Below are 72,089 nucleotides of genomic sequence, written 5' to 3'. Positions count from 1 at the left end.
TTCTACCCCTAACGTCACAGTACAGAGTAAACTCAAATTTAATCATTTTTTTTGGTCTTTGATCTTTGGTTATACGCGCACCACTGCAGTTGCTCTAAAGGTAGTAGAACATTACCAACTCCATTTCGTCAATTGATTTATGATGCTGCATTCTTTCAATGTTCAGTCTGTTTTTCATCTCAATTATATAGATTCTGTTATGTGATGCAGTGCCTCTTTCGGTCCACTTGCATTATGACATGCATTACTTGCATGGGAGCATTGCTAGCCACATTCCCAATTCCGAAAATGGGTCATTTGTCCAAATATTTTTAAATCACGGTTCAAATGGACGAGTAAAAAATAGTTTGGGTGAAATGGCCAAAAAAAAATAGTAAGGATGAAACTGGTTTCATCCTAGCTTAAATTTAAAAAATAGCAAGGATGAAACTGGATACATCCTGTGTAAATTAAAAATAAGAAAAAATATTTGAAAATGGGCACGATGAAACTGGTTACATCCTGCCTATTTTTACATTTTTATCCATTTAAACAGCATCAAAATCTAACTGTCATTTCATCCAGGAATCGTTGATTTTGGTCTTTTTAACCAATTTTGTGTTCTTAATTTTACAGCCGTGTCGGTCACGACATTTTTTTTTTTTTTAAATTGTGGAGAAGGTCCAGTTTCATTACCCAGATTATGACATATCAAGCCTTTGAATATGATTTGATGGGGAACATCGAGCTAAACTTTCGAAGGGAACGGTTGAGTTTATTACTCCTACAGAATACATATATGGTGCGACTTCGGATACCTCCAATACAGTTAGCAGCCATTTTCTGTTGCTATAATTTTCCAGATTCTAGACCGTTGAGTCACTTACAATGCAGGTAATGAAGGCTACAATTGAAGACTAACTTTGGTCCGATTCTATTTGATTATCAATTCAACCGGGAGGATGCCACCTGTATCTAGATTTAGTTAGCGTGTATATTTTTGGCCTTTCAAAAACGAAACCATGTAACACATGTACTTGGCCATGTGTAAATGGTTGTGCTTGGCCATGTAATATATTTTTGGTATATTTGCGATACCAAGGTGGTAAATTTTGTTTTTCTGACTCCTTAATTATTATTTTTTCAATTAGTGTCATTTTCTGGATGAACTAATGATTAAACATAAAGTTCACTGCATTTGGATGCAAAAACAATAATCTAATGGTGTAGTTTCATTACGTATGAATGAGGTTTGGCCTGTTGGAGGATCCAAGTGATGATGAAAATTCAGAATTTTTTATGAAAAGTTCTGTACAACTAATAATATGAGAAAGAAAAGGTAGATAGGCTAAAGTTGTCTGCCATTTTTTATCGCTTCCCCTCTCAGTACGTACCTTTCAGCAGAAAATTGTTAAAGAAGGTTATTATTGGGGCGTCACACTCTAATAGAGAGGTTTCATTTGGATTTTTAAGGTCCAAAAAAATAGTTATGGGATATCCTAACACATATACAAAATGTTTAGCTTACCTTTTAACTAAAATAAAACTTAAAAATCGTAGAAGTGATTTTACGTCCAGGTTAGGATTAATTCCAACCGTAAAATTTTATTTGCATGTAGTTTAACGTCCATGTTTGGATTAGTTTCCAACCATAGAAGCTCATTTTACGTCCAGGTTTCTTTTAATTTCAACCGTAAAATCCGATTTTACGTCCAGTTTTCTTTTAATTCCAACCATAGAAGTGATTTTACATCCAGGTTTAGTTGAATTCCAACCGTAATTTTCAATTTTACGTCTAGGTTTAGTTTACTAAATTTTCCTTTCGTCAACCTAGCCGTAAATTTCAATTTTACATCCAGGTTCCTTTTAATTCCAACCGTATAAATTGATTTTATGTCCAGGTTTTGATTGATTCAAACCGTAGAAATTGGTTTTACGTGCAGGTTTGGATCGATTCCAACCGTAGGAATTAATTATTATCTAATAAAATTAAAATTAACTAAAAGGTTATTCGGTCATTACAAAATTATTTGAGATAAGGGGTTTTTGATATTACTTCTGGGTGACCCGTTTTTATCCTATTAGGTAACGCCCCTCTAATAAAATGTGACGCTCCAATAATAACCTTCTTGTTAAAAGATTAATAAGTAAGGAAGTAGATTAAAAAAATAAATAAATTAGTAGATTAACATCAAACGTAACATGTCTGATGAACTTAATCCCCGTGCAACGCACGGGCAAGACACTAGTAATCTTTAATAAGAAGAGAAAGCAGTGCGGTAGGAATTAAGGGTGGATTATTTTCCTTTAAATTAAGTCACAATCTGTCTAAACTATCACGCATTAAATGCTAATTCAGGACTCTTTCCATCAGTCATTTCCGCGGTGTTTAATTACTGCCCGCTAGGGTAAACAGTAATTTTGTGTAGTTGCCTTCGGATGAACCTACAGATACTGTTTCAGACTAATCGTGTGGACGCATGTAAGGCTCCAATATTTCAAATCTTCTGAAAGATTTCCCTCTCTCCCCTTTTAGATGCTGACTAATGTCTGTGACTCTGTGACATGACTTCTGTGGCGTTCGACTTTGGGCGAAAATGCTAGGGAGACCCCGCATGTCTAGACCCTAGTTAGCAATTCGGGATTCGGCAAACGTACGGAACGGCAAACGTACGAGTATTATACGGTTTTATAAAATCCAAATTCGGTCCAAAATTCGGTCAACGGGACGTGATTCGTCATTAATTCGGAACGGCATACGTACGTGTATAATTCGATTTGTAAATGTGAGTTCGGCTCTGAAAATTCGGTATCTATATATAACAAATAATTTGTATTTATAAGGTCATAGACCAATTTTTATGCATGTGTGAGTTATTTAAGGAAAAAATAAACTCAATATGATGATATTAATAATATATACAACATTGGTTATCCAAGAGGACGTCGTATGGTGGTTTAGATGCTTGGTTAGTGAGTTTGAGATCTCTCTCACCTTCACCTTCAAATTTGTTCAGTCGTTTTTGTTTCTTAAAAATTACAACACGTCTAATATTCGGTCGTGTATGCTCGGGAGGCAGTAAAGCCCAAAAAATGGAGTCTTTGAAAAGTAAAAGCTAAAGAATTTATGGCGAATTAAGCGGACGTATCATTTGGGATACGTAAAATTCGTGAACGATTCGCGAATAATCCGGGAATGCCACATAATACGCGACTTGGGTTCGGAGTTGCAAACGTACGTGAATAAGACGGTAAAATTCATGATACGGAAAAATTCGCGAATGATTCACGAATCATTCGCGAACTTACTAACTAGGGTCTAGACCAGATGCATACACCACTATGTGGCAGCTAACGTGGCAAAGGGGTCCCAGCAAGCGGAGACTATGTGAGTGATAAAATTGGGAGAGATAAAGAATACGGAAATGCTCTTCAGCTTATTTATTTTCTGTCTTTATTCATTTGTTCTTCTTTCCCAAAATTTATTTGAAGAATCCACCCTTGTAACAATGTTGGATATTTTCAATATTGTTTGTCGCTGTCTTGGGGTCCGGGGGCGTAGCCTCTCCCGGCAGTAGAGTGCGAGACAGCGTCTCGTAGAAAAAAAATTTGGTTTTGAAATTCAAAACCTAATTCGGTTATCAGAATTTTCTACAGTCGCGTCTCTTCCCATTAATGGATGACGACCTTTGATAGCGTCTTTTGAAGATGAAACGACATCTCCAAAAGGCATGAAATCCTTTATAAATAGCGAAGGATTCTTCTCATTACAATCATCAAAAACTCTTTCTCTCTAAGCATCTTCAGAAACAAATACAGTGTGTTCTTGGTCGGGTCAAGGGAGTACAACCTTTGAATCCAACAACGTTGTTAGGACTTCATTGTATCCTGACAGCAATATTTTGCTGATCGATTGTACTCGCCAATTTATTGGGAAGGGTCGAAATAATTGCTGAAAAGAATCGCAAGGCGTTGAAGCTCCAATGATACAACATTCTTTTCATTCTTGTTTTCATCCTCTACCTGATTTTTCCAACAAATTCAAATTCTGATGTTTGCTAAAACTAGTTCTTCACCGATCTAATAAAACAATTGGATATCACTCAAAAGCAGTGATCAATGAAATCCCAGACAGAATCTTACCTCACCTTTAGATAATTAAGAGAAAAAAATGTAAAGCAAAAGCTAATCACGAATTTGGAATTAGCCTTTTTGTTTTTATTATTATCACTAGCAAAGACGCACGCGATGCGAGTGCCAATCCTTTCCTTTCCAAGTCCCCGACGCTGAGTGCCATTCCAAGTCTTCTTTGACTCCCGCAACAACCAAAAAAATTGAGATCATCAACACTTCTGGGCTTACCGCAAAGTCATCAATAAATATCCAAAATCATGGGTTGGGAATATATTTTTAAAACATAAATTTATTCCCAATCAATATGTTTTTATAGCCTTTATTGAAAAAAATTAATTTTTGTTTCAATTAATTTGATCGTTTCATATTTTTAGTTTTAATGGTGTTAACTACACCATTATAACTTTGAGAGTTTCATTTTGTGGTTTTTAATGGTGTTAACTCAACCATAATAACATTTTCATGAACATTTAATTGTTTTGAAACTCTTGACTATAAATCAGATTTTTGGTTGGAAAAATAATAAGAGAGAGATTTTTCTTTTATGTTTTGGTGTTAAAAAAAGAACTTGGAGAGTTACTGAAATCTTTTTTTTAGTGAGAGAGTTGTTCCTTTTTTTATGACTTGAGTTTACAAAAGAAATGAATTTTAGAGAAAGAAAAATAAGTGTGTGAACATCTCTTATTTTTCTAAATGAATTTCTGAGCAAGAATGAAGTGTAGAAATTTCACATCCTCTCACTGTGCAAGAGTGTTTGTGTAAGAGATTGATCTCGGCTGTTTTATCCTGGGGACGACGCGCCATTGAAGAACTGCTTGCACAATCTTGGGCAGAGCCGCGAAACGTCTTAAAGAAAGCGACCTAGTCCGCGACTCAGCCATAACAATGTTTTGTTTGTTTTTTGTGATTGTTTTGCAGGCATAATTCAGCAATTGTTCCAACAATTTTAAGACGATTTATTCTGCCATGGATACCAAAAGAAAACAATTGCTCAAACGCGATAAGTATCATTGTTTTATTTCGTTTTATAGAATTATAACTTGTATAATTTTTCTTTAACGATTGAATATGATGCTTGAGATTTTAGGTTACTTTATACCTAAAATTAATTGTATGTATAATATTGATGGACTAGGATTTTTACATGATTATGATTTTTCTTTATGAAATTTTTAACATAAGAAAATATTGTTGATGATACACGAATGTTTTTTAACATGTTGTTGAATTTTATGTACATATCTTTAACTATAACGAATTGGGTCTAGAAATTTTTACTAGATATAATAGACATCATGAGGATCATCCATGTCGAATTTCAGATTTTTTGGAGTCTGAAAAGTATTTTTAGAGTATTTAACAAAACTGCATAATGTTGCTGAAAATTTCTGACGGGTAGAAATTTAATCCTGATTAATTTCGTTTTTCTGATCTTTGTGTTGATATTTTGGGTTTATGTGTAAGATGAAACTTGTAGATCAGGAACTTATCTTAAAACTCATTTTCAGGTTTTCAATTTGGGTTATTTTGAGAGATGTGGTGATTTCAAATCGTTGTGTATGTTTGTCCAAAATAGTAGACGTGATACTTGAGATTAGAAATGTAAGAAACCATATTAAAAATCATGTTTTGATTTTATACTTCATACTCTTGTTTTGGTAATGAAAAATAATACCATTTATAGCAATCAAACTAATGCACCCCATACGTTTGATAATATGCTTAATAGAAAGTTATAAGTATATGTATGATGTTATAACTATATAACTTTGAATTTTTGTTTGACAATTAAGAGAAACTTGGAGTATTATATTAGTTTATTTTCATGTAATTATGTAAGTATATACTTTCTTATTTTTTGGGTTTCAAATGCTCACACGTACATGATTATGACAGGTGAAAATTCACTTACTTGAGCAAGTTTTTATTTTCCAATGAAATAAAAATTGCGGGAGATTAATCGATGTGAGGAGCAATGGGGTTTCTGATTTCTTTGTTGGTGCGCAAAGAATGGACAATGGTTTATAACCAATTGAGATTTAAAAGCAATTGAGGTATGTTTGATGAACTATTTGTAGTTATTGCGGTGATCAAATAATGACATTCTAAATTGAATAAGTTGATTGGTCAATCTTAGAATAAATTTTAGGGAAACAAGATATTGAGAATTATTGTGTATGACAATAAACATGTGACTCATATAAGTTTTGAACTTATGAGATGAAATTTTATACGAACCCAAAACCGAAATAATTAGAAACCTAGTCAAAAAAATGTGAATATCAATTCTCACCAGGAAATGAACATAATATTGATTATGAGATTATTTGCTATTCTTGCATGGCATTGCAAGGATGTCAAATGTTATTAACAACGCTTTTCAAGCTTAGTTAATGTGAACTATGGATAAGGTGAGAGGTTGATATATATTGGTTTTTATACCGTATTTGTTTTGATAGGTTATGGTTCAATAGTTGAACCGAATCGTTTGAAAGAAAGTGGTGTTGAGATACACTCACATCACTAGGATTTTAGGTATTGGTACGATCTCAAAGTTTACTTTGGGTAGAACAATCTTGTTAATGATGTTCATACTTTCGAAATGAGCGAGAATCTAGTTTCCGTGTATCTTGTTATAAACAAGATTGAGATTAGAAATTTGTTGAATTTGATCATTGCACTACTACAAATGATATGTTATGGATAAAATGTTTGAGCATAATATTGCAATTTTATCATAACATAAATTGAATTTTGAATATTTGAAATATGAGATTTCGTCATGCTTTTGAATAAATCAATGAGTTAGTGATGAAAATGAGCATGTTATATTTTATTATAAACTTGGTGAATTTTTGAGTAACATGTATGTAATCTTACCTAACTCATAAAAGCATGAACACTTTCAAATCTTACGCAACTTGCAATGATATTGGATGAAATAAAATATTTGAGAATTTTATAAATATGCTTCGAGTAACTAGTCTTGATATCAAATATGATTTTTGAGTAGTGAATATTAAGCAATTTTGCTTTCAAGAATTTTTTTTTGAATTTTTCTCTATATTGTGCAAAACGTTTTGGGTTTAGATCATTGGTTTATTAGTTTTTCACAATTTTTGGGATCTTTGGATATTGTATTGAAATTCTTGTTTGAGTCAAAAATAGTGGGGGTTCCATATCCTATGCTTTAACACATTTGATTTAAATTAGAGGAACTAGAAAAATGAAGGTGACAAGTAATTCACTAAGAATGAACCTAGAAAAGCATATATAGTGAGACTAAATTTTAGTCATGAATATTTTGTTGCTTATAATTTGAAATATAACTTCTTATAGAGAGTAACTTTGCTCTTCAAACTATTAAATTTTTGGCAAATTTTTTTTATGAGCCTATTGTTTTTAGACAAGCAAACAGAAAATTGTTGACTCTTACATTCATGTCGCTAAATAACTTACATGCTTGTTTTGTTGATGTTGTTTCTACAATGTATGATTTGTTATAGTCATAAGTAGAAATATATACTTTTGTGTACGTTAAAGATGAGAATCTACGTAGACCAAGCATGAAAAACTTTTTAGTTTCTACAAGAACATAATGCAAAGTTAGATAAGTCATCATATATATATATTCTGAAACAACTTTGAAGCAATTAAAAGAAAAAAAAATTGTTTACTTGATTAGTTTGAAGGATTTCAGAATTGATGAATGTGAAATGCACAATACTCTTTGTTTTGTGTGCATAAGTGATTTGTTGAATTTTATTCTAACTTATAGGATGAAAATGAAATTGAGAACATGCTTAGTTTACTATTTGACATGAAAGACTTGACTGAAGATGGTGTATGTTTTTGAAATGAATTTTCTCTTTCTTTGGATCTATTTCATTTCAATGAAAATAGAATCTTAAGTAGAGATAAATATATATAGCCTGACTGTAAATAAGTTTTCACTTATTTGGTTTAGTGCTAATGCTTTTGAGATTGTGTTTGATAGCACTAGACATGAGTATGGTAGCTCAGTATGTTTCTTTGCTACGTGATTGACTATACATAAGTATTTTTTTGTGTAGTGGGGGTTTAATATATTACTTCTATAGTGGGGGTTTTTATATTCGGATTTACCAATCCTAGTATGGAAAATTGGTAAAATTTTGAGAAGGTTATGAGGTGTTTCAAACACACCTTATCAATGGTTACCGCAATCCTTTAAAGATATTGTGAAGCTGATTGGACATCCTTTCAGTTGAATCCTTAAGGGATGGTGCGATTCGATCCTCTAAAATACAGGGGAATAGACATATTAATCCAATGTGATAGTACGCGGCTATTGCAAGAATTGAGAATGCATGCAACGACAACTATAAGAGTTGATATTATGAGAATGGATTATATAATGTCTGAAAATAGTTTCCATTAGTCCTTTGACGAAAGGATTGATAAGAAGATGTGAATACATCTTAGTGATGAGGTTAATGCCCATTGAGATTGAGTCATTTATGATGGATACCCAACCTAGAAATAGGTTCAAAGGGACTAGACGAAGTCATGGATGATATGGAGATGCGAGAATCATGCTTTTGAAGAACTCATCCCAAGGCATGACATCCTGAAACGAGTAAAGGTTGAGTTTAATTTTTAATTTTAAAATTTTAAACTCTTAATGATGTTTATATCTCTATTTAGAGTGGGGTACATTCAGGAGTACTCTTGATAGACTCACCTATATGAATGTGAAAGTGTGGTCGCTTTCTATGAGAATATGGGCAGTTCTCTAGATCATTCATTAAACTGGGATACAAGCGCAGGCCGCAATGTGCTGGCTTTAGACTTTACACTAGTGTAGTCGTGTGTGTTGAGTAATCTTTTTATCTCCTAGAGTTCAAGACTTATGTTCACTCTATGGTCAGATTTTAAGAGAGCCTATTAACACTACGTAAAGGTTCAAGTCGCGAGACACCTTTGCTTATGCACAACTCTGTACGTTCTTGCTCAATGTTTTAAAAATATAAGTGAGGGATTGTTGGGAATATATTTTCAAAACATAAATTTATTCCCAATCAATATGTTTTTTATAGCCTTTATTGAAAGAAATTGATTTTTGTTTCAATTAATTTGACCGTTTCATATTTTTAGTTTTAATGGTGTTAACTACGCCATTATAACTTTGAGAGTTTCATTTTGTGGTTTTTAATGGTGTTAACTCTACCATAATAACATTTTCATGAACATTTAATTGTTTTGAAACTCTTGACTATAAATCAGATTTTTGGTTGGGAAAATAATAAGAGAGATTTTTCTTTTATGTTTTGGTGTTAAAAAAAGAACTTGGAGAGTTGTTGAAATCTTTTTTTTAGTGACAGAGTTGTTCCTTTTTTTTTGACTTGAGTTTACAAAAGAAATGAATTTTAGAGAAATAAAAATAAGTGTGTGAACATCTCTTATTTTTTTAAATGAATTTCTGAGCAAGAGTGAAGTGTAGAAGTTTCACATCCTCTCACCGTGCAAGAGTGATTGTGTAAGAGATTGATCTCGGCTGTTTTATCCTGGGGACGATGCGCCATTGAAGAACTGCTTGCACAATCTTGGGCAGAGCCGCGAAACGTCTTAAATAAAGCGACCCAGTCCTCGACTCAGCCATAACAATGTTTTGTTTGTTTTTTGTGATTGTTTTGCAGACATAATTCAGCAATTGTTCCAACACCATGTCAGGAGTTCAATTTGGTTTTATGACATCACATCTCCTTAACAAATACAATACAGATACATAGATTGCTTACGTAGTACCTTTCAAGCTTTTAGATATTTTTTCCTTATTAAGGAAATATATGTGTCTGACTACTTCATGAATCATCATGTCTTGCGCGGTAGTCCATCTAACCACGGCAAACATCCAACCATTAATGTTAATGCTTCCTCCAAACATGTTTTGCATGAGCTAGCATTCAATATCTTCCAACAGTCTGTCAGAACATAAACCGACTCTTCCAAAAGATGACTGTTTCAGTTCAGCCTTTACATAGCCACCATCACGTATTGCATCAGCAGCAATATCAAGCACAGCCGTCACTGCCAAATCCTTGAATTTTTTATACCTTTTATGTAGAATACCCTCAAACAGCTATGTTTAGGACTCATAAATTCGTCAAAGAAACTTTACTTTTTATTCCTAACTTCCAAGTCCAGGATGACAATTGGAATACTGTATAATACAGAAATTTAAACTTGCTAACTGAGATTCGCTGACCTTTCCGTTTCTAGCAAATCCGAATACTATTTGAGGGAGCTCAAACCAAAAAAATTTGAAGAATTACAGAAAAAGACAATCCCAATTGCTACTTGCGCTACCTGCATCGGCTTTTCGAGCTCAACAGTGGGGGAAAGTTTTAGAACTTGTTTGTTTGCAGCTGACTCGGCGTCTGAATCTGAGTCAACCCCTGACTCGGACCGAGTCAGCAGTCAGACCGTTTGTTTTCCATTTTGAGTCAGATCTGACTCGACCTCTGACTCAGACATAACCCCTGACTCGGACTCATTTGAGTCAGGTAACAAAATACCCCTGACTCATGGGACCAAACCACTGACTCACTTATTTCTGAGTCAGATGAGTCAGATCTGACTCAAAACAAACATATCGACTCAGATCCAGATGAATCAGATCCAGACGACTCAGATGAGTCAGGAGTAAACAAACATGGTGTTAGACTTTATAAAAGAAAAAAATCCAAGGATTTGCAAAGCTTTAGATCCTATCCTTGAGCGACGACAATTCAGGATTCTCAAGTATTTCTTTCGCGGATACTCGGTCAAAATAACCTCTAATTAATGTTAGAAAAGAAACACAATGCTAGAAAGCTAATAAATATGAGGATATTTGATTGCATCATCAGTGTCGAACACTGATCAACTTGGTTACATCGATAAACAACTGAAAAGGCTAAAGCAGCAATCTCAAGTCATCGGTCATACTTACAGTGTGATACTCCTCTTCCTTTTCTCACTACTGTGTTGGAGGATAATACTTATGTATAATCAAATTTGGCTTGGATAAACTCGAGTTTATGATTTTTTTTCTTTAAAAAAAAAGCAAGATGGGTGTTACAATGTAACTGGACATAATGTCCGCAGCTTTCCTTGTGACATATCTTGTTTAGCGAAAATAAAAAGAACAATATATCCTAAGATACTTTCAAAAACTTCCCTAGAATCCGATATTAGCTCTCCTCATACTTGGATGGACACTCTGTGATCTAGTATTCCATTTTTGCTTAAAGATGAAAAATGTAAGGGCAGTGTAACTCACCAAGCATCAACCAATTTTCTAAAACAAACCGGTAGCTAAATCCGTACAAAAGCAAACATGACAACATGACGTGATCATCTCATATGGTCAATTTCTTGGGGACCTAAAACATCACACAATCACCCTCCGAAATATCGAACATACATGTATAATAGAGCAAAAAAGAGAAAAAAAAATATTAACCTCATATGGTATTCCATTGTGTTCAGTTGATGTTTATATCAACTCATCGAACTCCAGCTTGCTCTGCTACTCTACAACAAAGACTGGGAATGAATACTTCATTGTTGTCCACTGCTACAAAGAGGCAAAATGTAAGTATTCTAGAAGTACTACAAAAGCACAACTATATACCTTTATATGAGAAATTGAAATTGAACTTCAAAGATGTTTCTTCTCTTAGGAAAATAAACAAACACCTTAAAATTCACAAATTATGAAAACTCTCTTAGTCGACAGTCTAACTAATGCTTTAATCTAGCTTACTAATTGTCCTTACTAATGGACAGATGAATGAAAACCAAACCATTCACAAACTCTTTTCGTAAAGTAAATTTAAACTAACCTGTACCTTTTCTCATCTAGTCATTGATTTGTTGAGAGGTGTCATCGAAGTGTCGCCGAGTTGTCTTCTTCATCCATCTGATTCCACCGTTTCGGCGGATGAACCAAGATTCCCCAATTCGAGAGAGAGGGAGGAAAATGGGAAAATTGAAAATTAAAAACCCCCCGATTATTTGTTTTGCTTTGCTGTTGTTTCGGGGAGTGATTAGTGAAGAAAAACGAAGAATGGGAATTGGTTTTGGAGGAGGGTGGTGGTGGTGATGGTGGTGGTAACAGAAAGAAGTGGAGGAGGGTGGTGGTGACGAAGGAGGTGGAGGGGGTCAAAAGGGTGGTTTGAATGAGAATTGGCTCTAAACTGTCGGTAGGGCTGTTCATGGTCGATTTTGGTTCGATTTTTAGCCAAACCAAAACCGAAACCAATACTATTGGTTTCTAAAAATTTAAACCAAACCAATCCATTAATTATTGGTTCGGTTTCCAAATGGTTTCGGTTTGTCCCAATGGTTTTGGTTAACCAATAATTATGTTAAACCAAAAATAAAAAAACACAAATTTACAGATAAAAAAATCGTAGTTGCCGATAGTATTGGTTTACACAAATTTACAGACAAAAAAAAACAAAAAATATCAAGAATAGTTAAAGATTACTCTAATTCTAGAGATCAAAAGAAGATATATAATATATCTTAATTTAGTTATTGACAAATAAAAAGAAGGAAGACGGGAAGAAAAAAGTCGAGTAGCAGCGGCTGTAGTTGGGGGTGGAGAAGGGAGGCGACTGAGAGAAGGAGAAAGAAAAAGAGAAAGAGAAAGAGGGAGAGTATCATAATGAAATATTAGATTTAGGGTTTCTAATTATCCTCTAATCTAATAAGTTTAAAAATTAATCGGTTTTCCAATGATTTTTGGTTCGATTTTAGAGTTCAAACCAAACCAAAACCAACACTATCGGTTTTCCACTTTCTACATCGTAACCAATCCATTAGTAAATGGTTCGGTTTGGTTTCTTCCTAATTGGTATGGTTTGGTCCGGTTCCAGCGGAAAACTGAAACCATGTTCAGCCCTAACTGTCGGGCAAACAGAGAAAAGAAATGAACGAAAACACAGAGGATAAGCGTGGTATTTTGAAGATTGATGGGGTATTTTTTTGTAATGTTACGAAAGGCTTCACCAAAATTTTATGACGGTTGAATACTCACCCTTTTCTTTATTATAGTATTAGGTATCACCTCGGTCTACGGCCGAGGCTCAACCTTTTTCGTTTTCGTTTTATTGTTTGATCGGCTGGTCCGTATTCTACCAAAATCTTTTTTAGTCATTCGCAAAACTAATTAGATTATAACGGTCAAACATCGAGCTTATAAGTCAGTTCGGACTTGCGTCCCTTGTATTTGTGGTTGTGTCAAATTAGCCGGGGCTTACAGCCCCGGCCGTGGTCCCTTGAGGATACCATAGTATTTTGTTGATCGGGTCAAATTAGCCGGGGCCGTGATCCCTTGAGAATACTATAGTATTTTGTTGGTCAGGTCAAATTAGCCGGGGCTTACAGCACCGACCGTGTCCCTTAAACATTCCCTAATGTTTTGTTGGTCGGGGTTGTGACACTTAAATCTCGCACATAAATCTTTACCATGTTTTTTGTTTCATTTGTTTTTTAAAAACAGTTTTTAGATTATTTGAGGCTAACTTAAATTTTCTTGAGAAAGTTATGGTACAAATCATTATGCTTATTGGATGATTGAACGTTCGATGGACCAGAGTATATCTGGTGTATACGAATAATCTTCATGGAGGGTCATCCACCAAACATAAGCCAAACAGACCCTTAGCCATATGTTTTCCGTGAAGATGTATTAGTAAGGAGATATTTGGTTGCATTAAACATAAAACCTCTTACCCAATTCACTCCTCTTCCTCTATTAGGTTTTGTTTCTTCTCCTTTCCTCTTTAGACCAATTTTTTTTTTTAAAATCATCAGCTCTGTTTTCTTTTATTTCACCGTATCCATCCTTTAAATCATCCATAATAATAACTTAGTATTAATAACTCAGTATTATTATGATATAGAGAGACGAAGTTAACATTTAGAAGTCGTTAATGGAGGGGAAGAACTACAGATAGAAGACCATCTGTTGGTGAAACCGTTAAAGAATGACGCTCTTTTGTTCTATAAATACATCTACTTAGTGTTAGCCTATATTAACGGAAACTTAGTCAAATTAGGAAATCCGACGCTACAGTCAAATTAAGAAATCCAAGGATCCGACGCCGTTAAATAATCTTTAGAATCATATTTTTATTAGGAAGCCAAGGGATCGGACAGACGTCTATATAAGACATATAACCGATCAATCTCCATCGTGGGATGAAGAAATCGACAGTCGGATTTGTAAGGCTACACACACCACTTCTTTTTATAATATAGATATACAAGGTATCACTCCCGCCTACGGCCGGGGCTCAACCTCTTATGCTTATTTTTTAGGATGGGGTGGCTATGTTAAGGTAAAGTCAAACTAAACAATTTAGTCTATATTTTTATTTTTAGGATTAAGGACACAACGTTGCCATTTAACTTTGAACAATCAAATTCTAATTAGGAAAGTATTTCCTATCAGACTCCAATTAGGAAATTCCCAGGGTTACTTAGTATAACTTATATGTTAGTGTTTGTTTCCTTCTTGGCTTCTTCTACGTTAGGATCTGTTTACATCTCGCGTTGTCAAAGGTAATCATCAGGAAATACCCATGATTAGCAAATGTTTCTTTCTTTTGACTTATGAATGAATTCCTTTAAGCTAGGAAACTAAGTGCGAAATCAATGTTAGGGACCCAAGGCATATTCTTAACTGTCCAAATTACAGAGAATGGCATTCACAAACTTTCCAATGCAAGCAGCCATCGATAGTTACATACTTGGATCGTCATGTTTCTACAAACTTAAGTGGTGTTTGAATAAACTGATCCTAGGTCCCTATCCTGCACTTCATATCAAAATAAGCTCAAATAGTGGTATTCCTTCTGATCTCCCTAGTGCCCACCAACAGCAAGAGAATGTGAATTTACAGCATGATATGCACATCAAGCCAAACGTTATCTAATCATTAAAAATGCAGTCTCAAATTGACAAACTGGCCAGACGTATCCAATTAAGCAAGGAAAATAGTGGGATTTCTTTCAACTTTTCTTATTTGTTGTGTTGTACCGGTGTTCTCTAAATTTCTAAACCTAGCCTTATTCTGTTATGTGCTCAACTTCAGTTACTTCCACTTGCAACGGAGGCCAGGCTAAGTGAAAACTCGCCTCAAGAGTGTAAGAAAACGTGTTCCATTTTTATTTGTTTTCGCAAGAGTATATGGGATCCATTGAGGTTCCCTCGCAATCTGGATATAAAAAATGTACGTACCCTAATCTAAAGCCAAAAATTATGTTCTTTTGTGCTCCCTCAAATTCAAACACAGTTGTCACTTTCTTCATCCCCAGATGACGAATATTCCCTGACATAATACCTCTTAAATGCTCTTTTCCACCTCTTATGCTTCTAACACCACCACCATCCACGACCATTACGGTCCTCAACTCAACGGGTACACTAAGTTTGCATCTCTTAAAATTTTGGGATTGTGATACCTTGATGCAAAACAGAAAAAATATAATTCAACTAAACCTTTCGAGTAACCAAAATCTGACATAGCTTTAAGATGAATGACCAAAGCTTTAGGATGATACTTATGAAGCCACAATCCAGCAACATAGAACTCTCATTTATCTGATTTACCTACTCGGAATATATGTTGCGAATTCATTCTCAGTAAAGCCTCTGAGTTGTGTGGTGTCACCCGACCAGAATAAAATATTAAGATTTTCATAGGAAAGATAGTAAACCGTGTAAATATCCAAATCAAAGTTTAGCCAAAGTATAATTTTCCTTTACACATTACATGGAGAAGTTACAAAGATGAAATAGACATTATCTAAAATTTACAATGAACATCGAAAACAAAGCATACATACAATACCTAAAAAGAATAGATAATCAAGTTGAAAATTCATTAATGGGATGTTTTTAGTTCTTACCATCACACTCCACTTATGCCTTGGGAGAATGGTCCCTCGCATTCGCAGAACCATCGTTGCCAACATTCAATTGATACCAATACAAACAAATTGGGAATCCATGTAATAGAATGCCATCGCGGGAATGTTAATTACCAAGATCAGCCTCCTTGATTGGCTACAAAATATCAATAAAGATGGGAATGAGAAAGTAGGATAAATATATTGAACATACATATCACTTCTACATAAAAGCAAGGCACATCAATGACTAATCTCAGCTGCCAAGCAGACGTATATGTCTACAAAGAGAAGAGATCCACGTGTGGTATCTGAGGTGCGTATTCCTTCTAGAGTTCTAGTGGCTGACCAAAAACAAAAATCAGTAATCAAGCTTCAACAAAGTCATCTATCTACTACTAAACAACTACTACTAAACAATGATGTCAAGTGGGTTCTAAACGGAAACAGTAACCATATCTACGGATCATCAATCTCCTGCAAACCTTAAGTTTGATATTATTACTACCTGTAATTTTGACGTATTGAAGTTCATATAAATATCGTTTAGGAAAGACTCTAACTTATATGATTATTCAATCAAATTTTCTAACTTAATATTCTTGCATATACTCTTTAATTTTAGTATGAATCGCACAGATTAGGAGATCTGGTCCAGTTAGGAAAGACAACCGATCTTTTCTTATTTAGCAAGGTAGGAAGAGTCAGGCTAAGGGTTGAGCGGAGGCGGCTCTATGAGCGTTATAGGGGACCAAGGCAAAGAAACGATAGGGGCCAGGCATAATCTGAACCGTACAAAGGCACCCAGCTAATCTCAGCCGTCCTTTGGCTTATCATAAGCTACGGCCAATCTCATCCGTCCTTCCACTAAACCGATCAATCGCATCCGTCCTTTGGCTTATCATACGACAAAGGGAACGTTTTTTTATACTATTGATATATAATATAAGATAAGATGATTTCTTATATATATCTTAAGAGTTTATACTTTAATTTAGTTGATGCAATATCTTAATTTCTTATAGTTAGGACTCTTACTTCTCTTTTGCAGCAACAATAATAATTTAATTTTCTGATTACCTATTATAATTTCAATTAAAAATAACCCCAAAACCTAAATTTTTACCTATTTATTATTGGTTTGATTTGATTTTTTGATTTGGGTATATTATTCTTACTCCAAAACCCTAACGTTGAAGTCTCTGGATTTTATAGCTATTTTGATTGAAAAAACATGTTTAGGAATATTATAATTATCCTGGACGGATGATGAAATTGAAATAGTAAAGAAGATGATGAAGATTTAAAAGGTGGAGGAACTGTTTGGTGCAAAAGAATCAATTTGATTTTAGAATCAGGATAATCTTTAACACAAACCCATTTTCTTCTTCATCATCGTTTTTTACTGAAGGTTAATCAATCGATAATTTCGATTTAATTAGATAATGATGAACAATTGATTTAATTAGAAAATGAAGAACAACGAAAAATGGCTGAGAAAGAGAGACAATTAAGAGGAAGGAAAACTTAAGAACATAAAGTTAAAGTTTACGGGAGAAACTACGCCGATTTGATCGCCAACCATCAATTACTCTTGCTAGGACCACTGCCATGTGAGCTGCCACATGATGGTGTATTTGTTCGGTGTAGAAATGTGGGGTCTCCCTAGCATTTTCAGACTTTGGGAGTATCTTATAGAATACAGTAGTTCTAAACATACCGCGTGGGTAAATGTCACACGTCCATTTAATTTCCTAAACTTTTCATGGGACATGACCGCAATACTTGCAGTTCAGTGAATCAACTTCACCCACAAGTACTCAGCTTTGCATAATTGCATCAAAGTATGCATCTTCCTTCACTCATAAGGCAATACGCAACGGAAGTCTTCATCTGTTCTTTCTCTCTAACTCTTTATGCCCACATAAGCATAAGAGGTTTTACATGCATAAAGGTACTTAAACAACTTCACAAGAACAAAAACTTAATGAACACAAAGAATACTGCAACAAACCCATTTTATTGCACTAAAGGAAGATTACAAAACTTGGTCATCACATGAACCAAAACAGGCCATTCACCCTCCTGGTGAATGCCTAACACTCTCTACAATCAGTGATTCTTCTCTTAAAAACGAACAACACCAACATTAATGATTCATAAGCTATTTATACTAACTAGGATCAGGCCAAAACTTCTGTGCAACCGCTTGCACAAGCCTTGGACAGCCAAGTGTCCAAGTAGTTTCCATAACCGACAACTTCAACTGCCACCTTTTGTGTTGTCACGCCAACTGGTGCCACACCTGTTCTTGGTGGTAATCAACACTCAAAAATGTCTATAAACTCCTTTTATAACCGTTCCCCCTTGTATTACACATTTGGCATGCTTGTAAAGCCAATAACCAACTCATAACCGTCACTTGAGCCATATTGCACCATTGTTGTGCTTTACTGGACTTGGCCTCTGTATTGCGCCACTGCTGCGCTTTACTGAACTATTGCACAATTGTTGCGCTATATTCATCTCGCCACTTCCTTTGATCATTCTGGTTATCTGGCGCCATATGTTTCACTTCGCCAATTTGTTTGACAATAACAATGCCACTCTTGCATTACTAGCTTGTTTGCATTATTCAAGTTTTGGCCAGCCTTGAACTAATACCATAGACCAACTCTTGGCCTATTCTACCTTCTTGCATCATCCTTGAGTTTGGGCCATCTCAATTCCATGGATATGCCTTAATGCCAACATCGCATGTTGCATCTTGCCACTTTAGCCATGTCTTGTCTTTCCCTTAATGAAGCTTCATTGTGTCGGATAATAGGCTTCATTACTTAGCCTATTGTTTTTACAGTGTAGCGCCACCTTTGCGCTTCACTGGCCCTGCAGGGTTTTTCCATTCTCAGCACTTGACAGTCTATGCAGTATCGCGCAATCATTGTCGGACACTGACTTGTCCTGCAACACTGTAACACGCAATCATTATGCGTCACTTTCCTGGGACATTATAGACCTCCCCACCTAATCCGTTCAACGCCCTCATTGAACGCAACCAAGCATAAACTATATACTGGTCTCAATCTTCGCTGCATGCACTTTCAGTATTCTTTCTGAGATTCAGCAATCTTTTTCAACTTTTGCAAAACACACTTAGCCAACTCCTATGCTTTAGCATCAGCACCATTTAGCTTTACTTCCTTGCCATTGATCCTACTGATCTTGAACTTTGTTGTTGCGTCGCGACCGCTTTCAACTCCATTGCAAATCATATATCAACACCCAAATTCAAACTTGAAATTCTTTTTTCCAATTCCCTGAATTAGGTTTGAACTTCGCATGAATCATTTGTTCCTAAGTATACACAAATAATGATTCTCCCCAACTGATCACCAATGATCATTTCCATAACCTTATGCCTTCATTTCTGACTTTAGTTGCACCACGCAACATCACATGACTTATATAAGACTTGGCCTCATTCTTCAATCATATGCGCCTACGCCAAATTATGTCATTCCTTAAGGTATGCACTCTATGATTTCATACCACTCTTGGTATGCGCCACAACCTATAGACTTTGCTGCACTTTGCCAATATCATCACTTTCATTAGATTTGGCCTCCAAATCATATTACAAACTTCACCTTCTTAGATTTGCATCATTTGTACGCCAAAGAACCAGCACCTCGCTGTTTGTTTGCTTGCATTGTCGCAACAACTTGATTGAAATGCATGACTTTGGTTTAGTCATGACTTAGGACTACCCGGGACATCCCACCGTCACTTTGGACCAGGCATCCTCTTCATGCGCCTTTGAAACCAACAATTTAAGCATCACTTGCCATTTCAAACTGCTACGCTTTAATGTGGCAGAAAAACAACATCATGTTCTTCCAAACTATGAGTTACTCTTAACTCATATACTTGATTGACTTACATTTTCATTCTTATTGTGTTACTCCATGCTATCGCTGCCAAAATGCTGACGCACTTTCATATAACTCTCAACAACAAACTCGACTATGCCACGAACTCTATTTGCTCATTTCACTTCCAGCGTCATCTATTGCATATTTTGGCTTAATATGCTATGTAGCATATTTGATGAGTGCTAAAAAGTGCATATTATATATATTTTTCTTGGTAATTAACTCATCTTTTGTGCTCTAATTCTCCATTTTAACCCATATTCTGTATTTTCATTGTTTTCAAGAATAAATATTTTTATTAATTAATTTTGCATTTTTAGGTACCAAATAAAGTTTGGATGAATTGCGGAGCGGAAAAGAGCAGAAAGTGGTGGAAGCCAAGAGGAATCACACAAGGAAGCCGCGAAGAATGTTGTGCGCAAGACCAAAAGGCTAGAACTGGGCTTGAAGAGGAAGAATTTTCCTTAAAGAAGATATGGGCTTGGCATACCCAAGGCCCAAAACCCTCACCCAAATCCATTTCCTATATCCATACCCGTTTCCCTTTCTAGCCGTCAGATTGGATCATCTCAACATCCTATAGTCGCAGCATTGCCAATACATCAAAGTTTAAAGCTCATGTCTAACACTACAGCACCTAACTCCATCTTGAGCCGTCAGTTTCGTCGTATCAGGCATCCGACGGTCGATACCAGCCTCTTCACTTGTAGCCGTTAGATCGATCTATCATTTCCGCATCCCACGGCTCAGCTTTGCGAATCATCGAGACTTGATGCATCCGCTCAACACCCAAACACCTAATACCTATGCCCATCAACCAAACACTACCCTAACCCCTAATCCCATCGACCTTCTCTTTCTTCTTCCCCCTTCTTCTCTTCTGCAACTCCATGTCCAGCGCCACCAACTCCACTGCCCCGTCGCTGCCACCACCACCAACCCTTCACGATCTCTCAAATCACTAACCCATCACTACCCCCATCATTATTACCACTTTCACCAACTCTATGTCCTTCTAATTTCTCAATTTCACGCCTCACCCATGTCAGGAACCCTAGAGGTGAAATTGATAAATTAGGTCGGAATAGAGTTGCAATTAGGGCATGGGAAGAGCAGGAGAAGACGAATAAGAAGCATGGGTCGACGAATTTGATTGCTATCAGTGTTTAGGTAAAGTTTAATTTCAACTTTTTTGAAACCCTAAATTCTGTGAAATTAGGTATTTGGGGGAAACTCATGTAAACTATAAATAGGGGATGTGTGGGAGGATTAGAACTCATGCCTGGACTAGCCAGAGCACCACCAAGAGGCCTGGAATAGCCAGGACCTCAACTGTTAATGTTGTTTCAATTTCAGTTCAAGTTTAGTTCAATGTTTTAAACAATTTCAATTCCATTGTCATTTAATTTCATTATGTTCTAACTCCATTTGCTAGGGGTTAGATGATACTCTTGAATTGTAAGCTAGGATAGTCCTTGTTCATGTCACTGTTCTTGTAGTGCTGAAACTAAGTAGGATTGATAATTGGCTAGTTGAGTGAATGCACATGTGATCATCTGTGTTGTAAGAATACAGCTGATTCTAGAGGTGTAAGAGTGAGAGTAGCTAAGGATTCAGTCCATTTGAAGGACTGTGCTTAATTGATGTAGGGAAGTTAGTAAACTTAGTGATCAAATACACCTGTGATTGAGTGTGCTGTAAGAAGACACTCAATGCTAGGGGTGAACTAGAGAACTTAGGGGATTAACCTTCCACCAATGCGGATTGCTAGATAACTGGTTGAGCAAACAAGCCTGTGATCAGCTGTACTGTGAGAAGACAGTTGATGCTAGGGGTAGGTTAGTAAGATTAGTTAAGTAAATCATCCATAATCTTCCCTGAGATGAAGCAAGAACATGATTTGATTAGGATCTGCCTTAGTTTAGGATCAAGAAGTGGATTCAAAAGCCTTAGCATGTTCCTGTTTACTTGCTTTACATTCTACTGTTTTTCAGTTCAGTCACTGCCATCATCTCAAGTGTGTTTTAACACAACCAAGACTCTTTGTTACAACTCAGTTTTAGTGAAACCTTAAGCTTCGACTACACACACCTTGTCCCTGTGGAATGACCCTGTTCTTGCACATACATTGCTACAACTGACCCTGTGCACTTGCGGTATTAGTTTGTAGGTCTTCTTAAAAGCCTACCAAGTTTTTGGCGCCGCTGCCGGGGACTTGGCATTGTGTGGTTGCTGTTTTTCCTTGCTGTCTTTCACTTGCATATCTTGCATTTAGTATAAACATTTAGCTCATCATAACTTGCATTTTCATCTTTGCATAATTTTTCATCTTTGCATCATTTTCCCTTGCTGTTCTTGCTGTTCTTAACAGCTTCTGTTGTTTTTCTTTCCTTGCTCATTTGCTTGCTGTTGCTCTTAGCTTGCAGCTGCACTTGCATCATTTTCTGTTTACATTGCATTCTTGCTGTTTGCATCTTCATCTAGTTGTTTGCTTGCTGTTCTTGCACAGCATCAGAGCATCTTCTTGCCTGTTGCTTTAGTGCACTGCTGTGAACTGCTTATCCCATTTGCACCTTTGTTGCTGAATCAGCCCCTGGTGCTGCTGCTGCTTGCACTGCCTCTGCTGTTGCTGGTGAACTGGTGGAACTGAGGCTGTTACTTTCCCCTGTTGCTGCCTATTGCTGCTAACTGCTGCTTCCTTTTGCACCTGTTGCTGTGCTGCTAAGGCTGAAACTTGCTGAACCAAAGCTGCAGCTAGAACCCAAGCTCAACTGGGCTGCTGATTTGTACCAAGCCAAACTGGTCTGTAATACAAGCCAAAGAAGAAAGACCAAAGCCCAACTGAGCCTTGAGTGTTGAAGCCAAAGCTTAGGATGATCCAAAGCCCTACTGGGCTTTTGCAACCAAACTGAGCAGCTGGGCTGTGCTTAAGCAAGTAAGCCTAAACCCATTAAGAGAACCCAACCTGTGGGCTTCCATTTTTAATTTGTGGGCTTGTAATAATTTTTTCCATTTTTCTGTTGGGTTTGTAATTAATTTCTTGTGAGCTTGTTTGTTTAATTGCTTGTGGGCTTGTGGTGTTAGATTGATTTGGGCCTGTAGTTTTAAATTAGAAAAACTGAACTTTTAAAAGCCCAACTGGGCCGCAGACCAAACAAGCAACAATTGGGCCATCTCAAAAGCTACATTGGGCTTCAGTTTGCATACACATTGTGGGCTTGTTCACCTTCCCTTGGCAAAGCAATTTCTCCCACCAATGTGGGATTGCTCCCAATACTAAAACCAAAATTTTTGCTCCCAATAAAAAAAAAACCAAAATTTTCCCAAAAATCCAAACCCATTAAAAACCAAATTTTGGGCTTTGTAACATAGTTACTTAGCTTTTGAGCCAAATCATGTTTAGATCTTGGTCTACAGTTGGGGAATACAACAAATCCCTTAGAGAACTTGCGTATGGACATACTTCACGTTATGAACCTCCCATAGACCATGATGTCAATAGTTATAGGAATTATTATGGACATTTTCAAAGTCCCGAGCCTCAATACATGAACCCTAATGACTATTCACACATGCATCATTCGCCACAACGTGAAAATGAACATTTTGCTAATACCTCACTCACACAATCATCTCTTGTGGATCAATTAGAAGCTCGAATCGCAGCTTTAGAAATGCAATCACATGAGGAATCTGTCACATCTAATTTTCTTAGGCAACCTGAAATCTATGCATGTCCCGCATGTGGTAGTTTAGACCACCCTGTTGAGAATTGTCATATTTTGCATAATTTTAGGCAATCTAGAGAAAATCCAAGGTATGAAATGCCCATAAATTGTGAGGCTGGTAGTCATTGGGACCATAATCAAACCTTTGAGGGTTGCGATCAATATTTTATAAACCCTAATGACCATGCACACATGTACCAATCACCACAATTTGAACATGAAGAATTTTGTACTCCCATGAATTTAGACTCCACCATAGAAGCACTCAGTGAGCAAAACTTCGATAGATCTACATCACGAATTCAGGCATGTTTAGATCATATTTTGCTTCACCTACAAAAGGAGGAAATTCATGAGGAAATGTATGTTGTCCCTAATGAAGTGTCTAGTCCCATTCATATAAATGATGTTGAATATGAACCAAATTTAGAAGAACATGAATCGACTAACGACACCACCACTGTTAATGAGGACCAATATGGATGCTACCATGATGATGATTATGATGATATGTTAGAAGAACATGCAAATATTGTGGAACCCGTTGGTTCAATAACATATGGCTTCTCGCCCTCGACCTTCATGAATGTTGTTTTTTCTAATACTCATTGTAATTCATATGATTTTGATATTGACATGGGATTCGTACAATTATTCTGTGAAGATGAGCATGACATAGGAATAGTTGAATCTTCTGTAGACACTAATGTTAATATGCATGAAAATATATTTGATGTGTCTGATTCTCTACCTAGGTCACATTGTGATATTTCTCCTGATTTGCCGATGCATGAGAATAAATCTGTTGATGATGTTGATTCTGATTGTGGACTTGCTAATTTATTTGATGAATGTGAGCATGTTGTGACACTTGTAGAAGACTTAGGAGATGTTGATGTGATTAATAATGATGTGCCTATCGTCCTACATAAGTCACAATCTGATGGCCTTCCACCCAACCTAGAGTTGGTTTGTACCCATATTGTCAAACCAATTTTTCTGAAAATACCTAATCTAGGGTTGGAACTGTGTGCTTCCCAAGTCCTTTTGGACTATTTTGCATCTAAGTATAATATCTTTGAGGAACCACAGTTGGAATTAGCATGTTTGCCCGTCCCTACCAAAGTTCATTTCGAATTAGACCTTGTGCATGATGAACCCCCAAAACTGCGAGATTTTGTATCCAAAATTTTATCTGTTGAAAAATCCAGGTTTGGGGGTAGCTCATTTTGTTTCACAGCTTCACTTGCATGTCTATCATATTATTATTGTGTGAAGCTGTTGAAATCTCTACACTTTGTTTTTTGGGTTGATCCTCAACTCTTTAGATTATTAGTGTATGGTGAATTTTTTTTGTATATAATCCAGTAGATAAAAAATTTTAAAATCTTTTGTTCCTTTTGTATATATTTTGCTAATCCAATATGATCTCGGCTGACATATGTTGGATTCTTGCCTTAAATAACGGAGTTCTAATATTGCTTTCGCCGAAATCGGGTATTCTCTTTCCTTTTTCTCTACTCAGCATAATCCTCTCCATATGTTGTATTATAATTCTTTACATCTTTTGAAACATTGAGGACAATGTTTAGTTTAGGTTTTGGGGTATAGAGTAGATACCTTGTTGATATGCCATAATTGAAAACAAGAACTCATTCTTTTTGAAAAAATTGAAAAAAAAAAAAAATTAAAAAAACATAAAAATGGAGCTCATTTACCTTGAAATGTTGACTCTTGTGCATATATGTAAACATAAGGATTCTTAGTCTAGATATTTAGGCACCCTGATTCTAGCACAATTCACATAGTGATAAGAAACTTGCACGCGCACGATCTACCAATACATGTATATCCTCGATCTTCAAGGTGTTTGATAGGAAGTTAGATTGCCAATCACTTTAGAATACTGAATGAGACTTGACTAGCTTGTTCTTTGGTTGGCTGGGATAAAAGTTGGAGGATACGTTAAGAAAAGCAACCATAGATTTTGACCGGATGCATTCGATAAGGGCCACCTCTTGCTAAGAGTCATGTAATTATGTTTTTCTTTTTGTTCATGTATCAAAAGTGTCGCTATGTTGTAAAGATCAAAGTTATTTCTTACATAAAAAAAAAAAAATTATCAAAAAAAAAAATAAAAAAAATCAAGTATTTATTCCATGTTTTGTCATGTTAAAGACAATAGTTCTCTCTTGTTCCAAAAATAAAAGAGAGTAATCAATGTAAATAAGAGTCATCTAAAGAGTCATCTTTTTGTTGTAAATAGTCTTGTAATAAGCAAGGAGGGTGCAGCCATCGATGTATAACGCGGGTAAACTGAAATATCACCAACTCATTGGGTGAACATTCACAATTCTCGTAAAGCCGGACAGCTAGCTTGGCTTAGAATTCGGTTCTTAGCCTAAAAACTATCTCTTGGTGATTAGTAGTCATAACTTCAGGTCATTCTAGAAACATGTGTAGATACACTTTACACTCTTATCACGTGTCTTTATTTGTTATCAGTGCTAGGATTGTGCCTTTGATAGCTAGATTGACATCTCCATTTTGCTGTGAGCTTAAACTGTCTTGCACATGTCATATTTGATGGAATATGAGCTTATATTTTGTCCTAGAACTTTGTAGGTACGTTCTAAGCAAACCTTCACGAGACTTCACTCGTCCACTAGGGACACTTAGTGGTTTAAAAGGCTTAGTGCATATGCTAAATGCATTCGAGAGACCAGCGACAGTGGTATAGGTAGGATTTCCTTAGTTTTGTTTTACTTGAGGACAAGTAAAATTCAGGTTTGGGGGTATTTGATGAGTGCTAAAAAGTGCATATTTATATATATTTTTCTTGGCAATTAACTCATCTTTTGTGCTCTGATTCTCCATTTTAACCCATATTCTGTATTTTCATTGTTTTCAAGAATAAATATTTTTATTAATTAATTTTGCATTTTTAGGTACCAAATAAAGTTTGGATGAATTGCGGAGCGGAAAAGAGCAGAAAAGTGGTGGAAGCCAAGAGGAATCACACAAGGAAGCCGCGAAGAATGTTGTGCGCAAGACCAAAAGGCTAGAACTGGGCTTGAAGAGGAAGAATTTTCCTTAAAGAAGATATGGGCTTGGCATACCCAAGGCCCAAAACCCTCACCCAAATCCATTTCCTATATCCATACCCGTTTCCCTTTCTAGCCGTCAGATTGGATCATCTCAGCATCCTATAGTCGCAGCATTGTCAATACATCAAAGTTTAAAGCTCCTGTCTAACACTACAGCACCTAACTCCATCTTGAGCCGTCAGTTTCGTCGTATCAGGCATCCGACGGTCGATACCAGCCTCTTCACTTGTAGCCGTTAGATCGATCTATCATTTCCGCATCCCACGGCTCAGCTTTGCGAATCATCGAGACTTGATGCATCCGCTCAACACCCAAACACCTAATACCTATGCCCATCAACCAAACACTACCCTAACCCCTAATCCCATCGACCTTCTCTTTCTTCTTCCCTCTTCTTCTCTTCTGCAACTCCATGTCCAGCGCCACCAACTCCACTGCCCCGTCGCTGCCACCACCACCAACCCTTCACGATCTCTCAAATCACTAACCCATCACTACCCCCATCATTATTACCACTTTCACCAACTCTATGTCCTTCTAATTTCTCAATTTCACGCCTCACCCATGTCAGGAACCCTAGAGGTGAAATTGATAAATTAGGTCGGAATAGAGTTGCAATTAGGGCATGGGAAGAGCAGGAGAAGACGAATAAGAAGCATGGGTCGACGAATTTGATTGCTATCATTGTTTAGGTAAAGTTTAATTTCAACTTTTTTGAAACCCTAAATTCTGTGAAATTAGGTATTTGGGGGAAACTCATGTAAACTATAAATAGGGGATGTGTGGGAGGATTAGAACTCATGCCTGGACTAGCCAGAGCACCACCAAGAGGCCTGGAATAGCCAGGACCTCAACTGTTAATGTTGTTTCAATTTCAGTTCAAGTTCAGTTCAATGTTTTAAACAATTTCAATTCCATTGTCATTTAATTTCATTATGTTCTAACTCCATTTGCTAGGGGTTAGATGATACTCTTGAATTGTAAGCTAGGATAGTCCTTGTTCATGTCATTGTTCTTGTAGTGCTGAAACTAAGTAGGATTGATAATTGACTAGTTGAGTGAATGCACCTGTGATCAGCTGTGTTGTAAGAAGACAGCTGATTCTAGGGGTGTAAGAGTGAGAGTAGCTAAGGATTCAGTCCATTTGAAGGACTGTGCTTAATTGATGTAGGGAAGTTAGTAAACTTAGTGATCAAATACACCTGTGATTGAGTGTGCTGTAAGAAGACACTCAATGCTAGGGGTGAACTAGAGAACTTAGTGGATTAACCTTCCACCAATGCGGATTGCTAGATAACTGGTTGAGCAAACAAGCCTGTGATCAGCTGTACTGTGAGAAGACAGTTGATGCTAGGGGTAAGTTAGTAAGATTAGTTAAGTAAATCATCCATAATCTTCCCTGAGATGAAGCAAGAACATGATTTGATTAGGATCTGCCTTAGTTTAGGATCAAGAAGTGGATTCAAAAGCCTTAGCATGTTCCTGTTTACTTGCTTTACATTCTACTGTTTTTCAGTTCAGTCACTGCCATCATCTCAAGTGTGTTTTAACACAACCAAGACTCTTTGTTACAACTCAGTTTTAGTGAAACCTTAAGCTTCGACTACACACACCTTGTCCCTGTGGAATGACCCTGTTCTTGCACATACATTGCTACAACTGACCCTGTGCACTTGCGGTATTAGTTTGTAGGTATTTTTAGAAACCTATCAATATTCTACACGAACTAGCTTTACTTTGAACATAAGAGATAAGAACTCTCGTCTCAAATACCCTCATTCACTACTACCTTACCTAGAGAGACAATTCCCAACACCAAGGTCCACTCGACCCTAAACTGAAAGTTTACTCAAACTTGAGAAAATACTCGCGCCAACTGATTGCAACTTGTAAGACCTAACAAGCCTTGCAATACTGACTTCATCTTCGCTTCTAAGAAACAAACAAGGAAGCGAGGCATCATCTACTGTCCCCAACGTAGCAATTCACTTTGCCACATGCACTCTTCTACTTATCAACGTTCATAATATAATGACACTTAGTTGAATAGTCATTCAAACTGATGCTATAGCTTTCATGAATATTTCCCAAAAATGACCTCATGCCATTCTCATCACCACTACTTTGTCCTTCATTATCCACGCATCATTAATTCGGCCTAACTTGCATCTCTAAACGCATTATGGATCTTGGCCATGCCCAAATCCTATTTGGCGCATGCTACTATTGCATACCTGCTATGCCAATTAACACCCAAATCTTGACACAATATTGTGCACCTTTGCACAATTGGAACAGACATAACTTGGTTATTCTGAGCATCACCATAGAGCTCAACAAAGTCATGTTATACAATGACTTTCGCGGACAAATCCCTTGGACAATCTCAACAAGGTCATAATCCTTGCAAATGAGGCATTCACTGCCTACGTTCATTGAAGCGAGAATGTCGCATTCTTCTTCAAACTCAGAACTCATTTTTACTGCCCATGCACATATGGTTACTCTTGTCTTCCCCCTCCTACAAAACCAACTTCAGTAGCAGCAATTGTTGATTTGCAGTCGACAAGAACATCCGCTTGTGGTTATGATCAAATGCAGGTCTTTGGACACCCTTGTCCAAGAATATTGATATCACTCATAAAACAGGTGCAAACGCACTCTTTGTGTACATCTAGCATCAACGAAGAACACTTTGCAAACGCAAGACCGTGGTGTATCGGTTTTTCCCTAACTTGTGCTTCTGTCTTCAGCCTTTCCATAATCTTTATGCTAGATAAGAATTGGCCATCCAATTCTTCTTTTATGGTATCACAATTGCCACAAATTGCATTACCACCAAGGTATATGCATTTGAGAGATATAACTTTAATCTTCCATCCAACTGGATACAATGAGACACCTTTAACTCTATCGCATAGATAGGTTATCAATTCTCTTTGCCACTGCAAAGGTGTAGATGGGGAAAAACGAGTTGCTGGTTTTTACGGAATTGAGGAGACGACCGTGCGGAGGAAACTCCTTGAACCGAGCGAACTGTCAAACCTCACACAGATGCACTGCAATAAGGGAGCTTTTGAATTTGAGAGATCAATCTGTAGTACTCCGGCCTAAACCAAGACAATGGTCGTTCCAGAGTAAAATCGGTTACAAGAGAGGATGGGTCGATCTGTAGGAGGGAAGCTGAGAAATGTGTGAGATCAATGGTGATCGAAGATTGTAGGTGTGTTGTGTTTTTTGAAATAAGATAAGTTCTGAATGATTGAATTTGCTCTGTTGAGAGTAATTGCTCAGATGTTGAGTTTTTAATCTCTGGTTGTCTGTTCGACGTGAGATTGTCCTGTTTTTAATCATGATTCAAAGACTTATTTATATCGCTAGAATTGTAAACACCTTGATCCCATGAAGTGTGACAGTTGCTGGAGTCAAATAGTGGGGAAGTGGAAATCGTGTTAAAACCAGTTGCTCATCGTGCAGAGACTTGGTGATTTTCTACCCACGACTTTGTTAACTCCTTCAACTGATTGCACGACTTGCTCACATTCTCATCGTGTGTATGAACACATGTATCGTAGACCTCCAGACCAAAACCCTAGTTAATATCCCCCCCATGTAACACGATTGATGTCTCGTGATTGTGGAGTCTGCAAGGCAGACGTGTATTCAGTTAGTTAGTTGATGACTTCATGGGACAATGAGTCCTTGTATTAATGAGTCGAAAAAATGTTATGGGACTCATGAATTAAACGTGTTTGTTGAGACAGAAGTATAATTGTCGAATAAATGTTGATAGTTAAGGTGAGAAAATATTGCTCATGGATCGTTGAATATTGATAGTTGAACCAATATTCCTTAGTCTGAGCAAATATTGCTCATTGGAGCAAATGTTGATCATTTGATGAATTATTGGTAGCATGACCAAATAAAATATTATTTTAAGATACTAGCAACTGAACCGAGTATAATTAATAAAATGTTGATCATGGGATCGTCGTAAAATTATTAGTGTTTGAATCTGCTTAGAATTATGTTTTTTGCAGAGCTTTGGATTCGAAACCCTAATTTTGATCAATTGATGATTTATTGAAAATCAACCATGGGTGAGGGAGGGACCGGCTACATGGGATGATGAATCGACCATGTAGAGCCCAGATGCTCGAGTGAACAGAATACTAAAGTCTCTTGAAGACCAGTTGGTGAAAAGATGATTAAATGATGGTTTAATCATTTATTCAAACAATGTTCGTCTGAACCTTAGGTGATAAAACCTAATAAATTATGAAGAGATGAAGGACCGACCAAGGGGACATGAAAACCGGCCCTGGTTGGTCATGGGATCTACTGACGACCGTTTTATGAAATTCCAAAATTGTTTGGAAGCATTTGAACCTAATGTGAACAAATTAGGTCAAATGATGAAAGTATGTGGGACCGACCTCTTGCAAGCCAAAGAGCCAACCTTGGTCGAGTCAAGGTAATATGCCCGCGTCGCCAAAGTGTCCCCGTCTCAGTCTTGAGAATTTTGATATTTTCTGATGTGCGTTTGAGCAACATTTTGAGAAAATACGAAGAAATCAAGGATTTTGCTGAAACTGAGGAAACTTCATAAGATGAAGGAAATAATAATAATAAATTAAAAAATCATGAAGTGTGGGACCGGCTATGGCCAAGGCATGGCCGGCCGGCCAAAGAGCCCGGTCCCATGGCACTTTTCCTAATTTTATATTATTTTTCATGATTTTAGGGAAATATCATGAAATCAAGGAGTTTCCATAAGATGAAGGAAACAAATAATATTATTAATAATAAAATAAGGGCGTATGGGACCGGCTTGGGCATGGTCGGCCGACTGGGGCCCGATCCCGTGAGTTTTCCCTAATTTTATGTATTATTTCATGATTTGAAGGAATTTTCATAAAATTTGAAGGAAACATCATAAAATCAAGGAATTTCATGGGATGAAGGAAACATAAAAATAATAATAATAAAATAAGGAGCGTGTGGGACCGGCTAGGGCATGACCGGCCGGCTAGGGCCCGGTCCCACGAGTTTCCCTAATTTTATTTATTTTTCATGACTTGAAGGAAATATCATGAAATTAAGGAGTTTTCATGAGATGAGGGAAATAATAATAAAATAATGAGGAATCCTGAGGTGTGGGACTGGCCACGACTAGGGCATAGCCGGACGGCTAGTAGACACGGTCCCACGACACTTTTTCCAATTTTATATTATTTCCTTGATGCGAAGGAAACACCATGAAACTGAGGAGTTTCCTTAAAATGAAGGATACAATCGAACCTCGATAAACGAATGTTCGAGAAATGAATAACCTCGCCAAATGAATAATTCTTCCGGCCCGACTTGGGCCAAGGTGATAAACGAATAACCTCGCTTAATGCATTAATGAATTAAAAAAATTGATCGTTAAAGGCCATATAGAAATATAAACGAATAATCACTGAATTATATATAAAAAAAATATATATAAAAATAAACCACAATACATAATCAGAAAATTTTACATAAAAATATATGTAGGAATGAACTCAAAAAAATTTATTTATGGTTGATTGTCTTTTTCTTCCACCCAAACCAAAAATGCACCGTATCCTTAATTTATGCATTGCTTGCACAATTTCTGGAATATTTTGCTCGTGTTGTAGCAAGTAATTTTTTAAAGCGACCATCGCTTAAAAAGCATCTTTAGATGACACATTTGGTACGACGCTACAATCGTCTGGTTCAGGATCATTCTCATTATTCATTATTGACTCAATAATTTCTTCGTCTGTTGGAGACTCCATAACTGCATCATTCTCGTTAGGATAGTTCAAAAGATGTTCGATGTCCATCACACTTCTATAACATAAATTAGAAATGACACCAGTTAATCCTTGGATGTCTTCTTCTAATTGACCATTTTTTGGTATACTTGTACATTTTATCCTGTACAATCTAACTTCTTAGTTAAGAAAATATTGTCTAAATGAATAAATATTCGTTTATCTATAAATGAATAAAATATTCATTTATCGATAAATAAATAAACCCGCTAAACGAATATTTTTTCTTGGTCCTGAGAGCATTCATTTCTCGAGGTTCGACTGTATTTGTTCAACTGAAGAGATTTTCATGAGATCAAGGAAAATAATGAAAATATGATAAAATATAAAATTGGGCGTGGGACTGGCCATGGCACGACCGGCCGGTCGTTGGGCCCAGTCCCCCAGCACCTTGATTAATGTTTTATTATTTATTATTTTGTTCCTATTTTGCATAGGTTCATCGTTCCTTCGTATTTTGGAATGCTCGTTCGTGCATTTAGGTGCTCGTTAGTGCATTACTGCTGAGTACACTTGCACCATTTTGGTCGGAGCTTACTCGATATCGCTCAGATTCCCGTGTTTTGAATATTTATTACTAACCTATGGAATTCTGCTGGGAAGAACCATGAATTGAAGTAACGAAATATTATGAAAAACATAGAATATTTTCTAGCGATTCAGTTAATGAATCTAATGATTTAGGAATAATTAATTGATGGCTCTATACTAGTACGATCGTCTAGGAGCATTAATTATTCAGGAATTGAGTGATATGAGCTTATTGAAGCGTCATATTTCCTTTATATAGTCAGGGAAAACATTGTTACATCCTGAAGACGTTTTTTCTCTATACTAGCAGACAAGCTGTCTAGAAGCCGTCCAATCTTTAGATTATATATAGAAGTAATTACTGAAATTGCTCAGTATTCATGAGATATGTCGTTGCCTCAGTTGAGAGACTACACATCTACATATACTCTGAGATACAATATTCTCAGTCAGAGATTCTTGTGGCATGAGCTTTCATGCTTCGATAAGAGACATGAGCCTCAATACTCATCTGATTGCTGGATCAGGAGCACATACAATTATGGGATTACGATTTTAGCCCTTGTCGAAAATACACCATCTACATTAAGTCCCCTGCTTAGTGAGGGACAGACATGTTCCTCAGTCAGCACCGGATGGTGATTTTTTTTAGTTACAGACGAAATAAGTAATTGAACTTAGTCGTAAGATAGAATGTTACCGGATTTTCGATTGTACGAGCGAACCATGGCTTGAACGAAGATCTCAGTAGCATGACAGAGCATCGCCTAACGAGCGTAAATTGGTGTAGCACCACTCTTTTTTATTTCTTTTTTTAGAAGTTGATAACTTGTTCACGAGTTGTTCATGTTAAAATTATACACACATATGCATGTATAGACATGAGTTTTATAAGAATCCTAGTTTTAGGAACTAACGTCCGATCATTAGTTTAAGAAACTAGAAATAATCCCTAATGTAGGAGAGATTTTATTTTTTTAAATATGTGAGATTTTAATAAACTCTCGTTTCATAGGTGGATGCTTGTACGAGAGAATTTGTTTTTTAATAGACGTGCGTCTGTTAGTAAAAAATTTGTCTATGAGCTTTCATGAAAAATTTATTTTCGATGTGTAAGCTTTCACAAATTTTTAAAAATATACTCTCGAAGGAGCAAAAATAAATAATATATATGTTTGTTTTTCAAATTTACGTGAGTTTCACGTTAAAACGTATTTTTTATAAAATCAATGTTTTGATTTTGAACAAACGTTGAAAGTAGACAATTATATATGGTGAAATAATGTTTGTATGTGAGTTTTCAAAATTGTAGAATGGACGTCTGTCCAATTTTTGAAAAACCAGTGGATGTTATGCAAGAGTTCTTTTATGATCAAGTGCCAAATGACTTAAGGAGTGTCGGTCTCGGTCTTTGCTCGAATATCTTGGGTACGGGGCATTTTCTTGGTGGATTCTTAATTTCCATAGTAGATAAGTTAACTAGTGGAAGTGGGAGAAATTTTTTGATAGGGGCGTTTTTTGAAGGGGACATGAATCAAAGACATGTGTCAACATATCATTTGTCCCCCATGCCCCTTTCAGAAAAACGCCCCCATCAAAAAATTTCTCGTGGAAATGGACGATATAGTTGGTATTCAGACAACCTCAACCGAGCGCACATCGACTTCTTCTATTGGCTTCTTGCAGGACTGAGTGCATTTGAATTGCTTACATTCATATATGTTTCAAAATCGTATATCTACAAGAGGTAAATGCAAGAGGTGTTCGCAGACACAGTAAATTGAAATGATATTTTCGCAAGCTTTTGATCGTCTGTAACTCTGTAAGCATTCTGTATATAATCGCTTAACATTCTTTGTTCAAAGCAGCCATCTCAAATTTTGAATATGACTTGGAGAAATTTCAGAGCCTTTAAAAGCAAAGCAAGCACAGAAGTTTCAGTTCAAAACTTGATGTCTAGTTTTTAAGGATTTTGAGTCTCCAAGTTTCCCTGATGTAATGCCAAATTGGCCGGGCAGCTATCACATCTATTTTGACCCTCATGGTATATGCCCACCTTAAGCGATTTCCACTAAATAGAGAAATAACAAAAAGAAAATCACTTGTACTGATAGATGAAGAACAAGACTCAAAGAATGATTTAATCTGTTCGCTACCACGTTCTTGATTTTCAAAGAACTTAGATTCGTCTGATAATTTTGTTTTGCAAGAAATTACTCTTTTTTTAGGCTTCTCTGGTGCACATGAGACAATTCACCGGGACCGGAATTCTCACAATTTTTTGATAAATTAACGATTATTTAGATATTTTCATGCAAATAGAAACTTTTTAAAATGGAAATTACTATATTAAAGTCTCTTCCCACTAACTTCATATATGCTCCAATAATGTCGAAAAAAGTCTATTACTATTACACAATAGAAAAATCAAGATTCTCCGGCCGTCCATGTAACTGAGACCAAAATCGATAGCAATAAAAATCCATGGCCATCTTATCAGGTGTTGTTGATGGGAACAATGATCATGAACTCGATGAGTCTTTGCTAATAACTACATGTAATAGTAGTAGTGATCATGGAGGAGACAGAAACCTTAGTAGTAGTGATGCTGTTGAAGGTGTGGTGGATTACAGAGGAGAAAGAGTGTATGATAGATCAAAATATGGAGGATGGAAATCTGCTTATTCTATAATTCCAATTGATATTGCAGATAGCTTTACTTACTGGGGAATCTCTTCAAACCTGTACTTGAGCTATTACTAACTACACTGTATATATTTTGATATGGTAGGGACTAGGATTGTTAACTTTATCGGTTATGCTTCCTTCTCTAATAAGCTCTCTGAACTACAGCGGTAACAGTTCAGTTTTCAGTTCTCTGACTTCTTATCAACTGGGCTTCTTCTTTTGTTCATTGTATATAATGGCAATTGGAAGAGCTGGATGCAATTCTTGCGCACAAGCTTTTGGGGATGACCAATTTGATGGAAAAGACTCTGGAGAATGCAAATCCAAGAGCTCATTCTTCAATTGGTGGTTCTTAGGATTAATTCTAGGTAGCGGCATTTCTCACTTGACTCTGAACTACATACAAGACAATATGGGATGGGGTTTAGGATTTGGCATTCCGTGCACTGTGGTGGTGGTAGCAATAGTCATTTTCCTCCTCCAAACAAAAACATATCGTTATAGTGTGAGCGAGAAGAAGCAAAACCCGTTAGTAAGGATAACCAGAGTGTTCATTGCAGCTGCCAAAAACTGGAGAAAGACCGCATCCTTGGGTTCGCTGCAGGAGGACACAGTCAAACTCCATGGGACACATCTTGGGGCTAATCAATTCAAGTAAGAGAAGCCTTACCGTCAATCTTATGCATTATTGTTCCTAGCTTGTACATTATGTTGTAAATTTACGATACCGAGCGCAACATCGTATAGGTTTTTGGACAAAGCTTTGATTGACGTATCGAATGACAGTTCAAGAAAATATGATATAACATGTACCGCTGATCAAGTAGAGGAGGCAAAGGCTGCAGTACGACTGGTTCCAGTGTGGGTTGTATGTATTATATATGGAATTGTTAGTGCTCAATCTACAACATTTTGCATCAAGCAAGGAAATACAATGAACAGGAATATAGGAAGAGATTTTGAGATACCATCTGCCTCCATGAGAATCTTCAGCAGTGTTGCTGTTGTTTTTTCGTATTTTACGACCGCGTGCTTGTTCCTTTGGCTAGAACTGTCACAGGTAAACCCAGTGGCATAACAATGCTTCAAAGAACTGGTTGTGGCATGTCTACAGTATCTCTAGTAGTAGCAGCTATAGTCGAGAAGAAAAGGCTTCAAATGGCTTTAGATTATGGATTAATTGACATGCCTCAGGCAACAGTTCCTATGAGTATCTGGTGGTTGGTCCCTCAGTACATAATGCAGGATGCCGCTAACGTATTCTTTATCGGTATGCAAGAGTTTTTTTATGATCAAGTGCCAAATGAGTTAAGGAGTGTCGGTCTCGGCCTTTACTCGAGTATCTTTGGTGTGGGGCATTTTCTCAGTGGATTTTTGATCTCCATACTAGATAAGGTAACTAGTGGAAGTGGACGATACAGTTGGTTTTCAGACAATCTCAACCGAGCGCTCATCGACTTCTTCTATTGGCTTCTTGCAGGACTTGGTGCATTGGAATTGATTAGCTTCATATATATTTCAAAATCGTATATCTACAAAAGGTAAGCTGTAAATGCAAGAAGCGTTTTGAAGACACGGTAAATTTCGCAAACTATCGACTGTCTGCAACTGTTTATAAATTGAACATGATAAACCTTGTATTTCTGTTGTCATAACTACAAGAGTAGACTTCATTGTTTACTTGATCCCCTGTATACATTATAAATATGTGCATTAGTACCTAAGCCTTACTTAGAAGCTCCTGTATTATACAAATATGACTTCGAGAAATACAAGTAGGCTGCAAACTCGATTATGCCAAGTCCAGCAAGAAGCCAGTAGTAATAATCAAGATGAGCCCGATTAAGGTTGTCAGAAAACCAACTATCTTGACCACTCCCACCAGTTACATTTTCAATAGTAGAGATGAGGAATCCACCAAGGAAGTGCCCAATACCGAAAATGCTCAGGTATAGAGAGAGACCAACACTCCTCAACCCGTCTGGCACTTGATCGTAAAAGAATTCTTGTAGACCAACCATTGTGAAAACATCAGAAATTCCAAACAGAACATACTGAGGGGCCAACCACCATACACTCATGGGAACCGTTGCTTTCGGCATGTCGATCAACCCAGAATCAATAGCAGTTTGAAGCCTTTTCTTCTCAATTATAGCTGCAACAACCATTGAGACCACTGATATAAACATCCCACATCCAATTCTCTGAAGCATTGTTATCCCAGATGGCTTTCCGGTTACAACTCTTCCAATAGGAACCAAGACGCGATCATATAATGGAATGAAGAGAACAATTGATAAGCTAATAAGGGTTTGAAGTGATGCAGCTGGTATTTCGAAGCTCGATCCTATTGATCTATCCATGGTACTACCTTGCTTGGTGAAAAAGGTCGAGGATTGTGCAAAAACCACTGCATACATTAAACATGCAATCCATATGGGAACTAACCGCAGTACCACCTTGGCTTCTTCCACTTGTGTGATGCTACATCCATTTTGATTGCAACCAGAATCACCTGTTGTAGGAATCAGAGCTTTGTGAAGGAATCTGCACAACAAAAACAGCTAATTTAGTTACTACAATTTGCCAGAGATAAGCGATATCAAAGTTTTCGAATAGGACATCATTTTTCTAATGGCTCCGGAAATAGGAGCCAGTACTGAAGAGACAAGAAGAGTTACTGTTTTAACAACTGTTCCAAAACAGCGTGAAGGATACTTGCAAGGCTACAAATCCCGAAAAAGTTTAAAAGCAATGTTCATGTAAGGTCACCACAAGGGGATAATCCAAATTTTAACTTTTAGTTAGAATGTTCGCCGCATAATTTAAACTCCGTCCTCAGCGAAATCTCAACGACTCCAGCATCACCTAAAATGATCCATCAATATTTACCTTACCTGAATTGGTGAGAACCAGCGGGATTCAATGTCATTTGGTACCCTTCATGTAAGGTCACCACAAGGGGATAATCCAAATTTTAACTTTTAGTTAGAATGTTCGCCGCATAATTTAAACTCCGTCCTCAGCGAAATCTCAACGACTCCAGCATCACCTAAAATGATCCATCAATATTTACCTTACCTGAATTGGTGAGAACCAGCGGGATTCAATGTCATTTGGTACCCTTCCTCTTCAAAGGCAGGAGTAGCAACTCTCCAATTTTTTGAAGCTACAACAAACACTTGACCAATTCTCACAATAGGGCTTCTCTTATCATCTGTGAAACTATACCGATAACTCCTCATCCCAAGCAAGAAAATAACAAGTGCTATTGCCATAGAAATCAAAGGAATCCCAAAACCAAGAACCCAATTCAAGTTATCCTGAATGTAATTCAAAAATGAAAGTGAAACGGCAGTACCACCATAAACTCCAAAGTACCACCAATTAAAGAATGAACTCTTAGACTTAAATTCTTCCGGGTCATGCCTATCAAATTGATCAGCTCCAAAAGCTTGCACACATGGTTTATGCCCACCTTGAGCAAATGCCACCAAATAGAGAGATGAAAAGAAGAAAATCACTTGTAAATTAGACGAAGAACAAGACGTATCCTTCTCGCAATCTGTCAGAGTTACTAATGAAGCCGACATTGTCAACAATCCAAGCCCCTGCAAACCCATCCAAAAAGAATTCAATATTCCAGTTTTACAAGAACGTCGGTTTTACATAACCGACAAGCCAATAACTGTGACAGAAATGAATGCAGAAATTTCAAGAAAGAAAAAAAATCTAAGAAAATTAAGGAGTTGAATTTACCAGGAGGTAAAGGAGAGAAGAGAAGAGAATTGTACGAAACCTCCCAAGATATGAATCAGCAATAAAAGCACCAAGTAAAGGAAGTAATGAAGCAACACCAGACCAAATATTAACATTCTCAGCAGCAACAACAGTTGATTGATGAAGTGGACCAGTTAGATATGTTATTAGATTTGATGAAATACCATAATAAGCAAATCTTTCAGCGATTTCAACACCAATTATAAACGAAGCTGATTTCCAATCCACCATATTTTGATCTATTTATTACTTTCTCTCCTTTGTAATTTACTACACCTTCTATCACACCTGATCTCTCTGCAAGTAACGGAATTTCAGTTGAAGACTCACTGCAATCTTCTCCTACAGTTGAGATCGCCATTAATTTGGTTTTGCCTATCAATGGAGCTCTGGTTTTTTGGCCATCTCAAAAACCAGTTATACAAATTTAGGGATTTTATTTATTTTTCTGGAAATGCCTTTAAGTCAACGTCTAAGAAAACTTGTCATAGATGATGAAAAGATGGAAACTGGATTGTATCCGAGCCTGCTGCCTGCCTCCAGGGCACAAGTTTAGCTAGGAAAACACGGTTCATGTTCCAAACTAATAGTCAAAGTCCAACCATTGGACCCAGCTTATGTGCCATTGGATGATTGGTTGATATCACTTTCTCGGGGACCCACCGTTTTATCATTGTAGGAAATACCATATGGTCTTATGAATAATATTTTAGAGAGGGTCTAGTCTATTTGACCCAGTCAACTGTCTATTTGGTCCTATTTGGTAATATAAATTATAGTTTGGTCTTAAAAATTATTGTTTGGTCCTAGACTGATGTCATGGATGATGTAAATGTCACCTTGTAGTGGCAGAAATACCCTTTTGGATAAGGACCATATATATAGTCAAAAGGTAAGAGAGATGGAATCATTTTCAGATTTACTTTCTCTCTCATCTTCTTTTCTTTTCTTTTCTTTTCTTTTCCAGATCTACTTTTTTCTCTCTTTTTTTCTTTTGTGAAACAATAAACACAGATGAAGATGTAAACGAAAGATTGAATATGTAAACGATTTTCTAGGGTTTTCTTCATCGTTTTTTGCTGCTGGTGCTACTGTTGAAGATGTAAACGATTTTTCTAGGGTTTTCTTCATCGTTGCTGCTGGTGTTAATGTCGAAGATGTGAACGGTTTTTCAAGATTTTGATCTGCTACTGTAAACGATGAAGATCTGTTGTTTTGAAGACGACGACGAACTGTTGTTGCTGCTGATGATGGAGAGGATGAAGATGAGTTGTTGTTGCTGATGAAGAAGATGAAGATGACAGAGTTCGTTTCAGGAATGAACTCTGGTTTGTGATGAAGATTTTGATGTTTTTTTCTTGATGAAGATAGATTTATGTTTTTCTTCATCGCTGCTGCTGCTATTGTTGAAGATGATGAATTTGATGAAGTTCAATCTTGAAATGAACTCTGTTTTCTTTTGAAGATGATGATGAAAACGATGAAGATGATGAAGACGACGATAGATTTATGTTGAAGATGACGATGAAGACGATAGATCTTGATTTTTTGATGTTTGCTGCTCGTGTTGAAGATCTTGAATTTGATGTTGTTGTTGATGATGAAGAAGAAGAAAACGACGATGACGACGATTTCATGGATTTGTTGCTGCTGCTATTTGAAGACAACGAAGATGATGAAGTGATGCTACTGCAGTTCATTTCTACGAATGAACTCTGATTTTTATGGATTTTTTTTGTGTGTGTTCATGTAAAGAATGAACTCTATATTTTTAGGTTTTTATATGGAGTTCATTTCTGGAATGAACTCTGTTTTTTTAGGTGATTATATGGAGTTCATTTCTGGAATGAACTCTGTTTTTTTAGGTGATTATATGGAGTTCATTTCTGGGAATGAACTGGTTTTTTAGGTTTTTTATATGGAGTTCATTTCTGGAATGAACTCTGGTTTTTTATGTTTTATATGGAGTTCATTTCTGGAATGAACTATGTTTTCTTATGTTTTTATATGGAGTTCATTTCTGGAATGAACTCTGGTTTTTTTATGTTTTATATGGAGTTCATTTCTGGAATGAACTCTGTTTTCTTAGGTTTTTATATGGAGTTCATTTCTGGAATGAACTCTGGTTTTCTTAGGTTTTTATATGGAGTTCATTTCTGAAATGAACTCTGGTGTTTAAGTGATTTCTGAAAAAATAAGTAGAAATTAACAGGAGTTTATTTTGACGAATGAACTGCTACAAAAAAATAAGTAGAAATTAACCCGGAAGGATACTTTTGTCCATTTAATATTTTTAAATAATTATGGACCAAACAGTAAAGGCGTTTGACCAAAGGACTAAATTGACATGGACCCACCTAAAAAAGGACCAAACGATTATTTTCCCCATTGGTAAAATGGATCGTTAGACCATAGTCGCCAATAGTCGGGTCGGTTTAGGTAGATTGTTCAATTTGCGCTAACTGTAGTTTCCTGTGGTTGTTGTTGTTATCACACAGCAAAAAAACAAACACATTTATGCATATATATATATCAGAATCTAATTACAGACAAGCCGTGTTTATTCCTAATGCAAACTACTAGTTCAACCCAAACCCAATACAGTTTCATAACTAAACAAAATATATACTAGTATATAACTCAAATCTGTGATGATGATCGAAGGGAAATGGCTCGGAACTGTTTGAGTAATGCACTGTACGCTTCATGAGGAGGTGATATCTCTTTTAACTGTAGGAAGATCTCTTAGAGAAACTGCAGTGGTGCGAGTATAACCAAAGATTAAAGATAAAAAAAACGGTTAAATTTAAGTTTAGTCTGGTGTGTGACGTTACGGGTAGAAGACTAAATTTGGTCGAGCGTGCACTATACATTCGCCTGGTGTGGGGCGTAAACTATAAGTACGCCCGATGAGATTCCAAAAAAAAAAACTTGGGACGGAGGTATAAAGCCCGCCCCATATATAAAGTGAATAAAAAAAAGAGCCAAAAGAAAAAAAAATAAAAAAAAATAAATGGGGCGGAGGTATAAAGCACGCCTGGTGTGGGGCGGGGACTTTATGCACGTCTGGTGTGGGACGTTAACTATACACCCGCCTGGTGGTGGGGCGTTAACTATACGTTCGCTCGACTATATTTGGTTTTGATCTTGGTCTTGGACCTATAGTCTGGGATTTGGTCTTTGGTCCGGATTTTAATCGATAGTCTGTCCGCTGTGTCTCGTTTTTGACCAAATATTTGGTTATACTCGCCCACTGTGGTTGCTCTTAGAGCATCCACAGCGGACGATCAAAACTAAAAAATTGGACCAAATATCATACACTATGGAACGGATTAAAGAGCAAATACTAGACTAAAACTAAAAATCAGACAAAATTTGGTCTTTAGTTTGGTTTTGGTGGAGCGTAAAATAGGACTACGCCAATGTGGGGCGCAATTTTAGTCACCACCTGGTAGTGAGACGCAAACCAAAATTGCGCCTGTACGAAGCAGAATATAAACCAACGCCTGCTGGGGCGTAGTTTTAAAATGAGCCTGATTTCAGGCTTAACTCAAAGTTACGCCTGGTGTGGGCGCAATTTTTGGTTACGCCCAATCACTGAGCGCAAGTTTGTATTACGCATGTTTGTTAGCCGTTTCAAAGGTTCAGAATTTCAAATTTTGGAGCTTGAAATTATATCGTTGGGGAATTTGGAACGTTGGAAATCTTGGAACGTTGGCCATTTTCAACCGTTGGAAACTTAAACTTCTGTCCTCGTATATCTAATAAAGAAATAGAAGGGTGTTAAAAAATATGATTTTGATCTTTATTTGGAATAATTGAACTATAACTGGAGTGAATAAAAAAAAGAAAGATTGACATACCTCATCGCATGATTAAAGTTAATCATTCTTCATCTTTTGTTGTCTGTTGAATACTCAAGATAGCACTAGGGTTGTCATCGTGGATACTCGAGATAGAGAAACGAAAAAAAAACACAGTAGAAACGGTGAGAAGAAACTATAATCGATGAGAACGAGGGTTTATCAGAAAAGAGAAAAAGCATAAAAACGATGAGAAGAAACTGGAATCGATGAGAACGAGGGTGTATAAACCTTGGCACGTGCGGCACGAGTGTGCGGTGGGCGTAATTTCTAGTCACGCCTGGTGTGACGCAATTTCTAGTTACGCCTCATGAGGCGCAGGTTATAATAACGCCTCACATGAAGCCGGATTTCACGGCTACGTCCCATTTGGGCGTATTTTGTATTTGGGCCCCATTGGGCGTGATTTTGTTTTGCGTCTGGTCGACCGGCGCAGTTAAAATATCCTGCTCGACCAAATATAATCTTGTACCGTAGCGTGGCACCACGGACTAAGATCAAATTTGATCGTTGTCTTTAGTCTTTAATCTTTGGTTTTACTCGTACCACTGCAGTTGCTTTTAGAGAATTCAGCCATTTGAACAACAAAGGATTAGTATCCATCTCAAATTCGCTGACACCACTGGATCCGTCGCCTTTGTGAATTCCAAAAACTGAACAGAAAACGATATCTAGTATTCCTGGTGTCTCACCACCACAAAAATCGACAGTTCCGCTTGAAAAGAAGTCTTTCTCCACACCTTCTTCCAATAACTTCAACATTTTGGAGAATTCTTTGACGATTTTCTCTTGTTGTTCACCTTCAAACTTGTATATTTCTCGTATCAATGGAATCATTTGTATTCAGCGATTTGAGAGTGTTAATTGGATATAGTGCAACTCGAGTATGCATATTTTATTTGACGTAAGGACCAAAAAGTGATTTTACCTGCTGGTCGATGAAGTTCGTCCAAAACCGAACCTTGGCTCGCTGAAAAGGATCCTCGGGAAGGAGTAAAGGTGGGCAGTTCCAAGTCTCGTCGATGCACTCAAGGATTATGAGTGATTCAGACACGGGCTTTTCATGGTGAACAAGTACCGGGATTTTCTTATTCTTATAGACAGGGTTGCAACTTAGGAGTTTCTCGCTTTTGTTCATTATATCTTCTTCAATGTATTCATAAGGTATGCCCTTCATTTTTAGTGCCATTTCAACTCTTTTGGCAAAAGGGCTTGCCCACATACCATACAGCTTCACTTCCTCCATCTCCCCACCTCTCTATCTCACCACACACAATTGTATCAAGTCGCAAATCTTAGTATCACTGTAATAAAAAAAGGTGTACTTTGTCTCCTTGATCAAAGAGTCAAAGAGTGGACAGGATTTGTCGTAAACTGTCATCTGGCGGTCGGGATCGTCCGGATGGCGTTTGACTTGGACGGCTAGGAAACTTGCGGCCTTAAGAATTCGCAATACCTGTTTGATCTATATACGGAGTCTTTAAGATTTGACGTTTGAGCTACCACCAATTTAGAATCCTCCTGTTAAATTTCCCTTGGGTTTCATATTTAGACCCTTAAACAACCAACGAAATATTTGTTCTTGCAATATATCTAATGTTTGTCTTCAATTTCTAAGGTTTTATGATGACAATCGTGATAATACGGGGTACATGTAAAAACCTGTAAGACTTTTCCAGGTAAATCTGTTCGTGAAATTCTAGGATTTTATCCAGGTAAGATTTTTATGCTTCTCAATTCGAGTTTTTCATTCATTTTTTTGTATTTCGATCTAATTGATCAAAGGCTAAAAATCACAGGGATTTTACAGGTTTTAGAGAATCAATCATTGACAACGTTACACTACTAAGGTAAATAAGCTCAACTCTAACTTTTGTAGTTCATGAAGTATGGGTTTTGTCTCTAGATTGTTTTATGGCTAGATTTTTAGGTCAAATATGCCCAATCAATTTTCACCGTCTGAGATGACGTAAGGGTTTGTAATTTGAATTTCTAAAAGAATGTTACGCCCAATCAAATTTCATCATCAGAGATGGCGTAAGGGTTTCAAGTTTCTTAGTTACGAGCTAACCTTAATTAGGTTTCAAGAAACCTCTTTTCTATCCCTATTCTCCTTATCTTTGTTTCAATTGCACCATAATCTGATCAACTGTTTTGTTTGTTCCGAACTCCAGAGACTAGTGTCGCTTCACGGAGTGATTTTTTTCCCATGAAACCTGAGGAAGCTTCTGTTAAGGAGGAAAAATCTGGTAGTGCTGTGGTCTGCGTGGACGCCTTGGAGATGGAGATTACAACACCCAAAGAGGTTACTGAAAACTTCAAAATTCTCATTCGATTAAGAGTTCTAAGAGATACTTTCAATAGTTATTATGTGGGAGATTGTTAGAAAACTGTACACAAGTTTAACAGCACAATAGTAGGACGTGGTTTGATTGTTCATGGTTGTCTAGGCTCTAGATGATGACAAGGTCGACAGAAGGAACCTATTGCCTATATCGATAAGAAAAAGAAGAGAAACAAATGGGTACTTTATCAAGTCTCTTGCGATAGAAATAAGGATGTTCAAATCCGTATTCGGTATCATCTGAAGTACTCTTCTTTGTCTTTCTCTTACAAGTATATTATGTGATTGCAGAGTATATTATGTTGCCGGTAAGGAGAATCAACTAGAGCAATGGGAAAGGAATGAAGGAGTGAAAATGTTATTTTAGTGACATTCCCTTTACAAGGAGAAGAGTGTTATTTGCGTTTATATTGTTTCAAACAACTCAAATCTCCAAGAGACTTTTAGTTTGACTCTGCTAAGCTTTGTTATTCATTCTGATTAACATTTAGTCATGTTTAATTTTCAGTCGCTTAGGTAGCTGTTACCACTTCATTTTTGTTTAGCGTTGTGCTTCTGATTTATTTAGCTGAAATTCAATTTACATGAATTAGGGCAGGTGAGCGCAAAAGATGTGTTCCCTTGAAGCTGAAGGACCTTGAGCTATTTAAAGTGAAGGTTGTATGCTTCAGATTTATTTAGCTGAAATTCAATTTACAAGAACTGGGGAAGGTAAGCTCAAAATATGTTTTCGCTTGAAGCTGAAGGACCTTGAGCCATTTAAAATGAAGGATTTGCCCTAAACTGTCATCTGGCGGTCGGGATCATCCGGATGGCGTTTGACTTGGACGGCTAGGAAACTTGCGGCCTTAAGAATTCGCAATACCTGTTTGATCTATATACGGAGTATTTAAGATTTGGCGTTTGAGCTACCACTAATTTAGAATCCTCCTGTTAAATTTCCCTTGGGTTTCAGATTTAGACCCTTAAACAACCAACGAAATATTTGTTCTTGCAATATATCTAATGTTTGTCTTCAATTCTAAGGTTTTATGATGACAATCGTGATAATACAGGGTACAGGTAAAACCCTGTAAGAATTTTCCAGGTAAATCTGTTCGTGAAATTCTAGGGTTTTATCCAGGTAAGATTTTTATGCTTCTCAATTCGAGTTTTTCATTCATTTTTTTGTATTTCGATCTAATTGATCAAAGGCTAAAAATCACAGGGATTTTACAGGTTTTAGAGAATCAATCATTGACAACGTTACACTACTAAGGTAAATAAGCTCAACTCTAATTTTTGTAGTTCATGAAGTATGGGTTTTGTCTCTAGATTGATTTATGGCTAGGTTTCTAGGTCAAATATGCCCAATCAATTTTCACTGTCTGAGATGACGTAAGGGTTTGTAATTTGAATTTCTAAAAGAATGTTACGCCCAATCAAATTTCATCATCAGAGATGGCGTAAGGGTTTGAAGTTTCTTAGTTACGAGCTAACCTTAATTAGGTTTCAAGAAGCCTCCTTTCTATCCTTATTCTCCTTATCTCTGTTTCAATTGCACCATAATCTGATCAACTGTTTTGTTAGTTCCGAACTCCAGAGACTAATGTTGCTTCGCGGAGTGATTTTTTCCCATGAAACCTGAGGCAGCTCCTGTTAAGGAGGAAAAATCTGGTAGTGCTGTGGTCTGCGTGGACGCCTTGGAGCTGGAGATTACAACACCCAAAGAGGTTACTGAAAACTTCAAAATTCGCATTCGATTCATAGGTCTAAGAGATATTTTCAATAGTTATTATGTGGGAGATCGTTAGAAAACTGTAGACAAGTTTAACAGCACAACATTAGGATGTGGTTTGATTGTTCATGGTTGTCTAGGCTCTAGATGATGACAAGGTCGACAGGAGGAACCTATTGCCTATATCGATAAGAAAAAGAAGAGAAACAAATGGGTACTTTATCAAGTCTCTTGCGATAGAAATAAGGATGTTCAAATCCGTATTCGGTATCATCTGAAGTACTCTTCTTTGTCTTTCTCTTACAAGTATATTATGTGATTGCAGAGTATATTATGTTGCCGGTAAGGAGAATCAACTAGAGCAATGGGAAAGGAATGAAGGAGTGAAAATGTTATTTTAGTGACAATCCCTTTACAACGAGAAGAGTATTATTTGCGTTTATATTGTTTCAAACAACTCAAATCTCCAAGAGACTTTTAGTTTGACTCTGCTAAGGTTCGTTATTCATTCTGATTAACATTTAGTCATGTTTAATTTTCAGTCGCTTAGGTAGCTGTTACCACTTCATTTTTGTTTAGCGTTGTGCTTCTGATTTATTTAGCTGAAATTCAATTTACATGAATTTGGGAAGGTGAGCGCAAAAGATGTGTTCCCTTGAAGCTGAAGGACCTTGATCTATTTAAAGTGAAGGTTGTATGCTTCTGATTTATTTAGCTGAAATTCAATTTACAAGAACTGGGGAAGGTGAGCTCAAAATATGTTTTCGCTTGAAGCTGAAGGACCTTGAGCCATTTAAAATGAAGGTTGTATGATTGAAATTGCTGAAGGATTTGGATGTCCAGAGAGATAGGAAGAATGGGTCAGGTAAGAAAAAATTTTCTATTGTCAACTAATTGCAATTTGCTATTGAGAAGTATTTGTAGAGAAAACATAATTGTCTACATAATTAAATACGAGAAATTTACATTTAGTTATAGCAATACCGCTGCCCCCCACGGTTTTTTACATTCTGTGTGGCGATACCTAATTTTGATTTACGTCTGTGCTATATCAAAGTGTTGGCAGGATAATCTCTGAGAAAGGTGATTCTTCTTATCTAATGGTTTGAACTCTTTACATGTTCATCCAGAGGGCTTCGTATGATACATATCAATGATATTGATGCTATACGTTTATATATTTATGTTACTTTTAATAATGAAGAGAGGTTTTAACTAACATAGCAGTAATGATGACAACGCTTGCTGTCTCTAGCTTCTTTGTTTGAATTCAATGTATTCTTTTTGAGGTTTTTGTGCTACATTCTACATGTACACGTGTTTTTGATGTTTATAACTTTAACAATAAATGTTTTGTTAATTTATCGAGCAAATGGCTCGATTTTAGAGACTTTCGGTAGTTCTTGCTTCAATTTTTTTTGTTGAGTAGATAAACTAATCGTGGAGCATTAATATCTTAGGTGCCGCTAGAAGATGTGGTTGCATAAGCTTGGGGGAGGACATAAAAATTCAAAATACATTCATAATAGCTAGCAGAGGTAAATGGTTAATTTTGTATTAATTGGGGGAGTTTGGTGTATGATCATCCGCACATATATTACGACTATCATTACACATTTGTAGAAATCCTTTTCTGGCAAAGACTTCGTAAGTATCTTCACTTATACCACTCCTAGAGCAAAGATTGGAAATAAATGAGTTAGCTAGATCGGAACATATAAGACTCTTTTAATGCTTTTTACGTCCGTACATTTCTAACCTTTAACCTGGCGGAAGTACTAATAATTTATGTATGTATTGTTGCTGAGGTCTACACATGAATCACCTATAAGAGGTAACTATATAAAATTGTATGCTTATAGGATATTTAGTGATCTTAATTCGAGCACTTCAGTCCATACTTACCTGTTAATGCATCACATCGGCTGTAGGAGCATGTATATAAAGGAACGCAATGCCAATGGGTCTCAAAGTGATAATTTCATTGAAGGACCTCATGTGACAATTATCCATGATAACTCTTATGTAGGCGAAGATGCATGGGATGAGAGCTTACATCCTATGATAAGGTTTTCTGCTCTAATGTTTTGTTCCAAAATGTTTTATTGGAAATGAGTTTAATACCACAATCATCGGCTTAATAAGGAACATGACAATCGACAATGAAAAAATGGCATGTGATTCACTTTCCACATTATTCACATGAACCTGTGATTCACCTTCCATATTAAAAACAAGGTACCGCAAAATAAATGCTCCAGGCTAGGTACCTGAAATAAATGATAGTATTAGGGGCTTTTACTTAAGCAATTTTGTTGGTATCTACCTTCCGTAAATGATTGTGTAGTTAAAATAGACAATTTGGTAATTACACTCACCATTAGATGATTACATTTTCCATGGGAGGCCAGATGCTACTAGGCTCCTGCTACTTAGCCTAGAGCCTTGAGCATTGTACGAAGGCGTATTGTAGGAGAACCCATTACCTTCTGGGTGGAATTTCCACAATATGGGCGTTCGTCTTAGCAAGAAATATTGCAGCAGGATAATGGCTAAAAGGATTTGAAAAGCACGACATTAAGATTTCCTTCATATCTTTATACTCTTGAGTTCAGTGGGCGTTGCTTTCTTTTTTAGTGATTATTTTCTTCTTTGTGCATGTAGATCAGTTGCCTTATTCAATCATACCTCTCAGGGGAGATTCCGCTAAAGTTGAACATTTTGGACATGAATCAAATACTTCAGACTATGGATTTTAAGGCTCTAAGTATAATTTGCAGTGACCTTTGAGAAGCAAGGAGCAACGGTTCACTGTACATGGATTGTGGTATGTGTTGCAGTGTAGTCGGTTAATTCGCAATTGTTGTTGCATTCTTTGTTCTACTATTATTGATTGGATCCTTGGGGGCTACAGATTTATTACATGTGACAGTAAACAAGGTGAAAAATAGCTTTGTTGGCATACTGATCATCTAGACTGTGCCTTTTGGGGAGATGAAGCAACTGAAGGAATTTAAATTCGAGTCCATTTTCCAGCAATCAAAAACGGTAAATTATATATCAAATGAAAATCCTTCTCGAGCTTTTGTCATATTGCTTAGATGGAAATTAGTGTGCTTTATTGTCTACATTAGTCGATATATTATATTCTCTTTTAGCCTAATCAGTTTTGTGGTCTCAACATGACACGACTTTGTTGCAATTGCAGTGCAAAACATTGAATGGAAAATAGGTTGCGAAAAAAACAAGTCTTTAGAATACCAAATTCTGATTCTTCAGTTAAAAAGTGCGTACTTCTTTTCCATTTTGGCTTTACTTGAATTGTGTTATTTTCAAGGATAAGTTTTTGCTTGATGGGTATGGATACTCTGTGCAATAAACATACAGTCTTAGACCAAATAATACAAACATACAGTCAGTGGTGCATGCATTGATTCCTCCACCGCAGTTTGACGAAAGAATGACAATGGAAAACAAGAATAGGCCAGTGATTCAACATGATATATGAGCTAAATTGTTGTCACATATGTATTTCTTTTATATTAAATATTTACTATAACTTTCAAGTCCAAGAACTTTCAAATAATTCTATGTGGATCTAGACATTGGTTGGCGCATATTTTTCAAAATTCTAGACATGCATTTGAAGTACATTTCAACCGGTTGATTGGATTTAGTAATTTAAAGTTTGTATTATAAGTTAGACCACTGGAAGCAAAGTATATAAAAAAAATACAATTTGTAATTATACTCCCTTCATTCGAAAATTAATTGCTATTAGAACATTTTAAAATAGGGCTTTTCACAAAAATAGGCCCGTTTTTTTTGGTGCTTTTCATTTCTAAACCACTTTTTTTATTTATTGCTAGACTAGGCAAGTTTTGACCAAAAGTGATGGATGGAAAGTTAGCTAGAGTTATCTTCCAGCTGTCCATATCTTCTTAGCTAAAAAGACGTTTTAGTCCTTCAAATCTTCATCAACGACACAAATTGCATAATAAAGAGAACGGCAAAGATGTAGTCTTCGATTATCGAAACCATCACTGCCAAACACCATCAATACTTTCTTCACAAACTGAACCTTAATCTACTTTGCTTCTCAATTTCTATCGAACCCTTTTTCTTCACTAATGAGCAGAAGAAAGAAAACGGAAGGAGAAGAAAACAAAGAAGAAGAAGATAAGAAGAAGAAGAATGAATTAATCCTCGATAGCAACACGTGATGTCGTCTGGTTCTCAGATAATTAGGCTCGAGTGGTTTATCATGGCCAGCTTCAACAATAGCATAATCTCCACTGCAAACCAGCTTCAACAAAAACACCTACTGTACCAGCCCTGTATCCTAGACATACATCTAATCATGGCAACAACTCAGCCCACAGCTGCAATCTAACCAAACCATTTCAACCATTTCAAAAATGCATATATCAATTCGGTACCAACCACTGCATCAGAATGGCTTCACTGCATCTGAAGTCCCAACCATCAAACTCTATGTTTCCCTTCTTCTCAGCTTCTCCTTCTCTAACCATCACAACCACTACTGATTCTAATTAACCCCAATCTGTAAAGACCTTCTACAGAACTCAAAAATTCAACACAACCACCAAAAATTGCAGTAATAAGGAGGTACAGAAAATCCTATTATTTCCTTCCCCGTCAGCCACCATAATCAACAACATCAATTACCCATTTCTCTCAATTTACTGACAACACCACCCCAAAATTCTTACCCCAAAAATCAAATGAAATTTTTTGAACACATCCCCTAGAGCCTGTTAACACATCAATTTTCGATACCCATTCTAGCATCAATATTAAACAGAATCAGTTTCCTCATGAATATGAATCGAACCCCCAGCTCCTTCTTACAATCATATACACCAACCATTCTCAGTTCGTACTTCTCCGACCACCAGCTGCACCATCACAGATACATCATCTGTAATTTCAATACCACCATCCCAGACATCATTAGCTCCATGTTCCTATTTCTCAACTGCACCACTACCAAAATTTTTGCTAAATTCGAAATCTAGCTCAACCCAAAATAAAAAATCGGCTTACAGATAAAAAATCTAGCTTCTTTTCTTCGACCACCAGCTGCACCATCACAGATAAAAAATCTATCTAATGTTCATACTGTTTACAAGTAACATCTAGTCTAAGTGTTGTTCAATAACCATATCCAGAATCCAGAATTCTTAAAATACAAATTATTTATGTAAATGCATACCACCCTTTAACTTCTTTTCTTGATTTGCTATAAATCAAAGATTTTATTGAGTAAATACTAGTATATAAGATTACCAGATGGACACCATACATGACGATAATGGAGCCTGGATCTTCTGAATTCCTTCATAGGAAGGAACGGTGAGCTCCCTCATTTTTCTGGCCTTGTGCAACAAGCAGCGGATCAATGATGTTTCTCCACCCATTGTAGTCTATAGCTGAGCCACTATCAGGCAGAGAGAACCCATTCACAAAAAAGAATGGTGTCCCAAACACTCCTCTAGTGCATCCATACTGTACCACCGACAAGAAAGAAAAGCACCACTTACATGAGATACGTAAATGATAACACCACGGGAATCCAATAACAGTGATGAGGAGTAACAACAACAAAATTGACTCCACCGAGGGTAATTAGGTCTGCTGTTGTGAAAGTACTCCATGCATATCTTAAGAGAAAATTAGAAGAGAGATCGAAAGGATTTTATTGTTGAGAAATAGGAATTTTTGCTAAATTCGAAATCTAGCTCAACTCAATCTGATTCAATCTTCTCTGAATTCAACAACATCATCACCAATTTCTCTTCCTTCTCTCAATTTTGAACTAAATCAATTTGATTCGAACCCATTCTTTTCCTTGTTCTTCTCACAAACCCTAGTTGTCTCCATTTCTTTTTTCTCCATTATCAAGCATCAACGACAATAACAGCAAGTGTTCTTCCTTAAATTAATTTCTCCAATCTATCTCACTAAAATCGATCGAAACTAAAATCTGAGTCGAACCCATTCTTCAATCCATTGTTCCCATAAATTTCTCCATCTCCAGTCATTTGTTCTTCTTCATCTCCACTGAACCAAACCCATCTTTTATATCATAAATTAGAACCCAAAATCAGAATCGATCTTGTTTTTGCGCTAATGGGTAGCAGGAACCACCATAGTTTGTTCACTGGTTCTAATCTGTTTTGTTTCGACTGGTGAAGAACATAGATGGGGAAGAAGAGCGGAGATGGAAGAGAGGAATGAAGGGATTTTAGGGTAATGATGTAAATTGGATATCATTTCCATTCAAAAATCTTTGAGATATCCTGCTCTTAGATTAGGGGTCCAGATAGAAGCACGTGGGGGATAATAATTATGATACTGACACACTACAAAGAGGACGTTTTAGTAATCTTACCCAGCTCCGGAGATCTCCATATATGATATTTTGGCGAGATATTGACAAGTCAACGCGATAATTTGACCGAGCCGGTTAAAGTGGATGTAATTCGTTTAACTTGCCTAGTTTTGCAAGAAATAAAAAAAGTGGCTTATAAATGAAAGTGAGGGTCCAGACCAGGCCTACTTCTGCATATAATCCTTTAAAATATAAACTTATGATTCCAACACAAAACGTTAGGGTATTGTTGATAGATTTGTAAAACAAATATGAAATTATAAGGGAATGTGGAACAAAAAACAACCTCAAACTAAAATAGAACAGGGGGTTGGGGTAGTAATTGTTTTCACTGTCATTGGAATAAATCTATTTCCAATAGAACTTCTCACAAGTGAATAGGGGGTACCATTTTGCGTGGGAGTACACTTCCCAATCCACTACCAGTAAATATTTTATCTTATGTGAAGAGAAAATCGGTACCTCCTATTAGCAATATTGCACAGTAGAAGAGACCTACGTGGCAGTATTACTCGGCATGTAGGCATAAAATGTAACTAAGTAAAATCCGGGTATTGTGAACAATTTGAGATGGTACTGATTCAACATGCTTTGGAACACCAGCTATAGGTCAACCATTTGATTATTTAAGTACCTCACAGCTTAGTATTTGTGGTAAACCACTTGATAACTTTTTTTCTCTGTTATCTTAACGATGTAGAAAATTAGTATTAATTTTTTTCCATGATGATTCATGCATTATTCAAAAAAAATTAAAAATTACAATATGTACATGCCTCATCTCCCCAAATTGATGTATAATTTGTTTGTTTTTGTTATAGGTGCGTTCTTATGTGTGCAGTTGTTATCTGAAGTTTAGATTATTGTTTGGCTTGCCGGGTGAAAAGCATAATGTGGCATACATGCACCCAATGCATTCTTCTATAACCTCGGTAATAAAAGGTAGATGGGCCGGTGGAAACGAAGCGAAAGCGAAAGGCAACAACAACAACTCATGAAAAATAATAGGACATCTTGAACGGAAGTCCAATGCAACATCCGTAGAAGTGGATCCTCCAAATCTACATATATCATCTCTCCCAGTTAATGTATAATTTTATTGTTTTTGTATAGGTGTGTTAATATGTGTGCAATTTATATCTATGTGTAGTGTAGTTTTTAGTATTGTTAGATTATCAGGTGACATGATTTAATGTGTAAATCTCTGTTGAATGTCTAAGGAATATGGGTAGCCTACAATTTTTTTTTGTAAAAATATCAGGTAACGATACTCATTAAACATCTATACGGTATCTAAAATATTGTATTTTCCATTGTATTAGAATCGAAAAGTTTTCCAAGAAGCATGACGTCCGAAGGAAGCCATGCATAGGAGAGATGAGTCTATCAAAGACTGGAGATATATTCATGATGACTTTCACTTTATTAGAGAAACAACTGAAAAATATGTCAGAATGGCATGAGCTTAAGGTACATTAACTGGCGAGTGATAACATGGATATTACGAACGTAAAAAATAAAAGCAATACCAATTAAGAAAAGCTGTAACTTAACATTCTTTTTTAAAAAAAAAAAAAATCTATGAGACCCCGTAAAATCACTTCTTTAAAACAAAGATGAAAACACAATGGACAGAGAAACTAAAGTAGTGTTGTTCATTTCTTCCAACTAAGTTAGTACGCAAGTTGGTGGTTTCTTTTGTTGCACAATATCATATCTTTGCTTATTTCACTAAACTAATTCGGTGTACAAATACCAGATCAATAATCATAATATATTTGAAATATCAACATGATAAAGCAAATTTTTTTATAAGTTGATCGAAAGAGTACATTGAGAACCGAGTCATTACCTTGAAGTTGTTATCGTGCATGCATTGGTTATCGTCACCAAAACCTACCAAACCACAACAATGTGGGATAAATAATATGAGCTTAGAAGAAGAATTTAGGCTCTTACATCTGTGAGTTTTTCCATATGATGTTTCTAGCAGTTTAAGTAACAATTTATGTGTGGTAACAGATTAGAGGAACAATGTGAAGCCATGTCACTAAATTTTGCAATAGAAATTCGGAAATATGATAACCTTCATTTGAACAACTAAGGCATTCTCATATTTGTTCAACGGTATCAAAGTAATGGTCTAGCCAAGGCCAACTGAATTTTTTGATTGAAAAAAAAGCAAATTGATTACCATCCGAATATCTTCCAGACAATGGATGTGAATCCAAGTTGGGTGGATATTAAATACGAGCTCCTGCTATAGCAAAATATGCTTCTGATCGTCCTAATTTGATGGCCCATTTCTTTGAGATAAAAGATAGGCCATTTAATGGCAAAAATCGAAATGAAAAAGTTTATCAAAATGGTCGTACACGTGTTTAATTACTATTTAATTTGAAAATGTTGGTGGCCTCGTATGCATGCTTCTTTTTATTTTTGGATGATCCTGAAAAAACTGAAATAGTAGAGCATGTTAAACATTTTGTCTGTGCCGAATTTCCATATGAAAAAATTGACCCAGTTTTTTCAAACTGTTAGGAATGCATGGTACATGGTACATGTTAACAAGGAACTTTATTTGCATGAAAAATGAAAAAATAACACAGGTTATCCAAGGAAACATGTTGACAGTACAAGCATGGATGAAAGTGAATATCCAATCTATCGTCATGGGAAGGAGGTAATTGTTCATAACAAATACATAGCAAGATGCAAATACATATATGCACATATACACAAGTATATATGTACAAAGGTCATGATGGATGTATAAAGGTCATGATGGCGCGTAACGTTGGATTTCACTGTACCACCAGAGATTGCGTGGAATTTGGACGGTCAGTCGCCACACCAAGAAAAGCAATGTTGTCCGATTAGCTATCTATCTTCGCAGAAAATAAAGAATCACGTATGATGCCGTAAATCAAAGAAGAAAGTTAGCAAAGTTGCAGAAGACTGTAAGTCAAAATTAATGGTGTACTCTAAATATTAACCCCACTTTCAAAGGATATCCTTATCAAGAATTTCCGCAACACTTTGTGTAGACATAGAAAATGGAAAAATAAGACAACGAGGCTTTGCAATTGCAAGGATGTACTTTGTCATCCCTATGCCAGCGAGTGGTATGCCGTAATCATTTGGAAAATGTATATTCATTTGAATTTCTGAAGACAGATAAGGATGGTGCCATAATGAAACTTCATGCTACTTTCAAAGCATTGTGCATTTCCCTTGGAATTTCAGATGATCATGATGAATTGTTTTAGTCTCCAAGAAGCTAACAACGACAAAAACTGGAATCCAACTGAAAAAAATCTTCAAGATCACTCTTTTTGGTTGTAATCAAACTCAACAAAATGTCATGTGGTCAAAGTTTCGATTAAAATTATGTGATGACTTACACTTTAAACTATGCGTGATGTACAACATCCATAAGACAACTAATGAACAAGTATTTTAATCAAAATATGTGCATGGATATAATTATGCTTGAGCCAGAAGAGGTATCTTATTTGAAATTCTTGATAGAGGTACAAATCTCACAATGTTGTGTTTACCATTTTGTTTCATATTTACACATGAAAGAATAACTGAATATTCACATGCTGGATATTATAATTTGTTAATAATCCGAATGAAGTTGTTGATCATCCCGAGTTAGTGGGTATACGTAAATACATGCCTTGATTAATAAAACACATTTATCCCTATATGGGTAAAGATGAGAGAGCACGTCCAATACATTTTACCGAATCGATCATACTGTCAGTGCGCAATAAAGATGTGCACAAAGTTGGTCCAATCAAAGTGCTGAGAAATATTTTGGCCAGAGAGGAACTCTGCAATGGTACAAGAAGGCTATTGGTTATGCGTACCATGTAATCGAAGCTAAAACTCTAAATAGTGACAAAGACGAAAACAAATATATATGTATCAAAGGCGTCAGTTCCCCGACCTTGCGGCGTTTTCTATAAACATCAACAATATGTTGGCATAAATCGGTGCACTCCTTTATTTAGCCATGAGAAACTTTATGTAACACTATCAAAGTATACTTAAGGATAACTATGTTGCTAACAGAGGAAGCTGAAGGTTGTTCGAAAACAAATATTGTCTACCCCAAAGTTTTGTTGTGAAACTGTAGATGTTGTTTTTTCATAACATACCCTGTAGTACATCCTCATTAGTTAATTTTTTATGAAGTTTAATAACTTTATCAAATTAAACTATCACTCAGACGATATATATTCTTATCGCATACCATTGTCGACTATATTGAGTGTCAAAATATGTTGGTTGATTATAAATATCGAAAAGATGATATCACATGTTTACAGTTGTTATGCAAGAAATATGGAGTACACATTGTTACCATCACAACAAAGAAATGCTTTTCCATAAGTAATTTTCAAGTCAATTTGTGCATTAGCAAAAACCAACAATATATTCGCTATTATTTTTCAAAATAAAAGTTTGTTATCTTTATTATTGTAAATCGACAACATTTTAATGTGTTTCTTCTGCGACAAGAAAAAAATATATACATCATCTCTGGATGTTGTCTTTACCATCGTAGGTCCATATCGTATTCGTCGTCTAAAAGACAAATATGATTTGTCTCTCTAAAATTTATATTTCATAGAGTAATTTGTAACAACAGTAACACACTCGAGTGGTTGAGGTACATTTTTCTTTTTCTTTTTATTTCTTGAAGATTGCTATAATATCATTCAATAGTAAAAAAGAAAAAAAAGTCTGACGAAGTGTCAAAGAGGAAGCTATCAATCGGAAGTGCAAATTAAGTAATGTTCGAATCAAAAAGTTCACCTCATCTTTTGTTCTCTCATCAGTATTACCAGTACGTACTAAATAAACTAATTTATAAGCTACCAACGTGGATCCACCTGTTCTTTTGATTTCTCTATTTCGGTTTTCAGCAACGATGATTGGTTTTAAAATTAAACAAAGATAAATATTGATAAAATTAAATCAAGTGATTGGTACTTTTTCTCAAAATATATTTTTACCGGAACTGTATGCCTAAATATAGACTGATTCTATTAGTACCGATGTTAAAGGAGTATGAGTACCCTAGAACGATATAAATTATCTATTATATAATTGACTGAGTTTTAATCTTTTTAAAATATTTGTATACATTAACTAAGTGAAATATTTTATTAATGTATATACACTTAAGACTAAACGGAGAGGTTGAGCCCGGACCGTAAGGCTCCGGTGATACCTTGTTGTGTATATACAGTAGTATCATTGGTGGTGGTAATTTCCTGCGAAGCTGACATAAACTAATGCAGTCAATGATCGTTGCTTTACAAAATTGTAGTGACAGCAAAATCCATAATGATAGACTCTAGTCAGGTGATTCTTTTTCCTTTTCCTTTTGTCATAATCAATCAGGAAATTTAATTATTCAACGTCAAAGTACAAGGGAAGTTTAGTCCATTCAAACTTCAAAGTATAAAGGTCATGTTTTATGTTAGTTTTGATTTGAATTTCAACTCATAGAAACACATGTCAAGGATGTGATTTTTCTAATTCTTTTTCAGATGGAAAAAGTCATTATAAATTTAATATTATAGTGATAATATAACAAGTAAGATTAGGACATTAATGGACCAATACCCCAAAGGTGCTTTAGGCGAAATTTATTAGTAACTAGATAATAATGTAAGCATTTAGAAAAATTGGCGATAATTTTTCTTGTTTAAAGAAGCTACGCAATGAAATTTTCGAACATCAAACAAGGTTTTTGGCTTGGGCCAATTCCTTATGTATTCTGTTCTATCATCATCTGCCGAAACCCCATCCTTACTAATCACATAGCAGAGAACTAAAATTTTATTTGGTCATAAATGCACATTTCTTCGTGATAGCATAGAATTTTTGTGCCCGGAAAACCATGAAAGCCTCTTGAATGTGACGTATATGAGATTCCATATTGGACTATAAACAAGTTTGTTACCAAAACATATAACCACACACTTCCCAATAAACAACAGGAGTGCTTGATTCATTATTCTCATAAATGTATTTGGAGCATTTGAGAGCCCAAATGGCATACCCGTCCATTCATACAATCCTTCTCTTGTCTTGAAAGAGGTCTTCCATTCATCTCTCTCCTTGATACGAATTTCATGATACCCACTTTTAAGATCAAGTTTTTTAAAAACACATGTTCCACTTAATTGATCAAGCAAGTCGTCCAAACGAGGTATTAGAAATCAGTACTTCAAGGTGATTTTATTGATTTCCCTACTATCCACACATACGCTATGAACCGCATTTCTTTGGTACTGTTAAAGTCTGCGGGCATCCAACTCACAACCAATTGGCTACGAGTGGAGCGGCCCTTCCATATTATATTTTAAGTTAATTAAGCGGATTATAGCGGTGTGGGACTATTGTCCTTTCACACCCTCCCTCACGTGTAAGGCCAGTTATTCGGCCTAACACGTGGACCTACGCACTTGTGGGTCATGGGTGTGCAGGTGACATTAGGTCACGGTCCACCCCACGTACAGGTCATACTAGTGACCATTCATTCGGTCACGGGTGCACATGTGAACCAGTCATTTGGTCACGGTGGCCACTAATTCGGCCTACATCCCGTGTACGGGCCTAGCTCTGATACCATATTAAAGTCTGCGGGCATCCAAATCACAACCAATTGGCTATGAGTGGAGCGGCCCTTCCATATTATATTTTAAGTTAATTAAGCGGATTATAGCGGTGTGAGACTATTGTCCTTTCACAGGTACTAACAAGGACGACACCCACAAGGGATACGACTCGGTCTTATAAAACCTTTGGATAGGAGCTCTTCAACTTGGCGACGTAATTCTTCATTTTCTTTGGGACTCATTCGGTGGAAATCTTTGTTGGGAAGACTTGAAACAGGTACTAGATTAATTTGGTGTTTCCCTTCTCTTGATGGTGGTAATGTATCCGGTAAATCGGTAGGAAAACCATCTAGAAATTCTTCGATAATTGATTTGACTAGCGGTGTCAAGAAATCATATGATGGAGACTCTCTAACAAGAAGTATATAGAACACCTCTGAATCATCTAATTCTTCTATGAACTTGTGATAAGTAAGTAGATTTTTACCATCACCATTTTTAGGCATAAGCTCACGATTGTGTATAAGAGTCAACTTCTTATTTCTCCACATGAAAGAGAAGATAAAAAAAGTAAAATTCGATTAAAAGGTTGCTCAAGTACAAGGGACAAAGGGGAATGGACCAATTACCAACAAGTACTGGATGAGCATGCCTTTATATGGTCATCTCTTGACGAATATGTGGAGTTACATTGTTCGCTATTTTGGTCAGGGAGCATATCTTATATTCACACAAAAGAGAACCATTTGCTTAGGGATCATATGATGATGGAGTAATTGACCCCGAGGCAGGGGAATGCATGGTAGTGCTGGAAGCTCTTATATGAATTAAGGATCAAAACATTCAAGAGATTCGTCTCAAGGATGATGCTGAACTTTTCGTGCAGTCTTTAACATCTGACAATCTCCAAATTAGATGGGAAAATTATCATCTCATTAGGAGTATCAAGAGTTTAGTATCTACTTTTAGGATTTGCAAAATCTCTCATGTTAAAAGAGATATTAATAATATCGTTGATCTTATATCTAAGCGTATTAGAAGAGATAAACTCATTTAGAAGAATGCATGGATTTACCGCCATGGATCCACTCTGTTTTACAAAGGCACTCTGTGCCAGATACTCCCTCCGTTCAACTTTACTTGTCAAAATTGTGTTTTTTTTAACAAATTTGTACAAAAAATTGGTATATTTTCTATTAAAATTTTCTAATTATCAAGAAAGAAACAAAAACTAGGATATGAAAACTAGTATACTGAACAAACAATTTGAAATATCGATGGTGTATGCGGAAGTAATTTGAATTTCTTTCAAGTTTTTGCAAAATCCAAATTTAACAAGTAAACTTGGACGGAGGGAGTACTATTTAATCAATAAAAATTCTAGTTTATCCCAAAAAAAATAAATAAAAACAACATGGAAATTGGCTTATATTTATGTCCTTAAAGGCAGATTATGAAACTAATTATCCTGGAAAATATTCGGAATCGACTTACCTGGCATGAAACATATATTGATTATGAATGCAAAGAGGAATCCGCTTATGTTAATATCCATGAGACCTCTAAAATAATTTTTTCCTAGAAATTTTTTAGTAGAATCGGCCTGCATGTCATTTAAGAAATGCCAATTATGGACCATTTGGAGAAAAGAAATTGAAAAAAAAAACGGGGGTCTAACAACACCACCCAATATTTTGCTTAGCAATCTGTATGGACTAACTCCGAAATACTTTGCTAGAGAATCAACTAGGCAGTCAGACTCAATCTAGATAAAAAGCATATCAAGGAGTTATTATCTCAATCTCTCAATTTTATCTTTACTCAAGCAAATAGAAATCTGCGAGCCTTTATCAAAGAGAGATAACTTGGACGGTACCAAAGACCAATGTCCAAGGATCAATCAATATCAATCAACAACCAAAGGATGGATTTCCAATTGATGATCACGAACGCACAACATGTATTATTTCTATTATATAAAATATAATGCGGAAAAGATATAATACAGACACCAGAACTTTTGTTAACGAGGAAACCGCAAATGCAGAAAAACTCCGGGACCTAGTCCAGATTGAATACACACTGTATTAAGCCGCTACAAACACTAGCCTACTGCAAACTAACTTCGGAATGATCTATAGTTGAACCCCTACCAATCTCCCACTGATACAAGGTACAATTGTACTCCTACGCCTCTGATCCCAGCAGGACACTGCGTACTTGATTCCGTTAGCTGATCTCACCCACAACTAAGAGTTGTTGCAACCCAAAATCACAAACTTGATAATAAATGAATCTGTCTCACACAGAAAAGTTTATCGAAAGGATAAATCTGTCTCCTACAGATAAACCGTAGGTTTTATTCCATCTTCAGATATAAAATCAAGCTAACAGGAACCAATTGATAATCCAGACTTATATTCCCGAAGAACAACCTAGATTAATCAATCACCTCTCTAAAATCCTTCCTGACTACACAAGCGGATTGTCGAGGAATCACAAACAGTGAGACGAAGATGTTTGTGACTTCTTTATCTTGCCTATCGGAGAACTCTCACGATCTCAAGTAAATTAATCGATTGTAATCGTACGATAGAAGATGCAAGATCAGATCACACAACTACGATAAAAGTAGTATCGGTCTGTCTTCACAATCTCAATGAAGTCTTTAAGTCGTTAAATCGAGTTTAGAGAAGAAACTCAAGAGTTAATGAAGATCGACTATAAAGAGCGCACTAGTAGCACACAGACGTGTGGGGATTAAGTTTTGCTCTTGCTAGATGTCTCCTATATATAGCCTTTCATATCAGGGTTTTTCCTTAGGTACAAAGCAAACTCTATCCACCGTTAGATGAAAACCTGATTTAAATTCAAGCCAATATCTCTCAACCGTTAGATCGAAAGACATAGCTTGTCACACACACTTGGGTACATTTATTGGGTTTGAGAAAACCATGCCCAAACGAGTACATGTATGTTGGTTCAACATGATAACCCAAAAGGTCAACCATATGAGCATCTCATATTAATCATGTTGTTCTTCACCATAACTAGTTCAATAGACTCAAATGAACTAGTTAAGAGTTGTTCAATTTCTATGAGATCTTATGTAACTACACAAGACACAATTGAAACAAAGATGATTCGATTTGATTGGAATCGTCTCATGAACATTATAGCCACGGTTTGCATAAATCATTCCTTAATAATTAATGTTTTATATTCAGAGCACATCTTTAGATCATAACCTCTTAAGTTCACAAACAAGTTCGCGGACTTAAGTTAATCGGTTGAGTTTCCCAAACTCAACAGAAATTTTCGGGTCGAGAACTTCCGCCAGTTCGCGGACTGGGTTCACGGACTGAGTTCGCGGACTTAGCACACAAACGAGTTTTGGAAATCCCAACAGAAATTCTCGGTCGATAACTTCCGTCAGTTCGTGGACTGAGTGCGCGGACTGGGTTCGCGGACTTGGCAAGCCAATTCCACAATCCTACCGATTTCTCTTGATCAACAAAGTTCAAAAACTTCGGTTCAAGGAATACATGGTTATATAATCTAAACTCTCATTTCAATCATTGAAACATTCTCAGAGGGAGATATTCAGTCGTGAAGAACAACATACCTTTCTCGACAGAGCAATTTCCAAAGTGATTGAAACTTTTATGACTTTCCTCACTAGGTGAAGATAAACCTGATCAAAGCAAAACGCTTTACCAACACATGATTTTGAGTAAACGATAAGCAATGAATAATCATCTCGAAATATCAAGTGTATATGATCTAGTATATATAGCATACGACTTTTGTTTCATAAAAAGTAGGAGAAGAATAAATAGACTTTCGAGTGATAGATAAGTTCAAGTCTTCACATACCTTTTTGTTGATGAAGTTCCACGGTTCCTTGGTGTAGATCTTCGTCATTGTCGTTGAATCACCATGAAGTCCTTGATCTCAACTACACTTTTCCTATCCTAGTCCGAGACTTAGCTAATAGGCTAGAAATCAAGACTTTATAGTTTTGATCACTAACATTGACAAACATGCTTGATATAGCAATGCATGCGAGGTTGACCGAGCTATGCTCTAACATTCTCCCCCTTTGTCAATTTTAGTGACAAAACTATTAATACATATGGAATACAAAAAAGATAAACTTTAGTGGCTCCTATTCCATAGTCCAATCTTCAACGTTCCTTGAAATCTTCGTCCTTCCAAGTACTTCAATGATCCCAAAGGTTGTAAGTTTAGTATCACCGTTGTTGAATATCTGTAGCTATAACAATGAGAGAAATCGAGATTCTCGATCATTATTATACAGTGTCATAGTATTATTATGATTATCAAAGTCCAATTGCATCACGACTTTAACAATAATACTATGATGATATGTATCACTCCCCCTTAGTCAATACTCCATCTCGATCATGGAAACCACTCTCCTTTACACAATGATCCGAAAACCATATGTATTTGTAGTGTGACCTACAATATTTCTCCCCCTTTTTGTCAATAAAATTGGCAAAGGTACAAGAACGGGTTCATAATGAAATTTCCACAAGAGACATTTCATGACCAAAAGAAAGACAACATATCATCTTAATTTAGATGCAATCTTATAGCCGAAGCTAACAACATTCATCAAGGAGTTTTAAGACGCAAGATAACCCCTTTAAAATTCCACAGCCGCACTCCCCGCAAGATATTACCATTAAGCACAAGTTCAAAAGAACTGTCCCCCATTTGATGTCATTCCCAAAGGAACAACAAGAGCGACCTTAATTTCGAAAGAAAAGAAGGATTTTTATTTGGACACCAAAAAACCATGTGAATGATTTTTTATATCCAAAACTCAACCAAAATACTCACAAGTAATCCCATGAATATTCTAATTGGAATACGCAATTAAATCAAAACCACAAAAGTGATCAATTTAATTGAAAGTGCTCAACATAAGTAAACTCACGGAGAAACAGGCTACGACTAAGTTAATCATATGGAGGTGACTAACTTAACCATTCAAGTACTAACCATAAGGAAAACCTTACGGCATACGTGACTACATTAACCAATGGAACATGATAGTGTAGCCGTTCATATACTCAACACAAGAGCTTTTGGAATATATGAAAACACAACTAGATTAATTACAAGAGATCCTATAATTAATCTAATCGAAAAGAAAACAACCAAACTAATTACCAAAGTAATCAATTTAATTATTTTGGGTTCAACAGAAGAGATTATGGAACCCCGACTAAGATTATCATGGAGCATGACCATCTTAACCGCACATGTACTCAACATAAGATAAACTTATAGAGTACAAACTAAATAACCAAGGATGATTAATTTAGTTCATAATGCTCAACATATAGCATCTTACGGAACAACCAACAAAGCCAAGGTTAATCGACTTAGTTGTAAGGTGCTCAACATAAGACACACAATGGAGCCTTCACGGTAAATATAGCAAGATATATCAATGAAGATCAATACTGCGGTTAACATACAAGGATCTATTCTATTTTTTGCATCATTATATGCATAACAACATAATAGACTTTATCCTTGTCACACAAAATATTTAATCTTATTTTATATCAATTACATGATTGCATAGGCATAACTTTTGTATATGTCAAAAGTCCATTCGTCCTTTCATCAATACGAATACCAATTCATGGACGACTTTACTTTTGACCGCAATATGTGACCTTCAAGTTCACGGATGCAAACAATACATATCCCATAAAAATATTGCAATATAGCAAACCAAGAAAATACTGCAATAATCATCATCCTCCAAATATTTTTAGAATTTAAAACAATAAACCTAAAAAATAAACATAAGAAGATGAAACAAAAATAGCTATGTGTAGTCACAATCATCTCTATTCAAAGCACTAGTTATTCTTCCATCTAATTCCAAAAAGAAGACATACTAGGTATCTAAACTTAGTTTTCCTTGATGATTTCATACCTCTGAAATGGTCCATCAAAGTAGGAGTCACTGATATCCTTGACTCTGTTGACCGTAGAGACACCATGTTCAAAGGTTAGAACGTTGACTTTTCGATCAATAATGCGAGCATAATGACGAACCTTTGCACAATCAAGGATAACTTTCTTCTGATTTCTGATCAAGATATTCTGAGTACCAAGGATTTTCGCCTGTCCATCAATAAGCTGGTTTATCTGCAATTGAAGGTTGGCCAGTTCGTTCTTAACTTCATTCTGAACACGAATCAGATCCTTGACAGATTCACCAATCCAAGTGTTATACTCTTTTCTTTCAAGCATCTTCTTCCGTATAAATTCTTGACCAGAATCATATCCTTTGAGATCATCCTCAAACATATGGTTAACTTCTTCTTTGGGAAAAGTTTCCATAGAGCTCATTTCTGAAGAAAAATGAACCACATATAAGATAAGATTTATATATGTTCGTGAATACCCTGGCTAGAAACCCTAAATTTCCTTGAGGAGATACGGGCGTTCGTGGGCTGACAAAAAAAATGGCCCTAAAGAGGTATATTGAACAACTTCCAAAACTTCCACCATCAAAAGATCAAAGTAACAATGAGAAGATCATTACAACAAGGGATATACAAACTACAGACAATATAGCACAAAACTTGAGCATCTCTCAAATTCTCATCCTTGTATCTCTCAAGTTAGACACAAGGATAAATCATTCTGCTGTTAGGTAGCAGAGGGAGACATAGTCTCACCATCGGTTTTGAGAGAATATCTGTAATTTCCTATATGATATCTTTTCTCAGCACTTTTTGTCCTTTCACCGCAGCTTCCACGAAAGAGGGTGTGACTAGCAGTCCTTCTGGGAATCACATGAGAGAAACCTTTCTGATAATAAAGTCTAGGACCTCTAGAGATAGGTTCTAGGGGATTTCCGAAATTCGTCTCCACACACTAGACTTAGATTTATCAGATTCAATCTTATAAGCACAAGAATTTATAAATGTCCTGTGTTGATTTCTAGGAGAGAGATCATTATAAGATGCCTGGTTTCCTGTGAAGGGGACCTTCACTGCAGTAGTCGTCCGACTATTTACTCCATTGAGAGTAGAAATAAGCAACTTGTGAAGTTCAGAAACACGTTTCTTTCTAGAAAAACAATGAATAACATAGTGATTTCCTTTTCCACAGAAGGTACATATTCGTGGAGGATAAGTAACAAAAAGTAATTGTTTAAACTTCATAGCCACCGGAGAAGATTGTAAGTTATGAAAACTTTTCTTGACACAATCTTCATCTGGAGAAAATTTCATTTTGTACAGTAACTCATGAGAATTTGTTTGTACAGAAGAATTTTTCATTAATACAGAGTCTTCCTTTTCCAAGGATTTGCACTGTCTATGGGATAGAGCAAGTGAGACTTCAAGTTTCTCTTTATCAACACGAAGTCTGTCTAGATCAGATGAATGCATCTTGATCAAACAATTTTCTCTAATTGAGCCTTCTTTGACCAACTTTTCAAGATCACAAATCTTTTCACGCTGTATATTGTTTTCTTGAAGAAGTTTCTCAATTTCCTTAGAGAATGAACCTATAATGTTGTAAAGTACTTGTTCACGATCAATAGACTTTTCAAATTCATCAATGAGTTTACCATGATCCTGTAGATCAATACACTCAGTAGAATATTTTGAAATTCTGGTGAGCTCCATTTCAGCTTTAGCCATTATATCCAATGTCTCATTGGAGGAAGAATGATTCACACAAGATGAGACATTATTCTTACCTCGGGATTCGGAAAAATCATCTAAGGAGTAACCCTTTGAGGTATTTCCGAGACACTTCACAAAGTTGACAACTTTAGGAGGCATTTTGGTATGCGTATGAAATTCTGTCCACAGAGTCAGATCACTACAAACACAGACTGATGAGGTCTTAGTGTATTTTCCTGCTCTGATACCAATTGGAAAAAAACGGGGTTCTAACAACACCACCCAATATTTCGCTTAGCAATCTGTATGGACTAACTCCGAAATACTTTGCTAGAGAATCAACTAGATATTCAGACTCAATCTAGATAAAAAGCATCTCAAGGAGTTATTATCTCAATCTCTCAATTTGATCTTTACTCAAGCAAATAGAAATCTGCGAGTCTTTATCAAAGACAGATAACTTGGACGGTACCGAAGACCAATGTCCAAGAATCAACCGATATCAATCAACAACCAAAGGTTGGATTTCCAATTGATGATCGAGAACGCATAACATGTATTATTTCTATTATATAAAATATATAATGCGGAAAAGAAATAACACAGACACCAGAAGTTTTGTTAACGAGGAAACCGCAAATGCAAAAAAATCCCGGGACCTAGTCCAGATTGAATACACATTGTATTAAGCCGCTACAGACACTAGCCTACTGCAAACTAACTTCGGACTGATCTATAGTTTAATCCCTACCAATCTCCCACTGATACAAGGTACAGTTGTACTCCTACGCCTATGATCCCAGAAGGACACTGCGTACTTGATTCCCTTAGCTGATCTCACCCACAACTAAGAGTTGCTGCAACCCAAAATCACAGACTTGATAATAAACGAATTTGTCTCACACAGAAAAGTCTATCGAAAGGATAAATCTGTCTCCCACAGATAAACCCTAGGTTTTGTTCCGTCTTTAGATATAAAATCAAGGTAACAGGAACCAATTGATAATCCGGATTTATATTCCCGAAGAACAGCCTAGATTAATCAATCACCTCTCTACAATCCTTCCTGACTACACAAGCGAATTGTCGAGGAATCACAAACAGTGAGATGAAGATGTTTGTGACTTCTTTATCTTGCCTATCGAAGAACTCTCACGATCTCAAGTCAATCAATCGATTGTACTCGTACGAAAGAAGATGCAAGATCAGATCACACAACTACGATAAATGTAGTATCGGTCTGGCTTCACAATCCCAATGAAGTCTGTAAGTCGTTAACTCGAGTTTAGAGAAGAAACTCAAGAGTTAATGGAGATCGACTATAAAGAGCGCACTAGTAGCACACAGACGTGTGGGGATTAAATTTTGCTCTAGCTAGATGTCTCCTATATATATCCTTTCAAATCAGGGTTTTGCCTTAGGTACAAAGAAAACTCTATCCACCGTTAGATGAAAACCTAATTTAGATTCAAGCCAATATCTCTCAACCGTTAGATCGAAAGACATAGCTTGTCACACACACTTGGGTACACGTTTACTGGGTTTGAGAAAACCATGCCCAAACGAGTATAGGTATGTTGGTTCAACATGATAACCCCAAAGGTCAACCATTTGAGCATCTCATATTAATCATGTTGTTCTTCACCATAACTAGTTCAATAGACTCAAATGATCTAGTTAAGAGTTGTTCAATTTCTATGAGATCTTATGTAACTACACAAGACACAATTGAAACAATGATGATTCGATTTGATTAGAATCGGCTCATGAACATTATAGCCAAGGTTTGCGTAAAGCATTCCTTAATAATTAATGTTTTATATTCAGAGCACATCTTTAGATCATAACCTCTTAAGTTCACAAACAAGTTCGCGGACTTAAGTTAATCGGTTGAGTTTTCCAAACTCAGCAGAAATTTTCGGGTCGAGAACTTCCGCCAGTTCGCGGACTGGGTTCGCGGACTGAGTTCACGGACTTAGCACACAAACGAGTTTTGAAAATCCCAGCAGAAATTCTAGGTCGATAACTTCCGTCAGTTCGCGGACTTGGAAAGCCAATTCCACAATCCTACCGATTTCTCTTGATCAACAAAGTTCGAAAACTTCGGTTCAAGGAATACATGGTTATATAATCTAAACTTCGGTCAATCATTGAAACATTCTCAGAGGGCGATATTCAGTCGTGAAGAACAATATACCTTTCTCGTCAGAGCAATTTCCAAAGTGATTGAAACTTTCATGACTTTTGTCACTAGGTGAAGATAAACCTGATCAAAGCAAAACGCTTTACCAACACATGATTTCGAGTAAAAGATAAGCAATGAATACTCAGCTCGAAATATCAAGTGTATATGATCTAGTCTATATAGCATACGGCTTTTGTCTCATAAGAAGTAGGATAAGAATAGATAGACTTTCGAGTGATAGATAAGTTCAAGTCTTCACATACCTTTTTGTTGATGAAGTTCCACGGTTCCTTGGTGTAGATCTTCGTCATTGTCGTTGAATCACCATGAAGTCCTTGAGCTCAACTACACTTTTCCTATCCTAGTCCGAGACTTAGCTAATAGGCTAGAAATCAAGACTTTATAGTTTTAATCACTAACATTGACAAACATGCTTGATATAGAAACGCATGCGAGGTTGACCGAGCTATGCTCTAACATAAATAGTATTAGAGCATTGCTCGGTCAAACTTACAAGTGTTGCTATCTCGATCTTGTTGTCAACAGAAGCTCTGGAGGACTTCTTCATCAAAAGGTAAGTGAAGAATGAACCACATATTTCTCAAGTTTCCACATTTCTATCTATGAGACATTGTCGCATGACTAAATTAGACAGTACATGCATAACATAAATTTCGAGTCAAGTTTATCTTGAATATCATTCTCGAAATATGACTAATTAAACTTAAGAACATATATTCATACTTGATGAATTTGGTTAAGCATAATTTTTTGTTTATGATCTAAATTATGATTCAAGATTTAATCATTTGAAAATAGCCTAGAAAAGTGATATGTGTCATTGATGTTATTCGGGAATATTTCGAATTGATTATTAGAGAGATGTAGAACAACTGTTAATATGGATACAAGACAGTATACATACAATTTCACATAATGGGAGAACTCTTATAAGTCCGGAGCTGTAGAGACTTTTTGGTACGCATGCATACCCGGTATTCATACTGTTAGAGCATAGCTTGGTTGAACCCACTAAGTGTTGGTATGTCAAGTTTGGTTGTCATATTTTAAAGAATCGCTTGATTATTTTCTAGACTCAACTTCGCATAGGTTAGCTAGAAAGTTACTAGGACATGAGATTTACAAGTATTACTCGAAGACTTGAAGTATGTGAATAAGTAAAGAGCTCCATTGACGACATCATCCTTCCTCTTGAGGTTAGTAATATTTGACTTGAACTATTTCATTCTTAATGTATCTTTCAATTCGTGCATATTGAAAACATAACTGCAAAGCTGTGAATGATTATACTCTAGTTAGACATAATATTAATGAATTACAATACAAAGTATAACGTCTATTTTTTTAACTTCTATATAAGACATCGACATAATCGTATAAATGCTATTGTGATTATGTATGGGTATGGGTGAAGATTTTGTCCTAGGAAACAATGTTTTACATTCGTTTAAAGGAAGTACAATTCATAAACTTGTTTTCTGAATCGAAAGGAAATCACTAGGCTTATTGGTATTGTTATTCGTTGCAAATCTTTGGATT

General features: G+C 36.3%; 3 protein-coding genes, 1 long non-coding RNA gene and 1 pseudogene across 4 annotated transcripts; 2 read left to right on the top strand and 3 right to left on the bottom strand.

The window, feature by feature from the left end:
* Nucleotides 1-11,166: 11,166 nt before the first annotated feature.
* On the bottom strand, nucleotides 11,167-12,195 carry LOC113356061. The gene is made up of 2 exons (XR_003362787.1): nucleotides 11,988-12,195; nucleotides 11,167-11,710 (listed from the first exon to the last, which is right to left on the bottom strand). It is a non-coding gene; the product is annotated as an uncharacterized LOC113356061 (long non-coding RNA).
* Nucleotides 12,196-35,686: 23,491 nt separating this feature from the next.
* LOC113359395 (protein NRT1/ PTR FAMILY 5.10-like) lies at nucleotides 35,687-36,968 on the top strand. Its single transcript, XM_026603037.1, has 3 exons — nucleotides 35,687-35,946; nucleotides 36,056-36,544; nucleotides 36,638-36,968. Exons 1-3 carry the CDS (start codon nucleotides 35,687-35,689, stop codon nucleotides 36,966-36,968), a joined length of 1,080 nt encoding a protein of 359 aa, XP_026458822.1.
* A 2-nt stretch (nucleotides 36,969-36,970) lies between these two features.
* LOC113359394 (protein NRT1/ PTR FAMILY 5.10-like) lies at nucleotides 36,971-37,435 on the top strand. The gene has a single exon (XM_026603036.1). It carries the CDS (start codon nucleotides 36,971-36,973, stop codon nucleotides 37,433-37,435), a length of 465 nt encoding a protein of 154 aa, XP_026458821.1.
* Nucleotides 37,436-37,501: 66 nt separating this feature from the next.
* Nucleotides 37,502-40,123, bottom strand: LOC113356060 (annotated as a pseudogene).
* Nucleotides 40,124-44,049: 3,926 nt separating this feature from the next.
* LOC113359393 (glutathione S-transferase U10-like) lies at nucleotides 44,050-44,779 on the bottom strand. Its single transcript, XM_026603035.1, has 2 exons — nucleotides 44,462-44,779; nucleotides 44,050-44,340 (listed from the first exon to the last, which is right to left on the bottom strand). Exons 1-2 carry the CDS (start codon nucleotides 44,777-44,779, stop codon nucleotides 44,050-44,052), a joined length of 609 nt encoding a protein of 202 aa, XP_026458820.1.
* Nucleotides 44,780-72,089: the final 27,310 nt, after the last annotated feature.

This window comes from Papaver somniferum, chromosome 3 (genome assembly GCF_003573695.1).
Source record: "Papaver somniferum cultivar HN1 chromosome 3, ASM357369v1, whole genome shotgun sequence".
NCBI lineage: Eukaryota > Viridiplantae > Streptophyta > Magnoliopsida > Ranunculales > Papaveraceae > Papaver > Papaver somniferum.
The sequence above is the reverse complement of the archived record's forward strand: the minus strand, read 5'-3'. Positions and strand labels throughout refer to the sequence as shown.

Bases quoted from the DNA above. Each gene is read 5' to 3' on its own strand.
- LOC113359395 (XM_026603037.1), top strand. From the start codon at position 35,687: ATGGCCATCTTATCAGGTGTTGTTGATGGGAACAATGATCATGAACTC. The intron at 35,947-36,055 runs GTACTTGAGCTA...TCTGAACTACAG, and splicing joins TGGGGAATCTCTTCAAACCT to CGGTAACAGTTCAGTTTTCA. The intron at 36,545-36,637 runs GTAAGAGAAGCC...AACATCGTATAG, and splicing joins CTTGGGGCTAATCAATTCAA to GTTTTTGGACAAAGCTTTGA.
- LOC113359394 (XM_026603036.1), top strand. From the start codon at position 36,971: ATGCTTCAAAGAACTGGTTGTGGCATGTCTACAGTATCTCTAGTAGTA.
- LOC113359393 (XM_026603035.1), bottom strand. From the start codon at position 44,779: ATGGAGGAAGTGAAGCTGTATGGTATGTGGGCAAGCCCTTTTGCCAAA. The intron at 44,341-44,461 runs GTAAAATCACTT...GAAATATACAAG, and splicing joins CGAACTTCATCGACCAGCAG to TTTGAAGGTGAACAACAAGA.